At 52.1% G+C, this 69,938-nt stretch overlaps 1 protein-coding gene and 2 long non-coding RNA genes across 15 annotated transcripts; 2 read left to right on the top strand and 1 right to left on the bottom strand.

Moving 5' to 3' along the window:
* Window positions 1-4,924: 4,924 nt before the first annotated feature.
* LOC144379383 (uncharacterized) lies at window positions 4,925-6,942 on the top strand. The gene is made up of 2 exons (XR_013442215.1): window positions 4,925-5,205; window positions 6,631-6,942. It is a non-coding gene; the product is annotated as an uncharacterized LOC144379383 (long non-coding RNA).
* Window positions 6,943-14,550: 7,608 nt separating this feature from the next.
* LOC118554376 (uncharacterized) lies at window positions 14,551-15,656 on the top strand. Its single transcript, XR_004926462.2, has 2 exons — window positions 14,551-15,004; window positions 15,266-15,656. It is a non-coding gene; the product is annotated as an uncharacterized LOC118554376 (long non-coding RNA).
* Window positions 15,657-17,860: 2,204 nt separating this feature from the next.
* Window positions 17,861-57,502, bottom strand: HM13 (histocompatibility minor 13). Of its 13 annotated transcripts, none has more exons than XM_078057065.1 (15): window positions 57,194-57,502; window positions 47,454-47,552; window positions 46,966-47,094; window positions 42,152-42,234; window positions 37,043-37,131; window positions 35,227-35,366; window positions 35,003-35,128; window positions 33,711-33,768; window positions 31,003-31,086; window positions 28,003-28,039; window positions 25,791-25,893; window positions 21,100-21,185; window positions 19,221-19,367; window positions 18,425-18,602; window positions 17,861-18,305 (listed from the first exon to the last, which is right to left on the bottom strand). In XM_078057065.1, exons 1-15 carry the CDS (start codon window positions 57,374-57,376, stop codon window positions 18,300-18,302), a joined length of 1,548 nt encoding a protein of 515 aa, XP_077913191.1. In that variant the 5' UTR covers window positions 57,377-57,502; the 3' UTR covers window positions 17,861-18,299. The 13 variants fall into 13 exon arrangements, 11 of the variants coding, with proteins under 11 accessions (XP_077913191.1, XP_077913192.1, XP_077913193.1 ...); XM_078057066.1 differs by having other exon boundaries at window positions 35,227-35,312; window positions 57,194-57,500; XR_004926460.2 differs by lacking the exon at window positions 18,425-18,602 and having other exon boundaries at window positions 19,164-19,367; window positions 57,194-57,500.
* Window positions 57,503-69,938: the final 12,436 nt, after the last annotated feature.

Raw genomic sequence — 69,938 nt, forward strand, 5'->3', positions numbered from 1 at the left:
CGCCTAGCAGGGAGCCCGATGCGGGACTCGATCCCAGGAGCCTGGGATCGTGACCTGAGCCGAAGGCAGGCGCTTAACCATCTGAGCCACCCAGGCGCCCCCCACCTCAGGCTTTTTAGGTGTAGACATCACCCCCCCAACACACGCACACACACACACACACGCACGCACACACACGCACACACACACACACAATTCAGAATCCTGCAGAAACCCCGAGGATACACACCACTCCACCATACCCCGCCGGACCCCAGGGAACTCAGACCGGGGAATGCAGGCCTGAGTCTTGTCCAGGCCACAGGTGTGGGACTTGGTCTGACCGTGGCAGCCAGAAGCGCCCCAAGTCGGGGGCCCTGCAGAGCCCGGCAGAGATCACGGGCCCTGCTGTAAGGCTCATACAGGGCTACAGGTGGGATGGCGGAGACTGGGCAAGAGGCCTCCAGGGGGGTTTCAGTGGCTTCCCCCTATGCCCTCCGGGGGATGGACAGGAGGCCCCAGAGGCCCCCCCTCCCAGAAGTAGCGCCTCTCCCACTCTCCCGCGGGGTGCCCAGCCAAGCCCTCCCCTGACTCACCTGCCTTCCACCTGGCTCCTCCTCCTGCCTGAGGGCCCGGAACCTGGAACCGGAGGAGGGTGCGCCTCTCCGGACCAGCCCTGTTCCCTGCCCACCCAGAAGAGCCTGGAGCAGTCCCCACCCTCTCAGCTCACCCCAACCCTAAGTACCCTGTCACTAGGGGGTGGCACATCCAGCTGCACCCTTGCCTCAGGTCGCAGGAGTGGCTGTACTCCTCAAATACTATGACTCATGACAATCTCTGAAGTCTTTAAAAAGGCTTATTATTTTTTGCTGATGCAAAAGCAGAGCTGTCCTGGTTAAAAGGAAATGACATTTCAGAAACACTTATGGAAGAAAGGGACCCTTTTCCTAGGAGACTGCAAGTGTGAGGTCTCTGAGAGAGCCAAGGAGCCCGGGGTGACATCCTGAACACCGCTGGTTGAGCTGTGGGACCGCAGGTCACTTCATGGCCTCCTGTCCCCATCTGTGAACGTGAGCGTGGTATGAGCTCCCGTATCTATGAGGCTTAAACGAGTGAAGTCACACTAAGAGCTTAGAACAGTGCCTGGCAAAGTCAACCTTCAATAGATTCTAGTTGTTATTACTGCCCCCCCTTTTATTTATTTATTTTTTTTTTAAGATTTTATTTATTTGACAGAGAGAGGGAACACAAGCAGGGGGAGTGGGAGAGGGAGAAGCAGGCTTCCCGCCGAGAAGGGAGTCCCATGCGGGACTCGCTCCCAGGACCCTGGGACCATGACCTGAGCCAAAGGCAGACGCTTAACGACTGAGCTACCCAGGCTTTCCCTGCCCCCCCCCTTTAAAGTAGGCTCCTTGCCCAATATGGGGCTTGAACTCATGACCCTGAGATTAAGAGTCACGTGCTCCACCAACTGAGCCCGCCAGGTGCTCCGACTCTAGTTGTTATTAGAGCTGTAACTCTTCTGCCTCTCCTCCAGGTAACCCCTGTTAAGCAATTGGGTATATGCTCCACCACGGAATTACAAAACTTCAGAATCGTTAAGTGCCAACCATTCATCCCATAAACCATTAGCGCGCACCACTCTGTGCTCGGCATAGCAGTGAAAGAACACGATGTGGGTTTCACGCTTTTCAGGGACCCAGCCGTGTTCAGCTGGGAGTGACCAAGTGGAAATGAACGGCACTGACCAGGTGGTTGGTTCCTGGCAGCTGAGTCCACGTGCTGGGGACGCGGATGCCGCCGAAATGTGGGCTGCTGCTAGCCCAAGGGGGCACTTTGTAGGAATTAGAAAGAGAAGCCCTTTATTTTGAGTAGATGAACCTTCCCGAGGGCAAACCTGGGCCTGCCCCGGGAGCTCCCAGTCCGGGGGGAAGCCGGTCACTTGCCAATCCCCAGTTCTGTGATGGGGACGCACAAGGGGTTGGGGAAGTGTGGCCAGGGAGAGGCCTCAGTTCGCCAAGGGAGGTCAGGGAGGGCCTTCTTGGAGGAGGAGGCGGTATCCCTATCCCAGCTGAGAAGAGAAAAGGGGAGGAAGGACCAGGCAGATGCCCCCGAGTCCCAGCATTTGCACATCAGGGACGTGCAAGGGACCCAGCTGCCACATCAAACTGCAAAAGCTTCGAAGTCTGATAATATGAAATGTGGTTAGGATGTGGGAAAACTACTCCCATCCCCTGCTGGTGGGTGTGTAAACTGGTATGATCACTTCGGAGCTCCATTTGGCAATACTGAGTAAAAGTGAACACTGGAGCACCCTCTGACCCAGCAATTCAGTCCCACGGACATTCCCCTCGAAGTCCTGCGCACAAGACACCAAAGACATGGGCACGAACACGGCGGCTGTGTCTAGAGTAGCAGCAAATGGAACCCGCCCCCAAGCGTCCCACCACAGAATTGGCACATAAAACGGGGGTGGCACCGTCGACAGACAGCAGTTCGTGGGAATGAATGAGCCCCGTGTGTATTCTGCTGGATACACGCAAAATCTGATGTTGCTTAGGGAACATGCAGAACGATATCTTTAAAAAGCGTAAACACAGAAACACACACACAAGCAACGCTAACACATTTATGTGCAGTAAAAGTATAAGGGAACATGCCCGGTCATGGTGCTAGTTGGGGAGGAGGTGGCAAAAAGTCTCGGAGAAAAGGGCAGCGGCACCCGGACGGTCGGCTGCGGGAAGCAGAGGTGGTGGTGGGGGCGGGCGGCCGGCGGGCAGGTTGGCAAATGGGCCCGGCGGGACGAGCGGGAGGCGGCGGGGGGAGCTCCGGCCGCCCTTTGGCCGGACAGCCCGGGGCGGGGACTGCGGGCCCAGCCGGGCAGCCGGGGCCCCGCACCCCGGGCTTTGTTTCGGGGCGCGCACCCGCCTGAAAGGCATTCCTGGGCACGGCGCCCCGCCCCTTGGGGACGCCTGGCGGCTGGACCCGCCGCGCCGGGCAGATGGGCCGCCCGGCTTCCCGCGCTCGACCCGTGGGAACCGAGCCTGGCGGGCGGGGGCGAGGGCGCCGGGAACCGCCCGGGGGCCGGGGGGGGGGGGCGCGTGCAGATGGGGCGGGGGCCGCGGGCGCCGGCAGATGGGTGCGAGGCCGGCCTGGGGCCGTGCGACAAAGGCCCGGGACAGATGTTCGCGGCCAGATGTTCGCGGGATGGGGGGAGCCTGGGAAAACTCCGCTTGCTCTCCCGCCGCCCTCCCCCTGCGGCGGCCGAGGGCGTGCCGCGAGCAAGGTGCGGCTGGGGTGTCCGCCGCCGGGGGCGACCGGGAAGGGGGAGACGAGGGGGGTCTAAGGGCTTCTCGGGAAAAGTAGTTTACTTCTCGCCCCGCCCCCAACCGTCCCACTCTCGGGCTGTGAAGCGCCAGGGAGGAATCTGGGCAGAGCGCCCTGCCCCTCCGCCCTTCCCCGCCAGCCTCGGGTCCTGGTGCGGCCGCCCGCAGGTGGAGGTGTCCGTGCGCACCCCCGGGGCTACACCACCGCCGCCGTCATAGCAGCAATGCTGGCTGGCATTTATTAAGCATTTATCGGGTTTTAAATCATTTCCTTATTTAAGTTGTCACAGGTCCCCAACCCCCCAACCGGGTGCAGAAGTTGCGCTAAGTATCGCTTCCAGTTGAGGAAGGATGAACATGGAGGTCCTGAAGTAGATAAGTGACTCGGGGAAGGTCCCAGGATTTTGTGGCAGGGCTAGGGTTGGGGTTCAGGATTCTCAGAGCATGTGGGTTCCTGGATACCACACCTCTTTTCTCTTCCTGTGGGCTAAGTGCTTTAGGAACCTCCTTCTTTCGCTCCACCGTCCAGTGTCTGTGGAGCACCTACTGCATGCCTGGCTCTGCGCCAGCGCCAGGGTATTGTCGTGAACACAACAGACACAAGTCCCTGTCCTGTGGAGCTTGTATTTGGGAGAGGGAGGCACACAGTGGACAGGGTCAGTGCAGTATATCTTGTCTTATCTGGTGATAAATATTATGGAGAAAAGTAAGTCAGGCAAGAAGGGGATAGGGAGGGCTGAGGTTTGGGGGGGGGGTGTCGACAAAGTCCTCTCTGAGAAGGTAATATTTCAGTAAAGAACTTGTTCTCTCACATCCTTCTGCTATCAGGGGAAAAACATTCCATGCAGAAGTCACAACCAGTGCAAAGGTCCTGAGGCTAAGACTAAGAAGTGTGCTGGTGTGCTCAAGAAGCCAGTGTGACTTTAGCTGACCCAGAAAGGAGGAGAGTGCTAGGAAGTGAGGTCAGGGAGATATGGGGGAGTGGGTGGTGGGCATAGCTGCAACAGGTAGGCCCCAGTGAGGATTCTGGCTTTTACTCTGGGTGAGGCAGGAGCCATGGGCAGGTTTTGAGCAGAGGGGACAGTGACCTGACTCTGCTGAATCTCAGCTCTGGTGCTACCGCTGCAAGGTTTCTCTCCCCACTGTGTGAGGCATGGCCCTGCCCACCTGGGGCCTTATGTTTCTCCATTCGAATGATGACAGCCCTTGGTTTAGATCAGAGTTTCTTCACTTTGATGCTTCTGGGTAGGTTTCAAAGTTGGGTGAATTTTTTTTTTAAGTTATTATTTATGTATTTATTTGACAGAGAGAGAGTGAGAGAGGGAACACAAGTAAGGGGAGTGGGAGAGGGAGAAGCAGGCCTCCTGCTGAGCAGGGAGCCCAAAGCAGGACTCGATCCCAGGACCCTGGGATCATGACCTGAGCCGAAGGCAGACGCTTAACGACTAAGCCACCCAGGCGCCCCAAAGTTGGGTGAATTTGATGCATTTTTTTTTTTCCGGTGTGTGTGGGGGGAAGGATCCACAGCTTCTAACACATTGCCAGAGGGGTCTGGGAGGGCTGTCTAAAGTGTTCATAGCAGATTTGTTCATAAGAGCAACCAATTGGAAACAATCTAAGTGTTCATCAAAAGGAGAATGGTTAAATAAACTATGAAATACCATGTGGCCCTGGGAAATCATGAGACAGCACTTCCACTTTCAGGAATTTATACTAAGGACACACTCCGATGTGGGAAATGATGTATGTACAGGAAGAACAGACAACTGGAAAAAACCCATATGTTCATCACTAGGGGACTGCTTGAATTAAGGATGTTCTCCCCATATAACGGAATACAAGTAGCTGTAAAAGAGAAGGAGGAAGCTGCCTGCTATCCACATCTGCTAAGATCTCCAAGGTACATTGTTAAGTGGAAATAAACCCCAAACGAAATGAATTGCACAGTATGCATAGACTGCCACCACTTATATTTTAAAAAGAAAATAATTTTTAAAAATTCAAAGAAGGGCGCCTGGGTGGCTGAGTCGGTTAAGCGGTTAAGCATCTGCCTTCGGCTCAAGTCATGATCCTGGGGCTCTGGGGTTGAGTGAGCCCATATGGAGCTCCCTGCTCAGGAGGGAGTCTACTTGTCCCTCTCCCTCTGCCCCTCTCCCCGCTTGTGTGCGCACTCTCTCTCTCTCAAATAAATAAATAAAATCTTTAAAAAATATAAATAGGGGCGCCTGGGTGGCTCAGTCAGTTAAGCATCTGCCTTCCGTTCGGGTCGTGATCCCGGGGTCCTGGGATCGAGCCCCGCGTCGGGCTCCCTGCTCCGTGGGAGGCCTTCTCCCTCTTCCACTCCCCCTGCTTGTGTTCCCTCTCTCGCTGTGTCTCTCTGTCAAATAAATAAAATCTTTAAAAATAAATAAATAAATAAATAAATAAAAGAAGAAAAAGAAAAGAACAAGATCATATACCTGTTTCGAGTTTGCTTGTATCTCACTTTGAGACTGATCACCGTCTCTGCCTCTGAGGAGGAAAAGTGAGATGTTTACACTTTTAAAGTGTTGTACTGTGAGCATGTATTATGTATTCAAAAATGAAATGAAAATGTAAAGGGGAGAGGTCTCGACCTGGACAAGATGAAAGGAGAGTGCTGTATCCCAGGAGGGACTGTGTGGTTTGGAGACACCTGGGAGCACTGGGTACGAGAAACGCACCTGAGAATCAGAACCACCTGGAAGTGGGACCCAGAAGGGGGTGGCGCTTGGAGGTAGTGAACGACCCCCCCCCCCACGTCTCTAGGCTAAGGGCCCGGAGACAAGGGCCTCTCTAGAATTTCCTTTTTTTTTCTTTAACAGCTTTATTGAATTTCAATTCACATATCATACAATGCACCCACTTAAAGTGTACAACTCAGTGGTTCTCAGTCCATCATGGATTTGTACAACTTCATGACAATTAATTGTAGGACACTTTCATCAAAATGTTTTTTTTTTTTAGATTTTATTTATTTATCTGACATTGAGAGAGACAGCAAGAGAGGGAACACAAGCAGGGGGAGTGGGAGAGGGAGAAGCAGGCTTCCCACGGAGCAGGGAGCCTGATGAGGGGCCCCGATCCCAGGACCCCAGGATCATGATCTGAGCTGAAGGCAGACGCTTAGCGACTGAGCCACCCAGGCATCCCTTCATCAAGATGTTCTAAAGAAAAAGAAACCCCACCGTATTAGCAGTCATGCTCCATTTACCCCAACCTCTCAGCCCCTGGCAGCCACTAACCTATATCTACTTTTTATTTATTTATTTATTTATTTATATATAAATATTTATTTATTTGACAGAGAGAGTGTACAGACAGGCAGAGCAAGAGGGAGAAGCACACCGGCCGCTGAGCAGGGAGCCCGACATGGGGTTTGATCCCAGGATGACCTGAGCCGAAGGCAGACGCTTAACTGACTGAGCCACCCAGGCACCCCCTTACTATCTACTTTGTCTTTAGATTAGCCTGTTCTGGATACTTCATATAAGCAGGGGACTCGGAGGTCCCAGATTGAAGGTGGACCTTCCCTTTTCATTGTGTGTACTTCTGTATGATCTGCTTTCTCATACTGATGTATTCTTTGTATAAAAGCTGATTAAAATGATAACACACACTCTTTATAGAGAATTTGGAAATATAGATCAACTCTAAACAAAATTAAAATCATCCTTAATCCTATCCCTGCACTCATAAATGCAGACAGAAAACCTCTGAATATTCAAATGTGTGCGTGGGGTGCTGGATTGGGGCAAGTTGCAGGTAGGCAATTTCTCCACTGGGGAGCAGCAGGGGTGGTGGGGGCAGAATCCAGCGATTCCCAAGGCTCCATTTATTTATTATTTATTTATTTGAATAAATAAATTTATTTATTTATTTATTTATTTTTTCCCCTTTATTTATTTATTTATTAAAGGGATTTATTAAAATCCCTTTATTTATTTATTTATTTATTTTTTAAGTCAGCTCTACGCCCAATATGGGGCTTGAACTCAGGATGCTGAGATCAAGAGTCATGCGCTCTAAAGGCCTGAGCCAGCCAGGTGCCCCCAAGACTCCATTTAAGGAGGCAGTGAAGGGGCGCCTGAGTGGCTCAGTCGTTAAGCGTCTGCCTTCGGCTCAGGTCATGATCCACAGGTCCTAGGATCGAGCCCCACATCGAGCCCCACATCGAGCCCTGCATCGAGCCCCGCATCGAGCCCCGCATCGAGCCCCGCATAGAGCCCCGCATCGAGCCCCCTGATCGGCAGGGAGCCTGCTTCTCCCTCTCCCTCTCCCCCTGCTTGTGTTCCCTCTCTTGCTGTGTCTCTCTCTGTCAAATAAATAAATAAAATCTTTAAAAAAAATAAAATAAAAAAATAAAGAGGCAGTGAAAAAAATTAAAAAATAAAAAAAATAAAGAGGCAGTGATTTTGATTTTCTGTTGCTTGCTGTAACTGGTAACTCTTCCCACCTCCTGGAGACCTGCTGGGAATGCTCCCCCCTGTACCCCCACCCTCATCCCTGTAACTTGTCGCAAGGCGGAACTATGCATCTATTTGGGGAATCATTTATTCAGGAGCATTTGAGTTCCTGGGGGTGGAAACCAAATAGGGATAACACTGCTAGTCTCACTCAAAGAGTAAGCAACGTGGAGAGTTTGGGAAACCAGGCGGGGCACAGGGCCCGGCATGCGGGAGATGCTCCGCAGAGTGTGAGAGATGAGGAAGCTGACTCCACTGCCCAGAGAATAAAGACTGTGCTTCATTTCTCAGTTACCTCCCCCGTTCAGTCCTCAGTCATTAGGCACCTACTATGTGTCAGGCTCTCTGGCCAAGTCCTGGGGAGACAGAGATGAGTGACATGTAGGCCTTCTTCCCTTCCTAGCTTCTTGAAGGACTTTCTGTGACCTTTTCCAGGATCATTATCTAACTCAGTAATTGTGATGGTAATAATGATGGTAATGATCTAATGTGGTTAAGACTTCAGGCTGCGGGGTGACGCAAAACTGGATTCCAACCGTGGCTCTGCTGCTTTGGGGGATGGTGGTGCTTGGGGCACTCTGCCCATCTTCCCTGGGCCTCCGTGTCCTCTTGTGCAAACGGGATCCTAGCGGCGCCACTCTGAAGGGCTGTGGTGGGGACACACCGTGACAAGAACGCAGTGATTACTGACAGTTTGTCATCCGTCAGGCCCTCCGCTGTCCACAGTCCATGCTTTCTGGAGCCTGGCGCTTAGCGCCATTCCCCCGGGAATCCTTCCAGCCACACTGGGACCCAGGTACCCTCACTTTCATTTTGCAGATGAGGAAACTGAGGGGCTTAGACTGCTGAGCGGGGCGGGGAATTGAGGACAAGGGCGCTCTCCCTGTCTGACTCCCAGGACCAGGGGCAAATGGGGCTGGGGGCTGGGAGGAAGGGGCTCTTCTCCTCCACCCTCTCCCTCCCTTCCCTGGGAAAGTCCAACAGGTGGCAGGCCGAGGCACTGGGGGCCATTGTGCGGGGTCCTGGGAGGGTCGGAGGGCCCAGTGTGTGTCTGGGAGATGGATGCCTTCATTACCATGTGAATCCTGGGAAACTGCCGCCAGGGCTGGGTGGTGGGTGGGCGTGGGCCCCAGGGCAGGGGGCTTGGCGTTCTCAGGCCCGGACCACACAGCAGCTGGGAAGGGGGTCCCCGTGGAATCCTAGGGGACCCATCACAAAAACCTAGATAATGGGATTTCCCCTCTTGTTTAATTTCTTATTTTAGGACATCTCCATCCTGTGGGGCTTGAGAGAGACACAGGCTGAAAACAAAAAGATTTTTTTAAAGGACAAAACTCTCTTTTTTTCCCCTTCTCGTTGTTAGCGTGCACATTTGGGCCTGAACAGTTGAAGTCCGAGCCTTGCGCAGCATGCGGCCCCGATCAGCAGCTCTGTGGGGGCATTTTCCGGGCTGTTCTTCCCTGAATGGCTCTTTCATTCCTGTAAAATCTGTCCTAGGTAAATCCAGGGGGATTAGCCAATAGTCGGTGAGCAAATTGGGAAAAGCAGGTTTTAGGCTACAGAAACAAAGATGTCATCAATTTGGCTGCAGGAGAAGGGACTGGCCGGAGTTCGGAAAGGAGGCAGGCCGTGGCGAGAGAGTAGGAGTGATCAGAACAACAACGATGTCCAGTGACTATGGATCCGCATCTCACGGATGAGGGAACCGAGGCTTCGGAGTGACCCGTGCAGAGGGGAGCGGGGACCAGAGAATGAGACCTGGAACACGGCCTCACACCCGCGTGGGCAGGAAGGGGGTTGTAGAAGCTCCTCCGCACCGAGGCTTTCCAAAAACCCTTTTACAAGCCAGACACTCTCCCAGCCACGCATGACCTTGCTCTCTCTCACACGCACATCAACACAGTCATTTGCTCACAGTGTCCTCACAGATACACACTTCTTTTTTGAAGATTTTATGTATTTATTTATTCATTTGAGAGAGCGACAATGAGAGAGAGAGAGAGAGCACATGAGAGGGGGGAGGGTCAGAGGGAGAAGCAGACTCCCCGCTGAGCAGGGAGCCCGATGCGGGACTCGATCCCGGGACTCCAGGATCATGACCTGAGCCGAAGGCAGTCGCTCAACCAACTGAGCCACCCAGGCGCCCCTCAGATACACACTCTTAAACACACACGTACATGTCCACGCAACCAGGCAGGGACACATGCACAACACTGTCCCACAGAAGATGTCAGCACCCTCACGCTTCCTGCACACTTGTCCAGACCCGGGCACACAGGGATTCTCCCAAGAACACATTCTGTCTCCCTCTCGCGCACACACATACCCCAGAGAAGTGCAGAGGACCTCTCCTGCAGAAAGGACCTGGGTCAGGCAGACAGGGGCTCGGCCCCTCCCCCCCCCACTTCCCAGCCTTGGCCCCCGGGTCTTCTCTACCCACCCCCACATCCATGACGCGAGGGTCTCAGGTGCCTCCACCTCCCCTCCCCCATTCCAGGGCCCTCACTGGACCCTGGGGGAGCCGGAGAAGCGGTGGGCACCCAGCTCTCAGCAGCTCTTGCATGCACTTCTGGATAATGAAAGGTTTTTGTAAATGATTATTCAATGACATAAAAAATGACGAGGGGGTGGCCACACGTGAGCCCAGAGCTTGGGCAGGCTCTTGATCGCTGTGTGAGCAGGTCCCTTCCCTGCGAGGGACAGGCACGTGGAGGCCTTGAATGCAGAGCCAAGGGGCTCATTCTTCTCTGGGTCCCCTTCCCCTCCCCCCGCAGGGCTGCTGCCAGGCGGGCACAGGGCCGGGCCCCCCCACTCCACAGCTCTGGGGTGGGCAGGGCACGGAGGGGAGGAAGGGCTCACCGCAGAGCCCAGCGGGCCTCATCCGCCACGCAGGGGTCTGCCTTCACATGCAGATAGCCTGTTTGTCTCACCTGGTCTGCATTTAAATGACAAAAGGGTTGGATGCAGTCAGGGTATTAGATGAGAGGACCACTGACCAAAATGGGAAGGGGAAGGTTTTAACTGTGGAAACAAAATAGATGTCAAAATAGATGTGCAGTAGATATAATTTGCGTTACAAAAAAAGACATAATAAGCATTAAAAAAAATCTGAAGTGTATGTTAAAGTGTCAACTGCAATAATCTCTGGGTGGCCGGAATATACCGCTTTTTTTTCCCTTTTTTTTTTTACACATATTCTAATCTTCTCCAACGCATGAAAACAGCTTCTGGATAATGAAAAGTGTTTGTAAATGATTATTTAATGACATAAAAAATGATGAGGGGGTGGCCACACGTGAGCCCAGAGCTCGGCAGGCTCTTGTCACTGTGTGAGCAGGTGCCTTCTCTGGGCCTTTATTTCCTCCTCTGTGGAATGGAGACTTGCCACGTGGAGGGTGACGTGAGCTTTAAGGATGTAATGCATGTAAACACTTGGAGTGGTGCTTGGCACACAGTAAGTGCTCAATAAAGGTAGCTGCTTTTTTTTTTTTAAGATTTTTTTTTTTAAGATTTTATTTATTTGCGAGAGAGAGAATGAGAGACAGAGAGCATGAGAGGGAGGAGGGTCAGAGGGAGAAGCAGACTCCCTGCTGAGCAGGGAGCCTGATGTGGGACTCGATCCCGGGACTCCAGGATCATGACCTAAGCCGAAGGCAGTCGCTTAACCAACTGAGCCACCCAGGCGCCCTTTTTTTAAGATTTTATTTATTTATTTGAGGGAGCCAGAACATGAGCAGGCGGAGGGGCAGAGGGAGAAGGAGAAGGAGACTCTCGGCTGAGCAGGGAGCCCGTCTCGGGGCTCGATCCCGGGACTCCTCCGGGATCATGACCTGAGCCGAAGCAGACACTTAACCCACTGAACCACCCAGTTCGCCCCAAGGATAGCTGCTCTTCTTCTTCTTCTTCTTCTTCTTCTTCTTCTTCTTCTTCTTCCAGTGCAGGTTTCTGTTTCTACCACCCAGTAGGGACGGGACGCCTCCTGGGTCCCTGCAGGGAAGGGTGTGCCCCAGTTCCCCTAGGCTGACCGCAGGTGCAGGTTCACTTGCATAAAGGTCCCCCCAAAGTGTGGGGCATCAGCTACATGCACAAGTGCATGCAAACAGGAGCCAGGTTTTTGGCCCAGAGCCTCTTGGTGGGAGATGCTGACACCATCTCAACTCCCCACCCCGTCCTGCACTCTGGTCCTGGGTCCCTTCGGTTCAAACCGCTGGAAATCTAGGCTTTTTTTTTTAAGATTTTATTTATCATTTGAGAGAGAGAGAGAGACTGAGAGAACGAGTGGGAGGAGGGGCAGAGGAAGAAGCAGACTCCCCGCTGAGCAGGGAGCCCGATGCGGGACTCTATCCCAGGACCCTGGAATCATGACCTGAGCGGAAGGCAGACACTTAACTGACAGAGCCACCCAGGTGCCTAGAAACCTAGGATTTTCCTGGCACCTCACCAGGCCCAGGGCTGCTTCAGGGGTCTTAGGACATTTTTAAGAGTGAGACAGGTATGGGTTGAATAACCTCCAGGGAAAAGGAGCGTTGAGACCCCTGGGTTTGTGGCCCTGCCATGCTGCAGAGGGACATCTGGATGGCCGTGGGTCCATCTCTGGCTGGCTCTGAGTTCCCAGTCTCTGTTGTCCACTCACGTCCATGGCCCTTACCCTTTTATTACTCAGAACATCACCACCTGGGGCCTGTAGCCCCACTCCTGGCTTCCTGACCTCCATTTCTAATGCTTAGAAAGGGCTATGTCACCCTGCGTAGAATCCTTCCTTGGCTCCCCACTGCCTCCAAAATAAAGCCTACACTCCTTGGCCTGGCTTATTGGACCTGCTCACCTTTCCTCTTCTCTCACTCTTTCTCACTCTGCTGGCCTTTCCCCTCTACTCAGCCTGGGATCCCTCCCGGAAGCAGTGGTCCCTCCTTTGTGTATTTAATTTGGAGTCCAACAAATTGCCATTCAAAGTGCATCCTTGCCATTTCCTAGCTCTTTGTGACCCTGCGCGGTTTCAGAACCCCTCTGAGTTTTAGATGCCTCCTTTGCCACATGGAAGTAATAGTTAATATTTCTTTCTGCTAAGGCTAGATTTCTTTTTTTTTAATTTTTTTTTTTAAGATTTTATTTATTTATTTGACAGAGAGAGAGACAGCGAGAGAGGGAACACAAGCAGAGGGAGCGGGAGAGGGAGAAGCAGGCTTCCCGCAGAGCAAGGAGCCCCATCTGGGGCTCCATCCCAGGACCCTGAGATCATGACCTGAGCTGAAGGCAGATACTTAACGACTGAGCCACCCAGGCGCCCCGGGCTAGATTTCTTTTAATTCTTAGTTGTATCTGTATTGTTTCAATTGTATTTGTTTTTGAAAAATATGTTCACCTGGCTCAAAATTTAAAAAAATACAAAATATACAGGGGCGCCTGAGTGGCTCAGTCGTTAAGTGTCTGCCTCTGACTCGGGTCATGATCCCAGGGTCCTGTGATAGAGCCCCGCGTCGGGCTCCCTGCTCAGCAGGGAGCCTGCTTCTCCCTCTCCCTCTCCCCCTGCTTATGCTCTCTCTGTCAAATACATAAATAAAATCTTTTAAAAATTACAAAATATACAAAAGAATACATATACAACAGAAATTTCCTCCCAAGCTGATTCCTTTTTACCTTTCTTGCCCTCAAATATACCCAAATAGTATCTCTTTTTACATGTCTGGTAGACACTTCAGTAAATATCATCAATTTTTTTTTTAAAAGATTTTATTTATTTATTTGACAGAGACACAGCGAGAGGGGGAACACAAGCAGGGGGAGTGGGAGAGGGAGAAGCAGGCTTCCCGCCGAGCAGGGAGCCCGATGCGGGGCTCGATCCCAGGACTCTGGGATCATGACCTGAGCCAAAGGCAGACGCTTAATGACTGAGCCACCCAGGCGCCCCCAGTAAATATCATCTATTGAGGACCTCCTATCTGTGCTTCCCATGATGATTTCACTTAGTCCTCACAGCCACCCACGAGGTAGATGGGGAAACAGGCTCAGAGACAAGAAGACGCTTGCTTGAAGCTATACCTCTGGTGAGCGGTCGACCCAAGATAATGTGTGTCCGTTTATTAAGTGCCTGCTATGTGGCAGGCCCCTAGGATTGTCCCAGACCTGGGACATTCAACAAATACTGAGTGCCCTCATCTTTTGGTCACTGGGCCTGGTGTTGGGTTACAACAGTGGGGAGGACGGCTCAGCCCTCCCAGAGTTGGTATTCCAGTGGAGATGACTCGTCGCTGTCACCCAACTTCCCGGTAAGGAAACCAAGGAACAGAAGGGCAAGAAACTGCTGAGTCATAAGGTGGGAAGAAAAGAGGGAGGAGGGGCGCCTGGGTGGCTCAGTAAGTTAGGCGTGTGACTCTTGATTTCGGCTCAGGTCATGATCTCAGGGTCCTGGGATGGAGACCCATATGGGCTCCCTGCCCACTGGGGAGTCTGCTAGTCTCCCTCTCCTTCTGCCCCTCCCCCTGCTCACTCTCTCTAAAATAAACAAACATCTTTTTTTTTTTTAAGGTTTTTTTATTTATCAGAGAGAGAGAATGGGAGACAGAGAGCATGAGAGGGGGAGGGTCAGAGGGAGAAGCAGACTCCCCACCGAGCAGGGAGCCCGATGTGGGACTCGATCCTGGGACTCCAGGATCATAACCTGAGCCGAAGGCAGTTGCTTAACCAACTGAGCCACCCAGGCGCCCCAAATAAATAAACATCTAAAAAAAAGCTAGGACGGACCCGTTTCACTGGTAGGGAAATTGGGGCACAGAGAAGGGGAGGGCCTTGCCCAAGGGAACCCAGCTAGCGGTGGCGGGTCCGGGAGTCAGGGCTCTCACAGGCTGGACGTCCCCGTAGGGCCCGCTTGGCCCCTCCCCTTAGGGGCCGGTCCCAGGCCGGGCCCCGCCCCCGGCGCTCGCGACCGCGTCCCTGGCAGCCCCGGCGGCAGTTTCCTGCCTGCGTCGCTGGGCGGGCGGCCGGCCCATCTGGCGGCCCCCACGGGGCGGCGCGGGGAGGCGGCCCAGACTCGCTGGAGCCAGGCGCCGGCCCGCGCCCCCCGCCCGCCCGGAGAGCCCAGGTGTGGCCGCGGCGGGGGTGGGGGTGGTGCCTTCCTTCCCGCTCGGCCCTTCCTGACGCACCCGGGCAGGATGCAGCCTCCGCCTCCCAAGACCCGGCCTGGAGTCGCGGAGGGAATCCCAGCGGTGGGAAAGCCTGGTGGGTCGGAGCAGCCCCCCGTATCCACTCCTTGTGAGACCCTGGGCAAGGCTCGCCCTTTTTTGGGGGGTGGGGGGGTGCTCAGTCTTCCCAATTGTGCAATGACAGATGAGCTCTGACCTCCTGGATCTCGCAAGCTTTCGTCTTGCCTCTCAGGGACCCCAAACCAGACTGTGGAACCCGGAGGCACCACTCCTGCCCCAAGTGTTGACGTTTTTCACTTATTCAGCCATTTCAAGTCTGTTTTCCCCACTGTTTCAGTCGGGAGAGCGAGCTTGACCTGTATTCCCCGCCGTGCCCGGCGACTTGACCGGTGCCCAACTCATTCCTGGTGTTGGGGCCTGAAAGGGTATCTCGAGGCCTTACCCCGAGAAGTTGGAGCGGCGCTGGGAGGGTGTTAGCCATGTCACAGCGGAGGACACAGGCCAGAGCGAGCCGGCCCCGCTCCGCCAGACGCGGACCCTGTTCTCCAGCGCCGCTCCCGAGAGACGGAACCCGGAATCCAGCAGCCTGACTTCTGCCCAACAGCACCTGTGGTGAACGTCGTGGTCTTGGAAGCCAGGCATCCTGGGTTCAAATCCCCCCCCCCCCCCCGCACTTAATTCTCTCTGCTGCAGTTTCCCTTATCTGTAAAAATGATGGTACTACCTCACGGGGTTGTTATAACGACTAAGTAAATATTTCTAAAATACCTAACATATTGCTAGAAACATGTTAAATACAAATGAAATCGTATTAGGGCTCTCGGCAGGGCTGGTCTTCCCCCTTGGAGCCCCCTTCCACCTCCTGGAGTCAGGGGAGATTGAGGCCAGAGAGGAACACCTAACGAATCAGGGGCAGAACTTGGGGATTTTGGAGCGGTTTCCCAAGAATCCACCCCCACCCCGGGGTGAGGCTGGCACTAGGCCCACCCAGAGCCCTGCCCAGCCACCCACCCCCACCTCTCCGGCGTGCAGGCCCAATCCGTGCCCGGCCTGGTGCCATTTTTCCATGGGACTCTGGCGGTGGCGGTTCACATCTGGAGTCTAGACTCGGAGGCTCTGCGGGCCGGGCCTACCGCCCGGGCTGGGCCACCGCTGCCCGCTGTTTGCTCAGCTGAAGCTGGTTAATTGGAATTAGAGTGGTCTCTGCGGTGCCGGCTGGCCGGGCGGGCCCTGGATGGCCGCTGCCGAGGTCTGTGGAACATCTGGCCGGGCCAGGACGGTCATTAGGTGGCAGGCGCCCGGCGCCACTGCCACCTCAGCCTCCGCCGGGGGCCGGCGGTGACTCAATGAGGCCTTTGTGGGCCCTGGGCCGCAGAGCCAACCATGCTGTGTGCCTGGGCTGCCTGCCCCATCTGCTGCCCTCAGAGGGGCCTTGTTCCAGGACCACACGGCCTCCCCTCCGCAGGCGGCAGGAGGCGGCGGAGATCCGAGAAGCCCCTGAAACGGACCCCCTGGCTGGGAGAAACCTTTGAGTTTTCCTACCCTTCCCTTCCTTCTCTATAGGCCCAGAGACGTTGGGTGGCTGTCTCAAAGGTGTCCAGAACACCAGCCAGTGACTCAGGCCCAGGGGTCTAGAGGGGAGCTGCACAGTCCCTAGGAACTTGAGAATTCAACGTGGATTGCTCGAGGTCAGATCCACATCTGTGGCAATCCAGCTCAATTGTCTCATTTGCACAATGGGGCTCATACCAGCACCTGGAGCCTAAGACTGAAATGAGGTGAAATCCTCTATTGAGGTGCTTGGGAACAATCTAATACCTAGTGAGATTATTACATGGATACTTCCCATTCTCTGCTCAGACTTGTCTTTTGGCCACCTCCAAACTGTCTGGAAACCACTGTTATTTTCAGCCTTTGAACCTGAAGCTTGGGCAGGAGAGCGTCCTGGGTTGGGAGCTGGAGGCCTGAGTCCCAGACTGGTGGTCATCCCCTCCCACCTGTTTCTCCACCCAGTGACCCCACACCAGGCAGGTGGATAAGGGCTGTGCCCACACCTCACCTGGTCCACTGGGGATTCTCCTGCAGGCCAGGGCTGCTTGCTGTCTCCAGCAAACTTGCTCTGGGCCCCATCCCTTCCCACTCCAGCCTCAGAGGCCCTGGCCCTTGTGCTGTGACTGGCCTCAATGTGGGGAGGGGGTGGCTTCTAGCATCAGTATCCTTCTGGCCTTGCATAGTCATTTTGGGAAGAACCCTGGGAATGAGCAGAATAGGAATGATGGGGCCTTGATCTCCAGGGTGACCTAGAGTCCACATGCTCTCCAGCTGAAGCCATAAAGACCTGGCTCCTGCCAGCCTGGGAATAAAATCTAAATTCTTCCCTGGGATCCATGAGGCCCTGCCCATTTCTCTAGCTTTGCAGATACTGGTCCCCTTGCTGAATCAGGTCAGCTTTTTGGTACCCCGCCTTGTCTCGCTGGGATAGGTGGATGATACATGGAGCACCTGTCAAACTGCCTCACCGCCCCCAAGTGTTGGGAGGAATGTGAAGAAAACTGAATGGGGGGTTAGGGGGAAATGAAGGAGGGCTCGTGGGCCCCCTCTGCTGGCTAGAGGCAGCCCTGGAGTGCAGAGCTAGTCAGCCACTAGGTGGGCATCCACGAGGATGGAAGGACCTGGAGGTCAGGGCCTCTCCCAGAGGTTGTGAGTTCACAGTCCCCAGGAAGGGGCTTCCAGGAAGTTTCTGAGTGGGAGGGTGAGCGCTACTAAAGGCAATGAAAGATGCCGCGTGCACAGAACCCCTCCAGGGGCACAGTGGCCTGCCTGAACAATGGGATGACTTTTATTAAGTGGGCTCCACACTGGGCATGGAGTTCAAGCCCCAACCACGGGGCTTAAACTCACAACCCTGAGATCAAGAGTCGGACACTTAACCGACTGAGCCACCCAGGCACCCCTGGGATGAATTTTTAATGTAAGGCAAAGTCAGTCCACAATACAAAAATCTAAAAATCAGATCCACTTTTCCCGCCTGGCATCTGGGAAGGTGAGGGAAGTTGGGGCTTCTTTTGCCTGCAGGGGATGGGAAGGGGCAGAAGAAGGCCAGAGAAGGAGGGCGAAGGAACCAGGCCATGGGAGGCCCCGCTGGAGGATCCTGTTGCCCCCGCCCCTCTCCTGAAGCTGCCCGGCCTCCCGCACCCTTGGCCTCCGATGCCCTCTGATGCCCTCTGCCCCCGCCTGCCTGGCCTGGCCCTCAGAGGGTCAGGCCCCAGCTGTATCATTTCTCCTTCTTCTCCAGCCCCTTCGATGCCGAGGCCTCTGTTCCCTCTTTGGATCCCTCTGTCACTGCTGCTGCATCCTTAGGATTTGACTCCTCATAACTGACCAAAAAAAACAAAACAATAAGAACAACACCTTTAGAGGAGCAGGAGAGCAGAACTTCCAGGCCCCGCCTCCCCACCATCCCAGGAAAATCCCTGGGCACATGAGGAACACCAGCCTGGCATTCACGGCCCAGCATCTTCCAGGACTTGGCCCCGGCCCCACTGTATGCCGTTTTCAGACAGGTTGCTCTCCTTTCTCTGTGCCTGGTGGTGCCAAGAGGTGGTAAAGGGCAGCGGCAGATGGAGGAGAGGTTGGGCTTGGGTGGATTAACTTTAAGCTTCTTGGACCTTCCACTGGAGAGAGTGGGAAAAAAATGCGGCAGCCAGGTCGAGGCTACGGGAGAGGGGCTGCTTCCCAGGGCGCATGGCAGGAGTCAAACAACTGAGCCCCAAGGGTGCAGGCAGGCAGGGGGTTGCTCTACCCGCAGGTGGCAAGGTGCCAATCTTGAAGGCCGCCACCCTGGCTTAGCTCTTGCTATGGGCCCCGTTTACTGAGCAACTGAGTTCCCACCAAGGACGGCACCCGTATCTCTTCCCCAGGTCAGCCCCAGGAAGCAGGAATGTGCCCACTTAGACGAACAGAGAGAGGCTCCGGAAGAGGAAAGTGATCTGTCCAGGGTTTTATATAGAGGCCAGCAGTAAGAGTATCTACTCCCGGATGACAAGGGCTGTTGCTATCTGCTCTCTCACATGAACCCCACACCACTGGTGAGGGCTACGAGGTTCTAGAGCCCTGCTCCCGGCCCTGAGGCGGGGTGCAGTGACTGCCTGGTGACCATGGAGGAGGCACCATTTGCTGCCTGCCCCTAGCAACGCTCCCTGCCCCGTCCACTGGAGCTGGGGTGTCTGCCCTACCTTGGGCCCCGGGGCAGTGGGGGGGAAGCGGGCAGGTGGGCACCCGCCGGGCATTACATGGCGCTGGGATTCTGCGGGCGCCGGCGGCGAGGGCCAGCTAGCTTCTGTTGCATGGAGTCGGCCAGGCTGGCTGGGGAGCCCGAGACTGTGGGGAAGTGGGTGAGCCTCGGGGTGTGAGGCAGGATTTCCGCCGAGGACTCGTAGCTGTGTGAGAGACAGAGAGATAGAAAAAAAAAGAGATGGAGAGGAAAAGACTGGGGGGTGGGGGGAGCGGGGACAGAGACTTCTCTTGCAAGGAGCAGGGCGCAGAGCTGTGTCTTATTTTTATCTTCCTCTGCATTTTCAAACACAGTGGCAAAGAAGCCGGACTTACTGGTGGATAAAAAAGACGCACCTGTACAAAGGGACACTATGCAGCTGTACAAAGGGACAAGGATGTTCTAAAGTACAGGTGCTGCTGCGGAAACCTCTGACTGTGTGACAAATCCAGATGCAGAATGTTCTGAGAGCCTCCGTCTGTGCGGAACACGCACGCGCACACGTGCTGTTGGGAGCAACGCTGTGCCTGAATGTCTGTGTGACCGAGCTCCGGGGTGGCTCGGGCCTGAGGGGGTTTTCCTTCTCCCGGCTATGAAATTTTGAGCCATGTGAGTATGTGAGCCAAGGGAATTAAAAAAAAAAGGAGAGCACCTTTCAAGGGAAAAGTAAAACAAAAGGCAAGGTGGAGAATTAGGGAGAGAGATGAAGAAAGAGAGAGACCACCCTGCTTTTTCATCTCAACCCGAGAACCTCCTGGGGGCAGGGCCAGAAAGGGGCGCAGAGTGCCCAAGGGTAGAACATTCAGGGAAAGCAAGCACTGGGCGGGTGCCCTGGCTCTGGAGATGCAGAGCTTGACCCAATGTGGACACAACAGGACTGGGACTGATGGGGGGATGGCTACCCCAAGGCGGGGGGTGGCTGAGAATGGATGAGCCAGAGGGTGAGCGTAGGTGCTGAGCTCAGGGATCAGATACCACCCCTGTCCCCAGATCTGCCCCCAAGTTCATCCCCCAGCCTGGCCGCAGAGTCCACAGGGCTTTGCCAGCCAGGAGATATGCGCAGGCAGCTTGGGAGCCTGGGGCTTCTAGGCAAGACGGGAGGGCAGAGGCAGGGACGGGGGAGGGGTGAGTCACAGGTTCCCCTGCAGGCAGCCAGGTGCACAGACGGCCCTGGCAGGCACTCGAGGGCCAACCTGGAGGCCAGGCAGGGGGAGCGGGATGGAAGGCCCCTGAGTGGGCAGCTTCAATCGCAGCTGGAAGCTATTTCTGGGTCCCTGGCGGGCGGGGTCAGTGGTGCCGGGGAGCAGACACCTGTCGGAGTCACGCAGGCCTTGGGGTATGGGTGGGGCTGTGCACGGGGTGTGGCAGCTGTGCACATGGCCATGGGGAAGGGGTATGAGTGCAAGTGAGACACTCGCCGAGACAGAGCTATGGGTTAGAGCCATCGAGGCGGCTCAACAGGGACTGACCCTTGATTTCCAATCTGGAGCACCTCCCACCGCACTAGGATCCTCCCTATTACTCACATGGGAAAGCTGTGGCTGGGAAAGGGAAAGACTTGCCTGAAGTCACATGGCGGCATAGTCAGGCTGGGAACCCAGGGCTCCTGACAGTGGGGCAGCCTGGGGTGGGAGGGAACTACACCGGCCAGTCCCTTCCAAAGACCCAGCAGGCATCTGGATGTGGGGGCTGCTCTCCCCTGGCTCCCAACCCCGCAGAAAGGTTCCTGCTGGTGCCACAGGCCAGGCACCCACGTGCTGGCGGAAAGGACAAGGGGTGGGGCCGGTGGCGGGAACAATGTTCCCCCGGAGACGTGTACAAGCAGCCCCGGCAGGCTCTGCGAGCTGCCCGCAGGTGCACCTGTGCCATGCAGATGTCTGCCCCCTGCGCTGCCTTACCTGAACATCTCTGTCACTTCCCCCTTGGCCAGTGCCACCAGGACAGGAAAACCGATGCAGGCGGGGACCAGGTACAGAAGGGCAGGCTGTGAGAGAACAGAGCTGGTGACCAACTGCTGGGCAGCGCACCTGCTCGGGGCCATGCCCATCACTCCAACCCTCTCCAGGGTGTGACTGACGGACAATGACTGCCCAGGTTCCCAGAGCAAGTCAATGGGTGCCTGGGCCCACACCTGGGGCTCCTGACTCCCTGAGCAGGGCTGCTCCTCCCTGGGAGGGAATGCAAGGAACCCAAACAAAGTCAAGCATGCAGGGCTTTAAGGGTACCCCGGAGTCTGGCTGGCAGTATCCTAATCACTTGGGACATCAGGTTCAAACAAGCAACCTCCTGGGTCAGTCCTATTCCCAGAGATTCTGCTTCCCTAGTCTAGGGGTGGAAGTTTGCATCTTTAACGAACGCTCCAGGAGATGCTGTTAGATGCCGTTACAATAAGACGACCTAGGCAGTCTGACTCTAGAGCTTGAGCGGAGCCTCCTGGTGAAGCTGGGTTTGGAGGACAAGATGGCGCACCTGCTGCGTCCACTACCCTGAGCTCAGCCTCCTGAGGAGCACTTCCGTCCATCTCTATATCCCCTGTGACCATTCTCCTTGTTCACACGAGGAAGGCTGCTGCTTTGGGAGGACAGGGGACAGCGCAGGCCTCAGGTATCTAAATGGTCAACTGGGGACTGGATCTCAGGCATATCGGACTCTAAAGCTATTCCTTTCCCTGCAGCATCTGAAAGCTGGACATTACTGTTCAACCCTCCATGACCCCCAATGCTCCCAGTGGCCTCAAGTCCCCATGAGATGTAACCCTGCTTCCTTCTTGCCCTACTCTGGCCACAATGACCTTGTTTTGGTCCTCCTTGTCACCTCTAGCCACAGGACCTCTGCACGTGCAGTTTCTGCTGCTTGTCATGCTCTTCCCATCTCTGCCTAGACTCCTCCTCCTTCGGGCCTCTGCTCTGCTGTCACTTCTGTAGGGAAGCCTTCCCTGGCAGGGAGCCAGGCCCTCTTGCTGCCTATTCTCAGGGCCCCCCGCCATCCCCTGCAGCATTCGCCGGCAATCTGGAGCGGGACATCGCTCTGCCATTATGGACTTCAGTCTCTCTGCTCTAGGCTGTGAACTTCATGAGGGCAGGGTCCACGGCTGTCTTGGTCACTGCTCTATTCCTGGCATTCCGAAGAGGACCTGGTAAATACTAAGCAAATGGCTTCTTCATGGGTGCTCACAAAATTAAGAGGGTGTCTGGGAGATGACTGGAGTAAGGGTGAGGAGACCTCACTCCTAAGGCGAGTGAAGTCAGAGAACAGGGCTCCAGAGCTCACCAAGCCTGACCTTCCGACCATTTCTTGGCACCTGCCACGTGTGGCCTGTGAACCATACCACTTCATACATACTACCCTTGAAGCTAAAAACACAATCTGAGTTCTACAGATGATGCTACTGAGGTTTAGATAGGGGGAAAGGCGTCGCCCAAAGTCACACGAGGTGCGTAAAAGTGGCTGAGCTTCTCCCACTGTATCAGGTATTTGCTATGAGTTAGGCTTTGGGTAAGTCAGGCTTTAGGTCTTTTGGAGGGCGACAGAAATGACAATGACAAAAGTCTACACCAAACATGTGAGAGACAGTCAAAGGAGTACTCAGAGGGAAATTTATAACATAACTCTAGGTGCATTTATTAGAAAAAGACTTGAAATAATCTCAGCTTTCAAGTTAAGAAGCCAGAAAAAGAATGACACCAGAAAGTATAAAGAAAATAATGACGGCAAAAGCAGAGATTGATGAAACAGAACAGAAATGAAACAAATATAAACTTGTTAGAATTTAATTTCTCAAAAGGCCTCCTCATACCCGCTTTACAGACGAAGAGACTGAGGATCAGAAGAGGGAAAGGACTGTCCTCCTCCACACAGCTGGCCAGGATGTGGGTCTTGGTGCGTCCGTCTCTAAGTCTTCAAGACCAGACCAGGCAAAGTAGAGGGCTTCCCGAGGCGGGTGGGGGGGAAGGATGGTACACGTTTAGCTCCCCCAAGGCCTGCCTTGAAAGCCAGGAGCCACTGAAGGGCTGCTGTGGGAGGCAGCGAGGTTGCTATTATCAGAGAACTACAAGTTCTTTTCTTTCCTCTCAAGGCACCAGGGGACCTCTCCAAAGTCAGTGCTGTGGAGAGGCTGGGACGTACAGCTTGGGACAGCAAGCTGGGCATCAGGGTTCCTGGCTTTCCACCCAGCCTTGGCTTGGCTGTGTGACCCCAACTAAACTGCTTCCCCCTCTCTGTACAATGAGGACACCCGATCATCTTGAAGGGCCTTTCTAGAAGACTGCCAGACCCCTGGCTTGGAGTGGGGTTTTTAAAAAAAGATTTATTTATTTCTTTGAGAAAGAAATAGAGAGAGAGTGAGAGAGCGCATGTGAGTACAAGTGCATGGAGAGGGGCAGGAGGAGAGGGAGAGAGAGTCTTAAGCAGACTCCGCGTTGAGCGCGGAACCCGATGCGGGGCTCGATCTCACGACCCTAAGATCACGACCTGAGACAAAACCGAGAGTAGGACACTTAACTGACTGTGCCACCCAGGTGCCCCTGGAGTGGGTTTTTGATAGAGGCTCCATGAGTTGAAGATCACATAACCAGTGGTGACTTCCACCTATGGAATTGCTGGCACTGGGACTGCCTGTTCTTGGAAAGGAAGAGGGTCCTCAAGGAACAGGTTCCCCTTGTGTCCTGCATCCTCTTTCCAAGATTTCCAGGGAGACGCCCAAGTGGATGATGGGACAATGGCTGGGCTGCTGCTGGGGAGTAGCACAGGCTTGGGGCCAAGGGTCAGGAGTCCAGGGCTCCAGCTGGGGCCTACCTCAACTTGCTGCTTGACCCAGGAAGACTCCTTTTCTCTCTGGACTACAGTGTCCCCACACAGAGGACCACTTCCCCAGCCAGTGTGGGATCCTCGGAGTCTAGCCCAGGCAGAAGCCAAGGCTGCCACCTGGTGGCCTCTGGGGGAATGGCTCTCAGATTGGAACATAACGGGGCTAGGAGCAGAGACTTCCCAGAGGCCTCTAAGCTAGTCCCCCAAGCCAGGTCCAATCACTCTCGGTGACCTCCTTGTCAAGTGTCACTCTTGGCCGACACAGCTCCCAAGGCCATCTGGAGTAGAAATGAATGAGAGGTGGTTCCTCACCGGTTCTTGGTTTTTCCACCTATAGGCTAGGGGACCGCGGACCTTGGACGTTCTGTAGAATGACAATACTACTATCTACTTCATAAGTATCATAGATACTGTAGGGACTAAGTGAGTTAACGAGCAAAAGAGTTTAGTGTGCCCTGGGGAGGGGGTAGGGGGAGGCCAGGGGGAGTGGAGGATGGAGGGGACAGTGACAACAATGACAGCTAATACCACCTGGGCCAGGCAAAATTCTGAGCACTCTCCTTATACTAACTCATTTCATTCTCAAAAAGCTCCAAGCTGGCTACTATTAACTTATCCCAATTTTTTTTTTTAATTAATCACTGAGGGAAATCAAGCATAACTTCAAAAATCTGCCCAGAGCCCTGCAGTGAACAGATGGAGGAGCGTGGACTTCCTCCCACCTGCGTCCCCTTAGCCTTCATTCCACCCAGCCTTTCCCACTGCCAGGGGTTCAGAGCCCGGGCTTGGATGCCAGGTGACACAGGTTTGGATCCTGGCTCTACCACCCACTGGCCGTGTGGCACCTGACCTCCAGTCCCCTCATCTGCTCACGAGGACCCACATGAAGAACTCAGCAGAGCCTGGCACACGGGAAGTGCCCTGACTTCCAGTAGAGAGTAATCCTGTCTGCTGGCTGTCCCCTCCTGGTCTTACCCTCTTCAGGCCACAGTGACAACTCTCAGCCTTCATCCCACCGATTCGCTCTGTGGCAGCTCAGTACCCACCTTGGTGGGAGGAGGAGGCAGAGGCTGGCCTGCTTGGGGAGTCAGAGGAGAGGGCCCCTGACACCTTATCGCTCATCTGGTAAGGTGGGCACTGGGCTGAAACACCCAACGCCCACCCCAGTACTGTTCTTCCCTTTTTTTTTTAAATTTTTTTATTGTTATGTTAATCCCCATACATTACATCATTAGTTTTAGATATAGTGTTCCATGATTCATTATTTGTGCATAACACCCAGTGCTCCATGCAGAACGTGCCCTCCTCAATACCCATCACCAGGCTAACCCATCCTCCCACCCCCCTCCCCTCTAGAACCCTCAGTTTGTTTTTCAGAGTCCATCGTCTCTCATGGTTCTTCTCACCCCAGTACTGTTCTTTCTGCCCCACTACAGAGGCTCAGAAGCCACAGCCCTTCTTTCCTAGGCTCCCTGCAGTGGGGGCCATGTGACACTGATCTGGCCCCTGAGATGTGAGCAGCAATCTGCCAAGAGGGTTGTGGGAAAGGTTTTGCCTTCCTGACGAAGGCAACAAGCACGGACTGTGCTACTTGGAGCACCTGGTGGCATTCTGCGACAGCCATAGGTGAAAGGCCAAGGATCACAGACATGCCCACTCCGACACTGCTGGGGAGCACCTACCTCTGGATTGCTTGGGTATGTGACAAATAAGCCCTATGTATGGAAGTCCCCGCTACCCGCAGTGGGAGCACTCCCCATACACGGAGTATAGTCCCACTCACCTGGGCATGCTTGAAGATGTGCATGATGAAGATGGTGAGGCCCAGGCCGAAGATGTAGGCTGCGAAGCTGGTGTAGAAGTAGGTGTGGGTGTTCTTCTTTAAGCTTCAGGAAGGTGTGGGGAGAAAGAGGAGGGGGGTTAGTTGCAGGCATGGGAGCAGCACCATCTCTTCTGAGGGGGGAGCTGGGGAAGACCCGGGAGGCTGTGTGGGATGGCTGAGAGGCTGGCACTGGGCGTGCATTCTGGTACTGTCCCAGCTATAGGTCTTTGGACAATTCACTTTCCTTCCTTAGGCCTCTCAGTTTATTCATCTGCAAAATGGGAAAACCACGATCCATCTGCTCAGTGGTTGTGAATATCAAGTGCCATAACCAGAACAATGGTTTTAAGACTTTAGCCAGCATAAAAATCACCTAGAAAACTTGCAAAAAACCCCCCAAAACAAAAAATAAGACTTCCAGGTCCAATTCCCGGGGAGTCTGATTGACTAGGTCTGGGGCAAAGTCCAGGCATCTGCATTTTGAGGAACCACCCAGGTGAATCTGATCTGGGTGAGTCATGCTTTGGGCGACACTGATGCAGAAGCTGCAAAGCTGACTTACTCCTCTTCAGTGCAGTGGACGTGACAGTTCCGTGACCTGCTGACTACGTGGATAAAGTGCCAGTGGCTTCCTGGAGGCGAGCCATCCGAGAGCAGCCTCAGGACTGAATCACACTGCCGTGACAGGACTTCCCTTTGCGACCTCAGCTCCATGCCCTCTGCGTGTCCCCAGCACCCAGAACAGTGCCCAGCGCCATCTGTGGACCGAAGGAGTACTCGCGACCCTCCTTCCCCCTGCTGCGCCTGCCGCTGAGCGGGAGCTGCGAGTGCACTGGGGGCCCTGCTGCTGCGGGCTGGGGGTGAAGCTGACCGCTGTGGGCATGCTGCACGGATTCTGGAACCAGCTCTGAAAGGCGGGCCGATCCTGCCCACCTGCTTCTGAGGGTGCCGGCAGCCAAACGTGAATCTGTGTCGCTAGCAAGTGGTTCAGGGACGCTCATGGGGTTCTTCGTGTCAGCTCTTAACAGCCAGGAGTACAGCCGGCTGGCACAGACCTGCCTCTACTTACAGACTGACCAGGTCCCTCCCAAAGGCTGTCTGGAAGCCCGTGGAAGTGAGGTCTGAGTGGCACTATACAAACACCCCACATGTGTGTGAACAGGGGCAAGTCTCACAGGCAAACTTGAGTCACGGACACTGGTACAGTTTCTTGTTACCACTGTCAACACTATTACTGCTTTTCCGATTATTGGGCACAAGGAGATTAAGAAAAGTTCACAAAGGGGCACCTGAGTGGCTCAGTTGGTTGGGCGACTGCGTTCAGCTCAGGTCATGATCCTGGAGTCCCGGGATCGAGTCCCGCATCGGGCTCCCTGCTCAGCAGGGAGTCTGCTTCTCCCTGACCCTGCCCCCTCTCATGTGCTCTCTCTCTCTCTCATTCTTGCTCTCTCAAATGAATAAATAAATAAAATCTTTAAAAAAAAAAAAGTTCACAAACCACCTTGAAATTCAGTGCACTTACTGCGAACCTTCCACTGGGAAGACAGCGCCACCTTCTGGTGGCACGCTCAGCTGCGCTAACAGTGCAACCTTTTCTGTTGGAAGTGGTGGCTCGAGCTGGCCCCCTTCCCTCCCTGTGCTCACGTTCCACAGTGGACTGCACAAGTCTGAGTGAGGGGAGCGCGGGGAGCAGCCAGAGCAGCTGGGACACAGTGACCTGAGCCTGGGCTGATAATGCACGATGACGACTGGACTGCAGCTGGGTCTCCCTGTGGCCCTGTGCTCAGCGCTCCCTCCAGGTTTTCTTGGTAATGCCGAGGTCGGAGCTCTTGTTTACCACAAAGTGAAGAATGAAAAACCTTAGCCCAGAAAGGTCAGATCACTTGCCAAGGTCACGCAGTGAGAAAGCACTATGAGTACCACTAGGACCTTCTGGGTTTAAATCTCTTGGGAGTGTGATCCCTTTTTCCTTTTGGCCACAGGGTCTTTGAACACTCAGAACTTCAAAGTGCAGATAAATCAGAATTGCACTGGCTGCTGCAGAGGTGGAGGGTCTGATCGCAGGTCACCTCCTCCGGGCTCCTGAAAGCCACCAAGGAACCCCTGGAGTAGCCTGCCCAGGGAAGGCTCCTCACTCATGGAGCTTGAGGGCTAGAGTTTCCAAGTAGCTTACCTGATGTCAAACCGTAGCAGCAAGGCAATGAAGATCCCTGTGGGCAGAGAGCCAGGGTTAGACGGTGCCAGGGAAGCCCGCACCTCAGGAAGGCCTGGGGACGGAGTCCCCTGCCTGGGATGGGGAGGGGCGGGGTAGTGAACTAACATGCAACCTGGTGTTCCCAGTCTTGGAGCAATCACTGGAGGCCAACACTGCCAACTACCAGCAGAAATCCCGTCTCTCTAGCATCAGGCCTCCCAGAACAATGAGAAGCTCCCAGGAGTTTGCTTTGGTCTGGGACCACACTGACCTGGCACCTCATAGCACCATACTGTGTCACACTGGGCCCAGTGTGTCTAAGTACCAGGCACTGTAGGACAACAGGGATCAAAATCACTGCACCCACAGAGCTCAACCAAGGCGAAAGCAGGCAGACATGCTGATCAAACAGGAACAAAACTCAATATAAGATCCTAACTGTGAAAGGGTGCTTTCTGTGTCATGGGAAGGTATATCCCAGGATATGCCAGGCTAGGGGGAGTGGAGGGGAAGAGGAAGAAGGGCTTCTTTAGGAAGTGACACTTGCCAGGCAGAGGGAACAGCGCATGCAAAGGTCCTGAGGGAAGAGGGTCTTGGGTGTGGCCTGGGTCAAGGAGCCGGGAAGGTTGCAGCCCAGAGCAGGAGATGAAGGGGATGGACCAGCCATGCAGGGCCGTGGGGCACAAGGAGGAACTGGGTCTCTACCCTAAGTAAGGGAACACAACCTAAACAGATTCTGAAAACTACCCGTGTGGCAATTGCTTGGTTAGAGGGAGGCGTAGGACCAAGCAGACCATCAGGAGGCTCTGCAGGAGCGCAGTAGAGGATGATTAACTCTGTCCACCCACTGCACTCCTACTAGCACTTCAAATCCCAGCCCAGACACCCCAAAAGCCCAAGACTCCCCGAGACACAGCCAGGCCAGCCTCTGCATGTTGCTCACACACCACAACCATCTGTGTCTGTCTCCCTCACTGGTCTCTGGGCTCAGACAGGGCAAGGGCTGAATCTCATTTAGCTGATCAGAAGCACTGACTGGCAGCACAGGGCTAATTTTATCTTATTATTTATTTATTTCTAAAGATTCCATCCTTAAGCAATCTGCACACCCAATGTGGAGCTTGAACCTACAACCCTGAGATCAAGAGTCGCATACTCCACTGATGAGCCAGCCAGGCGCCTCAATATATGACTGATTTTAAATCGGGAAAGGAGTTAGTCCTCCCCAAAGACCTTGAGACTGTGTGGGAGTAGGGATTGGGTGGGTGAGAGAGAAGACAAATGCTGCCTTTCTGGAAACAAAGCTGGGAACTCAGCATCCCCCTGGTGGCCGAATTCTACAACTGTTCTCCAACTCATCCAGGGCTCAGGGCTCTGCTAAGAGCTTTCACCGCTAATCATGCATCTGGTCCTCTGAACAATGGTCTGCAGCAGCCTATTCTTTGAGGAGTATCACTGGGGCGCTCCGAGGGCGCGATGGACTTTCAACTACTGAAATTGTTTAAAGACTTAGATACATAGGTACATGCTGGGGTGTCCCGTGCATGCCCCAAGCCCAGAACTATGACCGCCAAGGTTACCGGGGAAGTGTGGGGGGTGGGGGGAGCCTGGGGCAGCCCATGCCCTGCACAGTGAGCTGGTTGCTTGTTGGGACTCGATTTCTTCGGTCTGATGGAGCTGCGTCTCCCCGCCTCACAGCACTGCAAGTTATGGAAAGTCTCGGGTTCAAGGCCATACCCCCATGTGCCTGGGAACTGGAGCCTCAGTTACTCATCTGTAAAAGGGAAATACCCTTTACCTCACTGGGCTGCTAGGAGCAGCAAAGTGACAACGTGGGAGAAGCAGCCAGCACGGTGGCGGGCACCCAGCAGGCACCTGACCCGTGGCGGCTGGGGTGATCACCATCCTCTTACTGTCATTATTGTTATGGCCCATTTCTGACAGGGAAGGCTTTTTCTGCAGACGGAAGACCTGGGCTGGGGCCTGGCCTTGGCCTTTACCAGTGCGTGAAGTTGTAAAAGTCCCTTCACTTCTGAGCCTCAGTTTCCTCGCTGGTAAAAGAGAAAACCTTTTGCCACATGAAATCAAAGTGTCACAACGGAAGTGCCTGTACCATCCCAGGATATTAGAACTGCCATCATTTCTTAGAGTGGAAAATAGGTTGGCTTTTCATTTGTTCCACACTTCTTCTTTCAAGCAAGCATCAGGGGTGCTTCTCATCCTTGGACTCTGAGCCCCTGGACTACAGGGACAAGTGTGCCCTCTGGATACCTGTCACCAGGCCCAGATCTGCAGATACACACCTCCGAGGCTCAGCCCCGGCAGTGACCCACAGAGCAGCAGTCTGGTTTTGCTCTGAGGCTTTGGCCCGGCAGTTTAGGCTGCTGGTGCCCCAAGGCCAGGCAAGGCTGTGGGCCCCCAGGGCTGTGTGCCCAGAGCCCAGGTGCACTGACTAGCACCCACATGCAGACGGTTCTGAGGTCCGCTCACGTGGACGAGCAGGTGTGCACCCCACGTCCCTTTGCCGAGAGTACAGGCGTGCACACACACAGCCATGTTCTCCCTGGGACCGGGGGAGGAGGACCACGGGGATTCTAGCAGTTCGGGCATACTGGTACTACTCGTAAACACTGGCAAGGGGCAGGGACGCGTGCGAAGGCTCACGAGATACGCTTCTCACAGAATGTATTTCAGTCTGTCACAGACACCTTATTTCGCTGTTCTGGAGTAATGTCTGTTCAGTCAGACCAGAAGCTCTGTGAGGATGGTCTTGCTCACTGCTGTCTCCCCCGCTGCCCAGCTCAGGGCCTGGCACATGACTGTGCTCGACCCTGGGCTGACCCAGGGCTGGGTGTCTGGAATTGCCTGGCCTCTCCCTTCCCCGTTCCCAGTGGCGAGGCTGCATCACAGTACTCGTCCTCCTCCTCCTCTCAGGACCCTCCACCACTTGCACTGTGGCCCCCACCCCAGCCCACTCACCCGGAATGACGATATCTCCAAGTCCCAGCATGGCAAAGTTGTCCGCTTCGAGGCCCTTCTCCAGTAGGTCCTGGGGAAACACCACTGTGGGGGGAGACAGGGATGCAAGGCATTGGTGAGAGGCAGGTTCAGATGGCCTCCCAGCCCCCTACCTCTGTTGCATGAAAGTCACACACCTGCACACAAAGGCGGGGGGAGAGCAGGGAGGCACGAGGATGGTGACAGGTTGAAGGGCAAAGTCTCCATCTGGAACCACAGCGGGTTAGAGGGGGAAGAATCTAGGATCATCTAGATCAAAGGTTGCTGGCCCTTACTGAGCTAGGACTCACACAGCACACCATTTCAGTGCTCTCTGGTAGCTATGGAACCCTCTGGTGAAGTGGAATTGACCCGAAAGCCACATGGATGAAAGAGACCAAAGAGCCCACGCAGTGCTGACATCTAATAGGCTTTCCGTCTCACTACAGCAGGGTGGGGGCAGGTGGTGGCCCTTGCTCTGCAGCAGGGGTAGCCTGGGCTGGAGGCCCTTCTTGGATGTGCCGAAGGAAAAAAGGCCACACTCCTACAAACTCCTTACTTGAAGCCCCTCACTCAAAAATCATGCTGACCAACTTGTTTAGATAAACACAGATGGAAAGAAATGCCTCCTCTGTGTCTAGTTATGGCAAGAGGTGACCGTAACTGGATCTCATCCATAGCGCCTTGTTTTTTTTCTTTTTGATTATTTATTTGAGAGAGCGAGCGAGCGAGAATACAAGCGGGGGGGGAGGGGGGGGAGAGGGGCAGAGGAAGAGGGAGAAGCAGGCTCCCTTCCCGCTGAGCAGGAAGCCTGATGCGGGACTTGATCCCAGGACCCTGAGATCATGACCTGAGCTGAAGGCAGACGCTTAACCGACTGAGTCACCCAGGAGCTCCTCCATAGCGCCTTATAAGCAGAAGGGCAGTTAGGTGTGGGCTTCAAAGTGAAACTGCACGGGTCTGAATCTTGGCTCTGCTCTGTGACTTTGTACAGGTTACTTAGCTGCTCTGTGCCTTAGTTTTCTCACCTGTGAATGGGTATAACAGAACTGACCCCATAGAGTTGTGGTGAGAATCAGATGATTTGCACATTGTTAACTGTCACCCCATGCCTTCTTTACTAACCCAGTTCTGACTTTGGGTGGGGCAGCTTTCCCAGGGAATGGATCAAGTGGCACAAGGCTGGGACAATCTGGACAACCCTGGTCCCTGAATTCCTGAATTCCCTTCCAGTTAGGGGTGGCCACATGACCCAGCTCTGGCCAATGCTATGTAAGCAGAGGTACACTGGGGGTTCTAGGTGAGCTTATGCCTCCCTAATGAACACACAGATGCCCTTCCCCACCCACTTCTTCCCACCCCGAATGCATAGTCACAGTGATTTACAGTTCTCAGCATTCGATCTTCCCAATCCTAGTACCATTCAATTCTGAGAGGTGGATGTGAAAACCAGGGCCCAGAGAGGTGAATGAAGTCTCTTGCCTAAGGCCACCCAACCAGCTAGTGTCAGATCTGGGATACCAGTCCAGGCAGCCTGACAGGGCTCTGCTATCCTGCCTGAGCTCTACGCCTAGCAGTGGAGGGTGATGGGCCTTCTCCCCACACCAGAACCCAAGTATGATCATGTCATTGACTTCTTCAGAGCCTTCCAGTGGCTCATTCACTGCCCACTGGGCAGTCCAGGCTTCCTGGCATGATACTCTTGGCTTCCCAAATCTGGCCTCTTTTCTGCTGCTCCCCTAAACTCAGCCACGTTCCCTCCCTGATTCTCTGCTACCAGGGCCCTCTGTGCATTTCCCTGCCTCTGCCCTTTACCGAAGCCCTGCTCTCTCTTTCAAAGGCCCACCCTGCCCCTGCTTCCTCGGTAAACACGTGTTCATCCTGCAGGAAAGCTTTCCTGGCACCCTGGCTGGCCCCATCTGTCATGGCGCATGGGGAACAGCTGCTGCTCTAACCGGCCTAGCATCTGTTCTGTTGCAGAGCTGCCTTGCTTTACACCCTTGGTTCCGGGGGGCTGCCAACTCAAATACTCTGTTCCCAGACACTGGGGAGGGCAGCGCCCCAGGCCTGTCCATCGTGATCCTCTGTCTCCCCAGCAGGAGGGCCTGGCTCATGGGCCCACTGGTGACGGTCAGTAAGGCGCTGCCGAGGCGCTCTGCCACGGGCCTGCTACAGAGATGACAACACTTCTGTGCTGCTTACTGATGCCCACATGCCGGCCACTGGATTTTCTCTTCTTTACCAACAACGGGTAGCTACATGGAAGAACAAAACCTGAGCCGTGTGAGGGGCGTGGGACAGACCGTGCCAGCTAAAGGCACCCAGTGAGCGGCTTCGGGCCTCAGTGTGGAGTCCCCGTTCCTGGAGAGCCCCCACGTGCCCCGCCGCAGGCTGTGTTAGACGCCCGCCTCCGTGCCTGCTCCCCTCTGGCTCATCCCGTGTCACACTACACTGGGCCCAAGCGGCAGGACACCAGGGCCTGGGCAGAGGCTGACTGCACGTGAACACAGCCAGATGAATCTATCAAGGAGGGGAAGGAAACCAGGCTGGAGACATGGACGGCCTGGAGGAGGAAGAGATGTGTGGGGAAGAGCCAAGGGAGAGGGACCAACCAAAAGAGGGACCACGAGGGGGGAAAGGGCCATGAGGTAGAAGCGGAGGGGCTCCCCACGGTGGATGTGGTCACTTACATTTTATTGGTGCCTCAAAGGACTTGGCCACTGTCACCATCACATTGGTGCCAAATACCTAGGAGGAGAAGACAGGAGTCTGGAGGGAGGTGAGGGCCAGGTGGGAAAGGAACACTGTCCTAGGAACTCCTTTTCTTTCCTATTTTTTTTTTTTTTAAGACTTATTTATTTATTTTAGAGACAGAGAGAATGTGGGGATGGGCAGAGGGAGAGAAAGAGAAAGAAACTCCAGCAGACTCCTCTCTGAGCTTGGAGCCTGATGCAGGGCTCGATCTCAAGGCCCTGAGATCATGACCTGAGCAGAAACTAAGAGTCAGACAGTTAACTGACTGAGCCACCCTGGTGCCCTGTCCTAGGGACTCCTGATGCAATGTTGCCTGAGATCCACAGGGACAGGGGCAGGGAGTGAGGAGGTGCTCCAGAGCAGATGTGAAGCTGAGATTAGGTGGCTACTGATACTGGTCATATGGACACCTCATGGTGCTCCTGGTTCTGGGCAATAAACAGGGCAATTTGAAGGAGCTGGAAGAGGGCCTCTGATGGCCCAGGTCAGGTGTTCTGTTTGTTCAGGGCTCTGCCCCTCCTAGGACATAAAGTCCTCTAGCACCACCCACTTAAGGGGCAAAGAGGCTGCCCGAGGCCAGGGAAAGGTGCCTAAGTCAGGCTGACCTTGGTCCCTCAGTGACGGCTGTCGGGAGTGAGCATGGCACGTCCCTCCGCCCAGGGTTGGTGCGTGCCAGAGCGTGCTGCCAACAGCAGCCTCTGTCCTTAGACTGGTGCCCTCGCTGGGCCCATTCATCAGCATTACCACCCCTGCCTGAACTTCTCGGAGTCTCAACTTGCTTGCTGGGAAGACACAGGAAAGGAATAGCTCTGCCGGGACCACCGGGAGGAAGAAGTGAGGTGGCTGGAAGGCCTGGGGCACAGGGTGGGCTCTAAGCCATTTGGGGAATCTGCTCTCTCATTTGTTTCACAGATGAGGGCAAGTGGGCCCAGAGAGGACCTGCTCTGGGGTCTCAACCTCCAGGCCAGATGACTGCCACGAGACAGGGACAGAGGAGGCAAGGCCCCCTTAAAAAAAAAAAAAAAAAAAAAAAAAAAAGATTATTTATTTATTTGAGAAAGGTAGAGAGAGCACAGAGGGAGAAGCAGACTCCTCGATAAACAGGGAGCCCGATAGAGGGCTGGATCCCAGGACCCCAGGATCACAACCTGAGCCGAAGGCAGATGCTTAACCAACTTAGGCACCCAGGCGCCTGCCAAGGGGCCCTTCGGGTCCCAGCCCGACTCACCCAGAAGACATCGTAGATGAAGAGCCCGCCTAGCAGGATGCAGCCGGTGCTGACGTTGTTTAAGTGCAGGAGCTCCACCCCGTTAAGGGAGAAGGCCAGGCCAAAGAGATTGTTGGCAATCCAGTGCTGGGGGAAGGTGGGAGTGAGATGGGCTGTCTGGCCACCCTGCCCCGCGCCCCCCCTCCCATGCTCCCCTCATCCTGCCCCAGGCCCTGGCTCCTTACCTTCCTCAGCAGGTACCAGATGCCAACGATGCTGCTCAGGCCCAGGCATACCAGGTCCTTGGCGTCAAACTCATAATTGATGATCTCTGGGCAGAGAGGCCGGGTAAGTCCACTCCCCGGGGCGGGGCTGCCCCTCCCACCTGTCAGCCCCTGGACGGAGGAGGGCATGGCTGTGGGCACTGTCAGAGCCTCCCCAGCAACCCCCCTCCCCCGATTTCCTAGAGGAGGGACTGGAGGCCCAGAGAGAACAAAGGCCTGGCACAGGGTCAGTGGGAGGTGGTCCGTGGTGTTGGAAGCACAGACTCTGCATTTGTAGCCAGGTGACCTTGGGGGAGGCAGTTCCCTCTCTGAGCTTCAGTCTCTTCCTCTGTAAAAAGGGGACTGCAGCACCTCCCCGATAGGGCTGCTCTGGGGAGCAAGTGAGATGGTCCTCACAAAGCACTCAGCACAGTGCCTGGCCCACAGTGGGTGCTCAGTCAATGGCAGCTGCTACTGGGCCCAGGTCTTTAGCCAGCTCCCAGTCCATTCAGGAATCTTCCTACTTTGCCATCAACAGAAACCAGGAAGGTTGCTGGCAGCCCTACATCACCAGCAAAGGAGGAAGAGGAAGAGGAAGAAGGTAAGAGCTGGAGGCCTGGAGAAAAAGCAGGAGGGAGTCCCTGCATGCTCCTGAGGGGGGCCCTGTGGTAGACACTCCTCTTAGCCATTCTCCCATCACTTCCAAGTTTCCTAGTGAGGAAGCCCAGGAAGGTGGTGGGGCTTGCCCAAGGTTACAGAGCATAGCCATTTCTCTCAGGTTCCAGGGTGGAACAGCCTGCTGGTTGGCCGCAATTTTTGTTCTCTCCTTTGTGGTAACAGCACCCTGGGGAATTTTTTTTTGGTTTTAATTCAAATTAGTTAACATATAGTATAGTATTGGTTTCAGGAAGCACCTTGGTGATTTTTAAATTGGACATGAAGCCAATCAGCTCATGGCCACATTTTCTGGCTTGCCCTGTAGCTAAACGGGCCCATGATATGGTAACAGTACACCATCCTGGGCCTAAAAGGCCACCCGGGTGGCAGAGCACCAGAGAGATGGAGCCTTGGACCCTAAAGACTCTGTGGTGCAAGCTTAGCCTTTTTTATCTTTTTTAAATTCAACAATTATCTCTTGGGCACAGACGCACTCGAGATGCAAAAAGGAATGACTTTAAGTCACCATTCTCTAGGAATAAGGCAGAATATGGCAGGCACCCGTGAGAGAGAGAGTGACATTCACACGCTCAGGCTTTTATGCAAGAAATACTTTTCATTTGGTCGAGCCACCGCCAACCCTGTTAGAGCACTAGAACTCATATCCGAACGAACTCCCAAAGCCCAGGATTTCCCCAAGGTGACAGTTTTCATTTTTTTTTTTTTTTTAAAGAACCCCCTTTCTAAGTCTTAGGAGAGTCATCACATTAAAAACAGGTATGATACAAGGAGCTACGCCAGCCCACGTTAGTGAGTGCTACTGCGAGCCAGGCCGTGTGCTGAGTGCGCCCCTCATCGCTGACTCCCAGTCCTAACAACACGCCTATGAGGGAGGTACTAGATGTATCATTTTCATTTTACAGATGAAACAAAATCGAAAACACCCAAGGCTCGGAGAGGTAAAGGCATTCACCCAGAGTCTCCCTTGTAGGCAGTGGCAGAGCGGGGGTGGGAACCCAGGCAATGTGATTCCAGAGCCCACCTTTTCCATCCCTTGCTCTACTGGAGAGCCCCTATATTGGAGACAAAGGGGAACAGAGGTGAGGGATCCCCAAGGCAAGGGAAAGCGGGCAGCACTGACCTTCCTTGTTCTCCCCAGAGCCCTGCGTGAAGAGCAGCTGGTACTGTCGATTTGGGAAGTTGGCTGGAAAAAACTTATTCATGAAGGGGCTGGAAGGAAAGACAAAGCAGGTCGGCACACAGGGCCCCCATGGGCAATCGCAGCCCCAACACCATCCCAGAAGCACCCATTCACAGCTCTTTCTTCCCAGCACTGTCATAGCTGCCCTGATGGGGAGGACTTATCAGCCCTATTTCCCAGATGGAAACAGAGGCCCCCAGACTAAGTGACTGCCCAGGGTTGACTCCCCATCTGAGCTGAGACTCAAACATAGGTCTCTGGAATCCTACTGCTTCTGCACTGCCTCTTGGTTATTGCCCAAGAAACACAAAGCAGGGCCAGAGTTCCATGTAAAATGCAGTTTTAGAACAAGAACTGATGCCAAACCTGGTCCGTGCACGGTCTCTATGAGAGTCCCTGGTTGAGAAGGCGTATTCCTCGACTCTCTTCCAGACCTATCAAGTCAGATGACCTGACGGTTACTGCCTACCCCCTAACTCCATGACTTGTCAGGCCTGGGTTTTTTATAAAACCCAAGTCAGCTGGACTCAATCAGCTAGATGAATCACAGCCCCAGGGTGGAGTGGGGAGGAGCACCTCACATTCACTCTTTCCATGAGGCCTCTGTTGCTCAGGATGGGCTCAGCCTCATCTTTGGAAAAATGGTCTCTGATCACCCAGCATACTCTATGCTTTGGCCAGGCAGGGAACAGAAACTTTCTTTTCTGGATCACCTTCAGAAAAAGATGTGCACATTAGGGCCTCCTGGCCCAGCCTGGCCCTTGGGGCAGCTCAGCCCAGAAGACTAAGTGGCCATATCCCAGCTGTGTGGCTCTGGGTGAGTCACTTCAGTGGCTCGTCTCCTCAGCTGTATGTGGGGATAACAATACCACGTGTCTCAAACGGTTGCTGTGAAGATATGCGAGAAGGCAGGAGAGAGGCTTAGCCCAACTCTGGACCCACAACAGGGATGTAAGAACTCTGAGCTTCCTTCAGCGTTGGCACCTGTCCAGAGCCTGACCTCAAAAGCATCTGGCAACACTGGATCAGACTGACAATGACTGATGAGGTGAGCAAATCCAGAATGGTGCTCCCAAACAGAGGCAGGCCAAGGAGTACCCAGGGCACAGCAGTAAAGGCAGGGAAAGGGAGCTCCCTTTCTAAGACCCTGGGGGTTGGAGAAAGAAGATGTGGAGTTAAGAACTATTTCAGGGTCTGATTCCCCACTTGTCAAACAGCTTCCCTGTCTGCAGGGCTGTGGCACGAATGAGAGAGCTTTGTGAACACAAGTGTGGCGGGCACAAGGATGGAACTGGGAGTGGGCTTCCACAGGAGGGCTCTGAAGAAGTGGGGGGCAGAAGTTGGGACAGATGAGGCTGGAAGCTACTTTCAGCTCAGTCTGCTGAATCACTTTTGGGAGAGCCTGAAGCCAGAGTGTGTGGGCAGAGGCAGAGAAAAGGCCCAAGGAGCGAAGCCCTTCACTGTAGGCTGGCCTCTTCCTCAGGAGCTTGATGCTTAGCTTCTGAACCAGCAGAGCGCAGTGGCTCAGGGCACGGACTGGAGCCAGACTTCCTGGATTCAAATCCTGACTCTGCCACTGATTAGCTGTGTGATCTTGGGAAAGTTACTTAACTGTTCTGTGCAACTGTTTCCTCATTTGGAACACTACAATAGTTATCTTTCTCTTAGTTACTAAGAGGATTCAATGAATGCTTGGCAGCCCAGCCTGTAAGCTTAACTGCCGCCTTGACTTCAAGTAAGAAGTCTCCAGACTGATGACTTGGTTATCCCGAGCAAAGAAGGGCTGCTGGATAACAGAGGGCAAGAGTCAAGCAACCTGGCTGGTGAGCCTGAACTTGAGAGTGGGGGTCCTGTCTCATCACCTTCACCCCACCCACGGCAGGCCTGGTGCCTGGGAGGCAGCTGGTAAATGCTTGCTGAATGCCTCTGAATGCAAACTTCTGTAGCAGAGATTCTTTCCGGCCCTCGATGGCTCACATCAAACCTAAAGGTCACTGCTTCCTGCTGGGAAACCACATCCTGGTGCCCTTCTCCCCTGGAGTAGAAAGCAAGGGTCGATAAAACTGACCTTTTCTTCCTGGGGTGGCAGATTTTGGCTTTATGGGCCCTTTTCCCTCTAAAGGTCAGCTGGATGGGGTGTGAGCTCAGAGATGATAAAAATAAGCTGAGGTTCCCTTGGCAGGAAGGGTTCTGGCATGGGCTTGTAAGTCTTGGTGGCTGACAAGGTGAAGGCAGGTGGCAGGCTGGGGGATAGGGGCAGGCGTGGAAGGATCCACAAGAATCCCCACCTGGGGCTGACTCGGCTCAGGGCTGGGCTCTTCCAGCCCTAAAGCAGGTCTGTCCCCCCAGTCCTCTGGGGATCGTCGCAGGACTGCTGAGAGGGGGTGGCCAGCCCACTCCCTACAATCTGTTTCTCCTCCACTCTCGCCAACTGGGAAGAATATGGGCCGGGAAGTGAGACAGACCTGGGCTCAAAACCCCCTCTGCCCCTACCAGCTGTGAATCCTAGTGGTCACACAACCACTCAGAGCCTCACCTTCCCTGAATCCCACCTTCAGACCCTCTGGTTTGGATCCTGACGGAGGTCTGACTCTAAGTTTGTGGATATAAACAGCTCATGGAAATTCTGACTACACTGTAGACTTTCTTTGAAAAAGTATTTCAGAAAACTCAGTTTGACTGAAGGAGAAAAATAAATTTAATTTTTGGCTCAGCTTTCTAAATAACGTGATTAAATTATGCCTTCCTTTTTGCTAAAATTATGTGCATCTGATTCAGTTCTTTTCCACGTAAATTTGTCAAAGCAATTTCTCTCATCCCTCCATTTTTGGTCCATATAAAATTTTTCACAGGACAGTTCTGACACTGTGTGGTGAGCATCCCTCCGGCCCATGGTCATCAATTGTGTTTATGAGGTCTGATTTTCCCAGGTCAAATATTGTGTTCTTATTTTATCAAGAAAATGGTTCTTCTGCTAAGTTTTAGTCACCAATATATTTCACCATGTGCAGTTTCAGTTGCTGTTGGTTCTATTTTTGTCAATAATTTTTACCAGTCAAAATTATGAATTAGTTAAAAGACAGACAAAACACACTGGGTTCTCTGAGGTGGTGGTTGGGCCACTGGGAGGCCTAGGAATCTCAAGACTCTCACAGGTGCAGGGGTGGGATGGATGAGAATTAGGGGGATCCTAATCAGCACAGGGAAGGAGGGATTCCAGTGCCTGGAGGCGACTACCCCCCAATCCCACCCCACCCCACCCCAGATCGATCAGATAGAGAGCTCTGCCCTTTGAGGCTGGGTCTGCCACCATTTTGCTAGGTCCCAGGCTCTCAGGTAGGTTCTCTGCGCCTTCATTTTTTAGGATAGGGGACTGGACTAAAATTCTTGTAAGATGGCCAGAACAAGATTTTATGGGTAAAGGGCAGGTATAGTTGAAGTCAACACTGAACTCAGTCAAAAGACCAGAATTCCAGTCCCAGCTGTGTGACCATGGACCAGAAGCACAACTCATGGTGCACTTGGCACTGTGCTCTAGCCATGTTATAGCCGTGGTTCACTTGATCCTTCCCACGCCCCAGTGAGGAGGTGCTCGTGGTGTCTCCGTTTTCTAGAAACTGACGCTCAGAGGGCTTGAGAAGCTTACACAAATTATAGAGCTGGCCGAGCCAGGCTTGGTCCCAGGGCCAACTGTCTCTTGAACCCACACTCTTGAGTACCACACTGTCCTGCCAGCGTGCCTACAGGAACAAGGCCAAACTCACCCGGCTTTCGATGCCTTTTGTGAGCAGACCCGGCACTTCCTCCCCAGCTTTCTCTCTGACTACTGCAGAAAGATCCCGACTGTGCCTTCACTAGCTCCTAGCTTCCCTCTCTCCTTCGCGCCTCTTTCAGGTTTCCCACCCTTCAAAGCTGACTGTAAGCTGTGTTCCGTCCTTCTGGGAACCTCCCTGGTCTGCTGGCCACCTCATGGTCAGTGGTTCTCAACGACACTGTACCACCTCAAGGGGCCAGATGGAAACACCGGGGACGCTTCTGTAGTCACAAGCTAGGGGTGGACTGGGGACACAACTCCCATTTAGTAAGCAGGGCTAGGGAATGCCAAACGTTTACAATGCATGGAGAACTGGCCTGTCCATGATGCTAACAGCAGCAGCCCCTGAGGTCCCCGGCCTGGTCCTGCATCCCCACTGAACAGACACAAGCACGTGGCGGTCTGAGCAGGGTGGCAGTGGGAAGATGGCTCTGGGGCCACTCAGATCCGGGTTTGAATCTTGGCTCTGCTGCTTATCTATTGTGGGATCCTAGCAAATTTCTTAATCTCTTTGAGCTTCAGTTTCCAAAGATAAGAGAAGTTTAAAAGCAAAAGCTAACCTCATAAAGTTACCTGGCAGGTTAGCACAGGAAGTCATAGTAACAATGACAGTTAACAGTTACTGGACACATTAAATGCCAGATACTGGGCTAAAAGCTTTCCCATGACCCCTAAGGAAGGTTCGATTATTTTCCTCCACATTCAGCTGAGGAAATTGAGGCCAGAAAGATTAAGTAACTGCCCAAAGTCACAGGGCTATTAAGTAGCAGAGTCTGGATTCAAATTCAGGTAATCAAATTCCAGAGGCTGCACTCCTAAGTTCTCACTATACGGCCTCTCTCTCATTAGGAAATAAGATCACGTGTGAGGAGCTGGGCTTAGCGCCTGGTGCAGGGCAGCCTACGACACCTGGCAAGTGGTGCTGGTATTACCCATCTCAGCACCGTGACAAGTGACATCACGTTACCGTTCACAAATAACTTTCCCAACAACTGTGGTGGTGGGAAACACCCACTGGATACTCTTATCAGTCCTTGTAAGGAAACTGTGTCCCACAGAGGTTATCGTTCTTACTCTAGGTCATCCACGGTGTACCCCAGGGGAAAGCTGCCCTCGGGTTTTACAGCCAGGATTCAAACCTGGCTCTGAATGACGCCAAAGGTCATGTTCTCATCCAGGACCCTGTACTGGCTCCTGAGAAAGCTGCTTCAAATGCTGCAGAGATGCCTTCTGACCTGATGGTGTGGGACAGGGCCAGGATCCCCAACACGAAGAAATACATGGACAGCAAGAGGTTGATGTACTCCTGGGAGAATATCTGAGGCAGAAATAAAAAAAGAAACAGGAATCAGGGTTGCCAGTGGCTATGAGGAAACCAGAATCCCCGGTTCTCTTCTGGAGGGTGGTCTCACCCCTCTGGAACTTGGGAACGGTGGCAGGAAGAATCTAGACAGTGCTAGGGGCCTTCTAGCTTCTGTGGCTACAGAAAAAAAGGGAGGACCCCCAGGCCCCCAGGTGCACACCCAAAGGAGGCTGTATCTTTGTGCCCGGTGGCTCCATCAGCTGGAGACAGGCAGTATGATGTCTGTGCTCACAGGGCTGGCATGGAAACACAGGGGAGGACAGTGCTGAGTGCAGCGCCCCGAGGGAGCCCTCTGAACCTCAGAATGCACTCTTCCACGTTTCCTTCTCCCTGCCCCCAAATCTAGGGGGCCCCCTATGGTGGCCACCAAGGCCCCAAGCACGCTACTTCTAAGTCGCTTGTGCCTTGTTCCATCGTCTACACGACGCTCTTCTGGAGGACTCTTCCCATGGTGACGGCTGGAAGCTGTGACAGCAGGCCCTGCCTTCTGCTTCTTGGTGCGTCAGGTGAAACTGGGAAATGTTCTCTTTCATGGTACTCCAAAGCCACCTGTCACTGCTGTGAATTCTGGACTCTGGGGAAGGCTCTGCCATCTCCCTCCGCATTTAACCTCTCCTGAGTTTGTTTTCCTGAGGGTCTCCGGCTGGGAGGGGATGATGTGCTGTGGTATGGGGCACAGGGGCACTGGGCACTCTCAAGGAGGCTGTTACAGAATCTGTTTAAACGCCTGTCTGCCCGCGTGGCTCCCCTGCTTAACGCCGCGCTTTCACAAGCTCCAGGCCCACACCCTCACCTGGGCCTCAGCCCCTGCAGACCTTCTCAGCTGTGGCTCACAACACGCTGGGGCCACACTGGCCTTTCTGCGGGGCCCTACCTGTACCACAGCCCCGCCACGCACAGGTGGCCTGTGCACACGCTCTTCTGCCCGGGACATTCTCCTCTCCTCAGCTAGGCCATCCTTCTTTCTTCAACCCTCAGCTCAGAGCAGCTCTCCTTGATACAACCACCCCTTGTTAATCCAGCTCACGGGTACTGACTGCCTACTACGTGCACGGCATCGTGTGAACCACCGAGGATACAGCAAGGAATAAGGCATAAAAGTCCCTGCCCTCATGGAGTTCATGCGCCAGTGAGGTAGACAGAATCTCAAAGGAAACAGATATGCAATATATTGTCAAGTGGTGATGGATGCTCAGAAGCAAAGCAAAGCAGGGCAAGGAGACAGAGAGAAGAGAGGAGAGCTGCTCTTTTAGACAGATGGCCAGTGAAAGCCTCCCAATGGGAAGATACTCACCTCGTTCAGGTATAGAACCTAAACGAAGTAAGGGAGCCACTGTGAGGGTATTCGAGGGGGAGAGCATTGGAGGCAGATGGAAGGGTGAGTGCAAAGGTCCTGAGGTGGGTATGTTGCTTACGTGTGTGGGGAACAGTCAGGGCCTGTGAGTCTAGAGCTGAGAGAGTAACGGGATGGTGTCAGGAGATGAAGCTGGGAAGGTTAAGAGGCAGGGAGACCCTATAGTGCCATGAGAAAAACTGGATTCCTCTGTGTGAGCCAGGTCGGTATTGGAGGCTGAGGGCAGGGCTGTGACGTGACTGGATGGCCCGAGAAGTTCCCTGCGCTGCTGTGTAGAAGACAGACTGCACAGGGTGAGGGGGGAAGCAGACAGCCCCGTGAGGAGGGTAGTGCAGAGTCTGGCAGATAGAGGACAGTGCCTCAGCTGGAAGACAGGAAGAGCAGGGAGGACGGCTCCCGGGGTTTGCGGCCGGCTGGGTAGTGAGGTAGATGGAGGTGCTGCTGTCGGAGGTGGGGGCGGGGCAGGAGTAGAGGTCCATGCTAGCTGGGGGGGGGAGGGGCTCTTCTGTGCTTTCCTGGTGCTACACATTACCTCTGCGGCACTTCCCAGGGCTGTAACTTCACATTTATCGATGTGACTGACTGGTGTCCATCTCCACCAATTAACAAGAAACTCCTTGAGGGCAGGGATGGTCAGTCGTTTTTCTCACTCTGGGCCTTGTACACAGCAGGCACTCAGTAAATGTTCGTAGAATGAATGGATGAGCAAAGCAGTGACCTAGAACGTGACTACCGTAAGAAAAAGCCCCATGAACATATTCCATAGGCAGTGGGCCATGTTTTATGAAGATGTGGTATACCCCCTCAGGAGTGTTCCTTCCACGTGGGCCCTTGGGAAAATCTCTCTGGCTACAACTTATAGCCACCAGTTGGCTTGACTGTGTGGCCTATGAACTGTGCACCAAGTCTCAAGTCTGACTTTCTTTGTGCTTTAGCTGCTAGAAATTCAGAGCCACACCAGTATTAGACTCACTCTGACAAGAGTACATGTCTTTCAAGTGTAGAGCCTGAGTTCAGGGTATGGTCCTCACCTAAGGCTTCATTTTATCCTATTTTAATTTTCTTTTTACCCAAATTTCTTCCTTTACTTCTTTTACTTATGCTGCTGATTGCTTTGAGGCAGCGTATAATTTTTTTTTTTTTAAGATTTTATTTATTTATGTGACAGAGACACAGCGAGAGAGGAAACACAAGCAGGGGGAGTGGGAGAGGGAGAAGCGGGCTTCCCGCGGAGCTGGGAGCCCGATGCGGGGCTCGATCCCAGGACCCTGGGATCATGACCTGAGCCGAAGGCAGACGCTTAACGACTGAGCCACCCAGGCGCCCCAGAGGCAGCGTATAATTTTTATTTATACGCTGCCTCAAAGCAGTTTTAAATGAGGTGGGATAAGGTAAATTTTATGATGTTGAGAAATGTCCCACCCGGAGGGGAGAGGAGGAAAGGGGCTGAGGGATACTGCCATTTGGCAAACCAATTAACAAGCCGTCAGCCTGGAGTTTGGGAGGAATCTGTTGGCTGTGTTGTCCAGGCAGTCGCTTCTCAAAAATCTCAGTGTGAACCCTCTAGAGACATGGGCAAGAGGTATGCTATGTCCTCTGGCGCAAGGCAGGCTGGGGCTTACCCGCCTGGAGAGGGGGACAGGCTGCGCATCCGCGACTTAAAGAAAAATGCTCATACCCTCCACTGCCAGAAATTTCTTTCTGAGCGAACCCAGCTGAAGGAAAGAATCCTAAGTACTAAAAATGTTAGAAGGTCTTGAGGCAAGGGCCTGGGTATATATCACTGGCACTCAGCACAGCAGAGACCTGAGAAATACCTGCCAAAAGTCAAGTTGGAGGCAATGGGCTAGATGTACAGACAGCCTCAGAGAGACCTCAAAAGTACAGGGGAGAGAAAAAGCAAACAGAGGGAGATGTACTGCACAGCTCTATTTATGGAAGCTGGACTCTCAATAGACACAGATATACTGACACCATACGTTTTATAAGGAGACACACATCTGAAGACAAAGCAAACGCATCAGAGCAGGTGCTTCTTGTGGAGAGGGAAATGAAGGTGGGAAATGGAGGCGGGCACTAGGGGTGAAGGGGGAGCCTGGCAGGGACTGATGATGGTGTGCTATGAACCAAAGCATGGAATAAATTCAACTCTTCACCCAAGGTCCAGGGGAAAAAAAAAATCAGTGAATACCTAATGTTGTTTGATGCACTCTTATTTGTAAGAGTAAAAACTGAGATGACGTTTTCTGTTTAAAGTGAGGGGGATGCTGGAGGTGAGCTGTGGTGAATCTGGCCTGGGCGGGGGGGGGAGGCATTCTGAAACCATTAAGAAAAAAAAAAGTGTAGTTCTGATCCAACAACGAGGGGGCGACGGGAGAGGAAACGGATGTAAAAATTCCGTTGCTGACTCCCTCACAGACTGATAAAGATAAGGAATTTTGATGCTACTCAATGCTGGTGAGAGTACGGGGAGCCAGCACACCCGAACTCTCGGGGGAAATGTAAATGCGTGCCATCTTGTGTGGGGATTTGGTACTACCTGTTCAACTTACAAATGCAGACGTGATGGGACTGGGTCCTCCTACTGCAGAAATACTTGAAAATACGTGCCCAGTGTTCACAGCAGCACCGCTGCGGTGTCCCAGCACTAGACATCCCTCAGGGGCGCAGCCGTAAGACAGAGCCACAGGGAGGTGTTAAGAAGAGTAAGGCAGATGTGACTGTGTTGATAATAAAAAGATCTCTACAGTAAAAATCCTGTATCTCATACGTATATTTGTTTTTATATTTTAACAAAAATGTATATCTATGCGTAAGATTCACAAGAAACTATACTGGGGAGAAGATTATGGCTCATTTACACCTTCCCGTAGACTGAAAACATTTTTTTCGCCATCTACCTCTGTTTGTAACATGCGAATTAAAAGTCGTCCTTGAGGGCTTTTCAGTGACCAGGGAAAAAGCGCTTGTGAGGCACGACTGCGAAAACAGAAGACACCACACTAAGCTAGGGTAGGGTGATGATTAGGTGGAAAGCATGCTTATTAAAAGCCTGAAAGGAGACATGCCCAAACGTTAATAGGGATTGTTACCTCTGTGTATTTTTCCCCCACTCTTTAAGTTTTCTGCATATCTTACTTTCATAATCAGAAAATAGTACGTGTTATATTAAAAAAAAAAAAAAGAAAAGCCTCAGAAGAGTTTGCAGTAACATGAGAGAATGCTTATGATGTTATTCATGGGGAGTGAAAGCGGCAGCTACAAAACTGAGTACGCCACGTGGCCACAGCTACGGAGAAACCATGCACCGGGAAAACAGCGCAAGGACACACCTCCAAAGGGAATCTGTGATTGTCTCTGGTAGTGGGGTTTTGGATGACTGCTGTTTTCCCCTTTTTACTTTTCTGTGTTTTCCACGTTTTCAACACTGAGCCCGTGTAACTTTTATTGGGAAAATAAACCTCGGTAAATTAAAAAAAAAAAAAAAAAAGGCAATTAGTATGGTAGAGGTGCATCGGAGACCCAAGCTATACCCCGTCCCAGCATAAACAGTACAATGCAACCAAAATGGTATCATGAAAAAAAAAAACCCAAAAAAGCCACGCGGAGAAAAGAAATAATGACTATGGGAAAGAGTCCTGAATGCCATCGGTGGTTATCTCTGTGTAGTCGGTCTAGAGGTGAATTATTAGGACTTTTTTTTCCCCTTGTTCTTTATTTTCTACAAATGAACATGCATATCTCCTTTGATGGGAAAAACAAAACAAAACAAAATAAAGTTATTTAAACCAAATGACACAACAGGTGGCAAAGGACTTACTTTGAAAAAGAGATAGAGCCCCAAAAGCGTGCAGCTGGCGATGATGGGGAACCGGGCGGCGTCCCGGCTGGTGATAGTCTCGGGCATGTCTGAGGCATTCTAGAGCAGACAAGAAAGGTGCCTGTGAGTACGGGGTGCAGTTCTGGCCTCTGGGGCCCGGAGCTCATTCATCTCCCCCTCCACCACTTCCCGACCCCAGGCTTTGGCAATGCGGTTCCCTCTGCCCACGCTGGGGCAAGATGCTCCACCCCACTGTTTTGCCACTGGGGCGATGTGGAACCCGACAGTGCACGTGGGGCATATCTGGGGAGAAGAGCGATGGCAGAGGCAGTTACAGCATGTAATAACTGAGAGAAAACCCTGGAAACTGTGACAATAGAGTAGTCCTAGGCCTCATGAGAACTATTCCCAGCCTCCTTATGGATTAGCTACCAAGTAAACACGATGAATTTGTTATCCAATATGTATGAGTAGAAATAAACCAACAACAGATAAAACTGACAGCAAATGAAACTGTACGCGGGAAGATGCCAACTGCAAGGAGAAGCAAATCTTGACAAAACTTACACTTAAGAAATCTGACTGGGAAAACTGAATCTGGTAAGAGTAAAAACCACAATTAAATATACAATGGCAGATGCTATAGTTGGCGACAATGTGCTTTGGGTAAAGACATGACAGATAAATGTTTACACGAAAAAACCTGAATGTAGTCAAAATAATTTCAGTACTTTAAACAAGGAAAAACCTGAGAGTGTAGCAACAGCACAGCATAGGGATTTTATCAACTTCACAGAATTCCTGCCAGAAATCTCTCTAATGAGAATCCATCAATGGTAGTATAATTCTGGTTTAAATTTATATTAAAAAACACAGAGTTGAAAGCTTTCAAGTTCATCATGTTCTCCTCATGCCCTCTCTGCTAGCAGAATCCTCAGTCAAGGACCTGGCCAATGTCACTGCCATGAAGCATCCCCAGATTTCCCACTGGGCTAAGCCTACTCTCTCACTGCAATTCCCCCTGCATTTTACAGGTCTGTTCTATTTTATATCCTAGCTACCAGAGCTCCTGGATGAGACTTCTGCTAAAGTCAAAGTGAAGTGCTCTCCACAGGCTCATCACAATGCCTGAGATTCCACCATCACCATGTCCATCCTGTGAATAAGGCACCCGCACCCCTGGGACAGGGGATCATCTTCAGCTGCAGAGTCTCATTAATTTTTTTGGCTCACAGCTGCCTCTTAAAAACCAATAGGACAAAACATGCTAAAGGGGAGGCTGCCTGGAAAGGGCAGATTTCGGGTCAGGCAGACCTTCTGCTCAACGATGGAAGGAAAATTGCAGAAAGGGAAGGAGATGGGGGCAGAGAGCAGTAAGCCCATGGAATGGTCACGAAATGGAGCTGAGCTGGGGAGCTGGGATGTGCACACACTGTTGGTTTTAGTACAAACTGGCCCAGCCTTTTGGGGAGGGCAATTCAGCAGGTGCATCAAATTGTAATTTGCACATGCCCAAGAACACAGAGAAGGTTCACAGAGCAGGAACCATAAAAAGCTCTTATTCACAGGAAAAAATGTTCATCCTCACTCTTTTTTTTCTTTTCATCCTCACTTTTTAATAAGTTGAAGTACACTGAGATTCCAGTTTTCATCTATCAGAATGGCTGGAGAACAGACTGAGCTGGTGAGGCTATGGGGAAACAGGTGCTGACCCTTGGTACCTTCAGGAGGGTAAACTGGTCTTCCTGCAGAGAGCACTCTGACAATGTTTGTCAAAATCACAAGTGCATTGACCAAGCAATTCCACTTCAGGGAATTTTTCCTACAGATAAAATTCACACATGTGCAAATGATACACGTAAAGTATAATCAAGGTATTCAGTGCTCTATTAATGGCTTGCTGGGTGACTGGAGGCAAATCCTTGGCTCTCTGAGTCTCAGTTTACTCATCTGTCAAACAGGATCACAATCTCTAGGCTTTACTTACCTCTAAAAGGGCCAAGAGACTTCAACCAAATGAGATACGGGATGTGAAATAGCCTGGCAAACGGTAAAGTACCGTGACTGTATGAGGAGCTAGGACTGTCAGGGAGAGGGGAGTGGGGAGGCGCTTCACCAAACCCCAACATATGCCTGACTGAGGTGGCTGGAAGGGACACCCTCCTTTCTGGAGCATCCAGGGGCAGCTCTGCTGGGAGGAAGGGGTGGGGCAGGTGAGCAGTACTGACAAACAGAGGCAGGGTTCTCTCCCTCCTCCCCTCTGTGTACCTCCACAAACTCAATATATGTCCCGTGTAGCAGGAGCGGAGGCTGAGTTAGACAGCTGTTAATCTCAAAGAGTCCACAGGCACGCAGGCCAAGACCCTGACATGTAAGCAGAATATCACGATACAGAGTGACCTGTGACAAAACAAGACATACACTGCTGCGGTACCCAGTGCGAGTGCCAAATGGGTGGGAGATGGCCCTGATGTCAGAAAGCCCAGCCCGACTCCCAGCTCTGCCTCTTCCCAGCTGTGGGGCCCGGGAATGTTATTCTCTCTCTCAGAGCCTCCATCTCCTCAGCTGTATGATGAATTTCAGGATTCTATGACTTTTTTTTTTTAAGATTTTATTTATTTGAGAGAGAGAGAGAGTATACATGCACAAACGGGGAGGGAGGGAGGGAGAGACAGAGGGTAAGGGAGCAGCAGATTTACTGCTGGGTGGGAGCCTGACAGGGGGCTTGATCCTAAGACCCTGAGGTCATGACCTGAGCTGAAGACAGATGCTTAACCAACTGAGCCACCCAGGCGTCCCAGGATTCTATGACTTTTGCATTGGAAATACTTAGTGTTGTGCCTCGAGCTGTCACACGAGCTGTCACGACTCTATTATTATAACAGTAGTAGTACATATTAGGGAATCACAAGAAAGCAGATAGCACTTAGGCAAAGCCTTGAAGGTTAAGCACAGGTCCTGGTAGGGGGTAGGACCCAGAAACACATTCGGTTGAGGAATTTGCTCTGTGTACAAGGAAGGGAAACATGAGGTAGAGGGACCTGCAGGTGCAGACCACATGGGACTCACCTACAAACCAGTGTTATGGCTCATTTCCACATATTCCTTTTATTTTAGCCTAAAATACCTGTGTCCTGGGTGGGAAGAGGCTTAAAATTACTTGATGACAAGTCAAGGTTGGACACATGTCCCACTATACAGAGGACTCTGGTCTCCTCCGTGGATGACTGTAAATATCCATGCTGCAATGTTGAGTCAGGATGGGAGACTGGAAATCCGGCAGTTACAGTAATAAGAACAACATTTACGAAGAGCGTTCTATGTGCCAAGCCCTGTTCTAGGTGCTATACATGACTTCATCCTCTACGAAGCAGCTATTTTTAAGAGCTCAGGGAGGTGAAGTAACTTGCTTAAGGTCACACAGCTGGTGAGTGGTGGAGTCAGGATTCAAACGGAGGCAGTCTGGTTCCAGTGCCCCAACTCTTAGCCACTACTTCCTAGATGACCTCTACCTTTCCTACCTGGAAATTTCTGCTGGCAAGTTGTTCAGGGATTGTTGACAAGATGCTCAGGGAGCCTGTGACAATGAAACAGTTAACCTTTGGGGCACCTGGCTGACTCAGTTGGTTAAGCATCCAACTCTTGATTTCTGCTCAGGTCATGATCTCAAGGTTTGAGATGGGAGCCCCATGTCGGGCTCTGCACTGGGCATGGAGCCTGCTTAAGATTCTCTCTCTTTCTCTCTCTCTCTCTCTCGCTCTGCTCCTCCCTCCACAAAACAAACAAATCCAAAACAGTTAACCCTTGTCGTTACAAAAATACAAAAAGTTGTTAGGATTCTCTACCAATTCAATGTGGATTTTTTTTTTTAAAGCATTTTTTTAAAAGATTTTATTTATTCATTTGAGACACAGAGATACAGAGAAAGAGAGAACATGAGCAGGGGGAGAGGCAGAGGGAGAGGAAGAAGCAGGCTCCCCGCTGAGCCAGGAGCCCAATGTGGGGTTCGATCCCAGGACCCTGGGATCATGACCTGAGCAGAAGGCAGATGCTTAACCATCTGAGCCACCCAGGTGCCCCCAATGTGGATTTTCAAACCGGATGCTCTTAGGCAAATGCAATAGCTCCCAAAACACAAAACATAATCAGTGTGTGTTTGTGTGTGTGTGTGTGAAGCTGACACAAATAGCAGAAATAAATTTAGCTTCCAGTGACATTCTGGACGTTCAGTTATCAGGGCGGAAGCAAAAGCAGCAAGGGAAGACAGATGCCTGGCCTCAAGTCATTGGCTCGGCCCGAGCTCTGGGAGGGCTGCTTCCAGGCCATGCCCTAGAAATGATCTGGGACTTGTGGACCATTCTGTTACTCTGTCACCCCAGCTGGAGACCCCAGGGTCTCCTCTTCTTTCCACTACATTCACTCACTCACCTACCTCACCATGACTCTGTTTCCTAAGCATTTCTAGAACTCACCCTCCCACTCCAATCCTGTGCCCCACTACAATCTTCACCGCGACCACCTCACCAGCCTCCTTCCTGTTCTCCCTCCCGCCCATCACTGACTCTGCCAGGAGCTCTTTCTGAAGCCTAGACCTGACTGTATCACACACCTGACTCAGAAACCCCTGGAGACTGGACTATTGCGTAGCCATTACACAGGAATTGAGGTCACTGCTGGTGGGTGTATAAACTTATACAACCTCTAGGGTGCATAATTTGGTAAGATCAATCTATATCAAACATGCACATAGCCTTTGACCCAGCAAATCAATTTCAAAAAAACAAACAAAAAAAATCCTACACATACAGACAAGTGTGAAGTAACAAACATATAAGGAGATTAATTTCAGCATGGTTTGTAAAAGACTGGTACCCGTCTAAACAACCTGTGGAGGACTCTAAATCAGAGGTTCTCACATGAGCACAGAGAAAAATCGTCAGGAGGGCTTGTGAAAACAGACTGCCAGGTCCACCTTGAGTTTCTAATTCAGAATCTGCATTTCTTTTTTTTTAAGATTTTATTTATTTATTTGACAGAGAGAGACACGGTGGAGAGGGAACACAAGCAGGGGGAGCAGCAGAGGGAGAAGCAGGCCTTCCGCTGAGCAGGGAGCCGATGTGGGGCTCGAACCCAGGACCCTGGGATCATGACCTGAGCCGAAGGCAGACGCCTAATGATGGAGCCACCCAGGCACCTAGAATCTGCATTTTTTTTTTTAAGATTTTATTTATTACTTGACAGAGAGACACAGCGAGAGAGGAAACACAAGCAGGGCAACACAAGCAGGGTGAGTGGGAGAGGGAGAAGCAGGCCTCGCATGGAGCAGGGAGCCCGACGTGGGGCTTGATCCCAGGACCCTGGGATCATGACCTGAGCCGAAGGCAGATGCCTAACGACTGAGCCACCCAGGCGCCCCCAGAATCTGCATTTCTAACAAGTTCCCAGGTGAGACTATTGCCGCTGCTGCTGGTCCAGCAATCACACTTTGAGAACCAGGGCTCTAAACAAACTGTGGGATACAGGTAGGATACCATGCAGCTGTCACAGAAGAACAAGACTGCTCCATATGTACTGATATATTTGATCTCCAACATATATTTGGTGAAAAAAGCAAGGCGCAAAAAAGTGTATTTATAACAAAATATCAGTTAAACTGCAAAAACGGGGAGAAAGCATATGCTTATTTATTTGTAAAGGCACAGAATTTCTTGGATGGATATCCAAGAAACGGGCTGCCTCTGGGAGGGAAACTGGGTACTGGGTAGGACGGAGGCTTTCATGATGCCCTCTGCACCTCTGGAATTCTGTACCACAGGCATGCATTAATTACCCTCCCCGCCATAAAATAATGAGGCAGATCTGCAGGTACTGACAGGAAAATGACCAAGACACCAAGACACAGGGATTAAAGAAAAAAAAAAAAATGAAACTGCAGAGCAGTATGTACTGTAAAATCCCACTGTTATAAAAGTAAATTTACATTTGTGTATACACACAGGCACACACATGTTTATATATACAAAGAAAAAGTTCTGGAAGGTTACACACCAAAGAGCTACCTGGGTTCCTTCAAGAAGTGGTACTGAGGAGGCTTTTCCTTTATACTTCTGCATGGCTTGGATTTTTTTTTTTTTTTTACAGGTGCAAGTATATGGTCATTTTGTAACTATGAAGATGAACTACTGTGTTGCCTTCAGGATTCTGTCATGCAGAAAGGCTGCAGGCTGCCTGAACATCTTGTTATGGCCTCCAAGGCCCTGCCGCGGGGCTCACATCACACTGTCCGCTGCCTCCCTGAGTGCACCCCGCAGTGCCATGCCTCCCTCTCTCCTGTTCTGCCTGAACTTTCGCCCATCCATGCAAAGGCAGCTGCGGCCTCCTCTGGAAGGCGTATCAGGATTCGGTTTAGTCGGCTGCTCACACATCTGTTTCTCCGTGGGGCGCTGAGCTCTGGGAGGGCAGGGCCTGGCCTTCGTTGTCCCAGCACCCCTGGTACCCAGCCCAGGGCCTGGCACAGAGCAGAAGCCCAGTCCAGCTGGCTGAGGGGCTCCTCTGAGTTACAGGCCAAGGGCCTTTGAAGTAATCTGATCCCCAGCTATTGCTTGGGCTGGGATTTGCTCCCTTCTGGGAACACAGGTCTCTGACAGGGATGGGCACCCCTCTAAGAGTGCTCCTCCCATGGCTACTTCTTCCCAACACACTCTTGGATGCTCCACCTTCTTCTCCCCATGATTTCACAATTTGCTCTGCCTGTTACGGACAACTTGGCTCCAGGGAGAATTCTGTCCTCAGATGCCCTCTCTCAGCTGGCTTTAAGGTCTAACACTGGTGGGAAATCAAAACTCCTGGGCCCCCACACTAACTTTTCTCTCTCCTTGCCACATGACCAGGGAAACATGACTCGGGGTGGAAAAAGGGAGTTGTTTTTTGCCCAAATGCCACTTGTGTGGGTCTACAGAGTCACCTGTATCAGGGACAGCCCTGGACTAGGTCTAGCAACACCTAGTCGTGCCCCTTATTGGCAGAGGGATCGTAAGTAGTCATTTCTTTGACCCTCAGTTTCTTTCTCTGTACGACAGGAAAATAAAACTGGTTCCATCTGTAACATTCAGTTACTGGGAGAAGCAAAGACAGTGAAGGCTTTGTAAATTTCAGAATATCCTGGTTATTGGTGGTGGGTCTGGCCATCTGCAATTTCACGCAACCTGGAGGAGATGATGGGGGTGGTATTTAGAGGCTACGGTGGATTGAAAGCTCTCTTCTATGCGTACCCTCTGTTCCTGCCACACCAGACCTTCCGCCAACTCCTAAACTGCAACTCCTAAACTGTCTTTTTTTTTTTTTTTTTTAAGATTCATTTATTTGAGAAAGACAGAAAGTGCACGAGTATGAGCAGGAGGGGGAGAGAGGGAGAGAATCCCAAGCAGACTCCATACTCAGTGCAAAGCTGGATGCAGGGCTCGATCTCACAATCCCAAGATCACGATCTCAGCAGAAACCAAAAGTCAGATGCTTAACCGACTGTGCCATCCAGGCGCCCCTCTCCTAAACTCTTGTAGCGCTGCTTACCTGGTTTCCTCTGCCTGGAATGTCTTCTGGCTGAAATTCTACCTCTGCATAAGGCTCAAGCCCGTCTCCAGCACAAAGCCTCTCTGCCCTTCCTCAGGTGTTGAGGTGCCTCAAACTTTCTCCCTAAACCCCACAGCACTACTGTACTGCAATCACATAGCTAGTTATTCCTCCTCTGTCCAGGCACCTAAAGTCCTTGGTGACAGGGCTCTGACCCACTCATTTTTGCATCCTCCCCCAACCCCCTGGTCAACAGTGGAGGTTCAGGAAATTCTGTTGTTGGTAAAATGCTTTCTTGAGACTAGTGATCCTTGTGTAGAAGACATCAAGGAGAATTACTCAGTTTTAGGAGCCCCTCAGATCAAGCTGCCCGGTTCATGCCATGGTGTTTTTACCTCCTTTGTCCTAGTCTATTTCAGAACCTTCCCCTGCACCAAGTGTTTGCCAAAAAGGGATGGCAGGGAAGTTGAAGGCCACCTGAACTCTGCTTAGAAGAGGCAGAATAGAAAGGCAAATAGGGCCATCTAAGCCCTGCCTATTTCCCTTTGTGTCTGCCCATAGAAGGAGCCAACAGAGGGGCGCCTGGGTGGCTCAGTTGGTTGGGCGACTGCCTTCGGCTCAGGTCATGATCCTGGAGTCCCTGGATCGAGTCAGGGAGCCTGCTTCTCCCTCTGACCCTCCCCCCTCTCATGTGCTCTCTCTCTCTCTCTCATTCTGTCTCAAATAAATAAATAAAATCTTTAAAAAAAAAAAAAAAAAGAAGGAGCCAACAGAGAGTTCTCTGATCTTGGGTAAGGAAGGTGGCAGACCTCAAGTTGGGTAATGTTTTGAAAACCTGTACTCGAGCAGTTTCAAAAGTGGCAGCTGCTTTGTGGACCTTCCCACTTTGGGTAAGACAGCTTCCGCTTAAGTTCAACTTCAGGTTTGGGTAGGGGAGGAGCTACAGATTAGGAGGGGAGAGGGTGCCAGGAAGTGAGAAGCCACTGGTGCTTCCTGTGGGGGTCTACAGAATCACCTGTGTCAAGGACAGCCCTGGACTAGGTCTAGCAACACCTCGTTGTGCCCCTTATTGGCAGAGGGATCTTAAGTAGTCATTTCCCCACAGGGGCCGGAGAGGACTTAATAGGGAAGAAGATGGAGGGTGGGGGGAGATGATGGGGTCCTCCTAGGTGTCCAATGGGACATAAGTTGAGGAAGGTCAGGAATGGGTCTGGCCTGCTCTCAGAGGCCAACAGCAGCTCAGCTGCTCAGCAGGTAAGTCCAATTTCGTGGAGGGCCTGTCTTAGGGAGCACAAGAAGAAAAGCTACTTTGAGGTAAGGTTGGGGTCTGGGGTGGGAACAGGGTGAGGAGTTGGGAACAGGGCCTGGGCTCAGGCTAGGACAGGTCCACGACTGGGAGTGTCTACCAGCCACGGAGGGCAAACCAGCAAAAGAAGGGGTCTATGCTTGGTTAAAAAGAGAGGCACTATGGTGCCAGATTCTGAGGGACTGGCTGAGTGAAACTGGTCTGAGAAGTGAGGCAAAGAACTGGCGCCTGAGGTGGGGCTTTATCCTTGGATTAATTTTTTTGAGGTGGCGCAAGGGCCTGATCTGGAGGTTCTAGAGGAGCACACTACGGGTCACAGATTCCAGTTAGAGAGGTGTCACAGTTTCAGGATGGGTCTGGATGCTAGAATTTGCCCTAGGGTGGATGAGGCAGGGTTCCCAACGGAGGAATGACGGGGGATTGTACCATTCAGTTGTCAGGACCAGCGCCCCATCAGGTACAGACGGGGGTTGACCCGGAGCCCAGGAAGAGGTGTCCCATATGGGATGAGCAGCCAGAGCAGAGGGTGGGGCCGGTCTGGCTGGGTCCAGCAGGCTCAGAACAATACACCGCCCGAATCGCAGTGTGAGCCTGACAGTGTTTGCAGCATGATGCACAGAGAGAAAAATGTGTCAGGGTCCGAGTGGGGATAGAAGCCGGCCCCTATAAGAGAAGGTGTCAGATCCCAGAGCACCTAAGGCCAGCTCCCGGATGTGGGCTCGGGGTGGGGAAGCGGTGGTGATCCATGCCGGGAAGGGTCAGCGTCTGGGGAGAGGAGGTGTCTGCGCGGGCGGGAGGACGGTCCTCGTCAGTCACGTCACGGGTGGGAGGTGGGAAGCGCGCGCGGTTTTGCCTCCGACCCTACCTTGCCGCGGGCGCAGCGCACGGAGCGCAGGGCGCCGAAGAAGATGGGCAGCAGCGCCATGAGCAGGAGGCTGCCGTAGGCCAGCGCGATGCCCTCGGGCGTGGAAGGCGGCCGCGTCGTGCCGTTGGCTGCGCCGCCTGCCTCGGCGCTGCCGTTGTGCGGGTCGCTGAGGGCCGAGTCCATGGCAACGCTGCGCTCCGGGTCCGACTCCAGCTCCGGCCGCCGCAGCAGAGACGCAAGACGGGAAGACGGGCGCTGCGGGAAAAGCCACGTTCCCTTAAAGAAACAGGAAGTGACGTGCTGCCCTCGCCGGCCCGCGCCGCGCACGCGTGCGCGTTCACGTCTCCCCGCCCGCGCGCCCTCTAATGGTAGCGGAGGGCCGGGCGACCAGTTGCTAAGCAACTCGTGATTGGTCGGGGAAGGAACACGGAACCACTGTGCTGGGCATCCATCCCGAGGGAGGCCTGAGGATCCCATGCGCCAGTCCCAGCCGACTTCCTCAATCCCAGGCTGTTCCGCTCCCCACAAGTCCTCATCATGATAACTAAGAATTTGTTCATTCATGCATGATTCATCCAATATTTAACTGTTCCTTCACCCCTTAAATATTTGAGTATCCCGTTATATGCCAGACGCTGCCCTAGGCTCTGGGGACACATACAGGCAAAAGTCCGTCCCTATACTCGTGAAGCTTGCATTTTTAATGCGGTGGTAGGGGAAGGTGTTGGGAAGACAATGAAGTGAAGAAAGTAAAATATGAAGTCTAGGATATTCGTGTGTACTTACGTATTCTGTAGTATGTTAATGGACGTAAATAATTCAGAGACCTCCCTCTCTAGGAATCTAGTTCACTTCTGCATTTGGCTTGGACCAGGGTGGTTCCCATCAGTTCCAGAGGACAAGAATCAGGCGGTTGGCTCTGCAGATGGACAGTCCTGTGGAGCTTCCAGTGTATGTGTGTCTAGGGCTGAGGAGAAGGCGTGGGTAGGAGTAACCTGAACTTGGGCGCAGACCCATGCTGTCCGGGGCTCCTGGCTATGCAATTGCTGCCCTAGTTAAAAGCTGGGGAAAGTATGTGGCAGGCAAACTGAGAAATTTGCACCATGCAGACACCTAGTACTGGAGAAACTTTGGGCCAAGTAGTGGAGACAAAAGCATGCTCTCCAGGAACCCAGGAAGTAAGCCAACCTGAGACCAGGAAAGGAAGATCCATTCCCCTCCAATGTCCCTTTAGTACACTGTAGTGAAAAAGCTTAACTGTGTCATCCGGAAAAGGAGAAATACTTAGAAGGCCCAACTCCGTTAGTACAGAGCAGGCAAAAAGACGGGATTTAGAGCTGAGAAGCAATAAGTTGATGAATGACACAGAAGGTATAAAATCACATAGCCTGGTCCAAGCTTGACAGGTGGTGAGGTGGGGTTGGAGCATGGGGTTCATGGTGAGGGCAGACAAAGGTAAGGACTCAGACAGTAAGAGTTTTTTTGTTTCGTTTTGTTTTGTTTGTATTTGTTTTTAGAGGGCGGGGACAGAGGGAGAGGGAGAGCGAGAATCTTAAGCAGGCTCCACACCCAGCAAGGAGCCCTAGGCGGGCCTCCATGCAGCGCTCGATCTCGCAACCCTGAGATCATGACCTGAGCTGAAATCAAGAGTCGAGTCACTTAACCGACTGAGCCCAGGTGCCCCAGACTATAAGAGTTTGAATAATAGGGTTGTTTTGGGGCACCTGGGTGGCTCAGTCAGTTAAGTGTCTGACTCTTGATCTCAGCTCAGGTCTCAATCTCAGGATTGTGAGTTCAAGCCCTGCATTGAGCTCCACGGTGGGTGTTGAGCCTACATTAAAAAAAAAAAAGAGTTGTTTGCCTAGTATGTGCCAGGCACTGAACTAGTAACATGTGTGTGTAGGTGTGTGTGTGTGTCTGTGTGTGTGTGTTTTATCTCCATAACACTAGTAAGAGATGATTGGTCCCATTTTACAGAAGAGGAAACTGAGCCTCACAGAGGTATGCTGAACTAGCCAGCCCAGGTGACACAGGCAGAAGTGGAACAGGAGACTCTTGAACTCAGGTCTGTGGGACTCCAAAGCCTTTGCTCTTTGCAACATTCCAGCTACACAGGAGGCTGAGTCTGGACCAGAATAACTTAGTTCTGGGCAGATGGTGTACAGTTTCAGGCTGTGTTTTTCAATAAGCCGGACATGACCTGAATGGATGGATGAAGGCAGTGTGCCTGATGAATTCATCCATCAATAATTCAGGCCACAGGATTTGCCCAGCAACCAGGCCTCACGGCTCTATGCTTCCTCATCTGAGAGTACATGATTGGAAATTGGAGACACTCCTGCTTCCCCCCAGGCTGAGCATTTGATTTAGTTTGTTCTAGGGCAGATCTGGCCATCTCTCTTTACACTCCAGAGTGGGAGATTGTGAATATGACCCAGGGAACTAAGGGGGTGACCCACGTTCAGAAAGATCCTGTCAAGGCTTCTGGAGGGTTGGATTTCTGGCTTGGAGCAGACCTGTCTTGATATTATCTGAAAACAGGGATGAGACAGTCTGCAGGTGGGTGCCCTGAGGCTTTATCTGCTGAAGCCTCCTACATGGGTTACTTTCCCAGAGGATATCTGAACTGGAGGTCAAGAACAGAGCTTGTTTAGAGCCTGGGATAGTTAAATTACCAAATATTTGTTCCAGAGAAGGATGCGGCCCCATTCTCCTGTTCACTTGTTCCTGTATCCAGTCCCTATGAATGGATTTCAGATTTTCCAACTTTTTTCTCATATATGCTCACACACACACTCACCCACACTTACACATACTATTAAATGTTTAATTACTTCCGAAAATAAAAAGCAAAGATCATGAATGGATGCTGAAACTGTTGTAAGGTTGAGGAACAGGATATCCATACAGTCTTAGAGCATCACCCCACAGATTACCTACTAATTACAAAAGGAGGAAGTTTCCTTTACGATGGAGTGGCCAAATGGGATGGGATGACATAAAATGACAGGCTGTGCTGTGATGTGCCGGACACATCACCTGTGCAGTCTTCTTGCGAAACATGTTTGACCCACATCTACTCAGGAAGGAACATCAGAAAAAGTCAGAAAAAATACAGACCATGGAATATTCTACAAGACAACTAGCCTGGCCTCTTCAAAAATGTCAGCGCCGTGAAAAAAAAAAAAAAACACAAAACCTCCATGGGGATTGTTACGGATGAAAGGAGGCAAGTGTAAAGTACCATCTGTGATTGGATTCTGGGTCACAACCTTTTTAAATAGGCTGTAAAGAAAATTTTCAGATGAATGGGGAAATTTGAATGTGGATTGTTTGGGCACGATTGTATTGTGACTGTACGACCTTGCTAACCAAGGTGTGGGTAGCCCCATCAACATCACCTGGGAGCCCGTAAGCAACGCAGAATCTCCGCTCCACCCCGGACCTGCTGGATCTCCAGCTGACCCACATGCACACTTAGTCTGAGACATGCTGATGTAGGAGAAGCTCCTTATTCGAGGGTGGTACATGTCTGCCTCAGGGCCCGGGTAGCCCCATGTTCTTGATCATTGTGAGAAAATGGGCAGGCAAGCAGTAAAACTGTATAAATGTTTACTGCTCTTATTATCTGCCAAGGCCACAGGGCCCTCACATATATGTGCTCAACAACTGTTTGTATATGAATGCATGAGTATATTGTTCTCTCCACGTAACCTTCACTTTCTCACCCCACAATCCCTCAGAGCTTGAGTCGAATGTCAGCTCCGTGTCGGGTTCCAACGTCGGGGAACCCCAAGGAACCCCTATATTTCTAGCAAGGTGGGGCGGGCATGAGTGCCCCAGGGATTTTACTAAGATCAAAGAAACAGGGAGAAACACTTCTGGTGCCTCCACACCGCCTTGCCTTAGGGCTGGAATCCCCTTTTGGGAAAATCTTTTTGGAGGCCTAAACTGCTCATGTGAATTATTTTCAGCTCCACCATCCTAGAGAAATTCTCACACAGGTCTATGAGGGGACATATCCAAGGATTTCCAGCAGCGTTTGTTATTTTTCTTGGTAGCAGGAAGTGAGAGCAAACCTAGGTGTGTGTCGCTGGGAAAAGGATTGACAAGATGTTCTGGATGTATACTCTGGGATGCTGGGCAGCAGCAAGAAGCAACCATCTCTGAGCACGCTCAGCTGGGGTGATGCTGCCTCCTGGTTTGGGGAGGACAGTTAGGCTATATGCCCTTTGCCCTGGCCTGATTATTAATAGAAACCCTTGCACTCTCAAAAGGGTACCAGTTGGCATGATAATGTTTGGTCACTTTCATGGGTCAAGCAGAAGCAGAGCCCGAGATGAGGATTTTTGTTTAAGTGATTCTGAGGGGAGTGTTCTTGGGAGGAAGGGGGTATGAGGGAATGCAGGCGATAAAAGGCTAAGTGAGGAGCAGGTCTTGGCCAGAGACTCCTTTCACTGTGACCCCAAGGAGAGCTCTGGGGCACAGACCACACCACAGAATTGTTCCTGCTTTGACACCAGGCCTCCTGTACCCTGTGCCTGTCAGTCGCCGGCCGCAGTGTAGGAGTCCAGGGCTGAGGTACCCTGGCTAGTTGGCTCCTGTGTGACCAAGGGCAATTCTCCAGAGAAGGTAGCCATTGTGAGCGGCTTTCAGTCAACACTCCTAACAGCTGGGGGTTGGGCCACTATGTCTGGTAAAGCGGATGTGGGTGGGGCACCAAATGCCTTCCTTATAATCCCCCTAACCTTCAACAACATGTATAGAACTTTAAAATGTGGAACTTAGCATTAAGAAATGTGTGGTATGATTGCATAAAAGTACGTATCGCATAGCAACATTGAAAATCTAACAAGAATATTTACATATTAAAGAATATACATCAAGCCTATTAGAATGGTTCCCTATAGAGGGATGGGAATGAGAGTGGGAACTGGGGATTAAAACAACAACAGGGGCACCTGGCTGGCTCAGTCGGTAGAGTACACGACTCTTGATCTCGGGGGCATGAGTTTGAGCCCCACGTTGGGTGCGGAGATTACTAAAAATAAATAAACTTTAAACAACAACAGCAACAAATATACATAAGTAAAATAAAACAGGGGCTTTGTCAGAAAATGGTGAAGATAGTCTGTCCTGAAGGAATGAGTGCGATGAACTCATCCCTCTGCTTCTGAGATTCAAAAAAGAAAATGCATGGGGCACCTGGCTGCCTCAGTTGGTGGAGCATGTAACTCTTGATCTCTGGGTCGTGAGTTCAAGCCCCCCATTGGGCATGGAGCCCACTGAAAAGAGAAAAAAAAAGGAAAATACAAGATCTTTGAAGACTTTAAGAAAAAAACTGTCATTTCAGAGTTCTCTTTGTTCTTTGTTGGGTTGGGGACAGAGGCTGGATTTGCAAAAGCAATGACAAGTGCCCTTTTGACAGTGGGTCGGGTTCTTTGGTTTGCAAGAGCTAAAAGCCTGGCTGGAAGCACTTTGGGCAAAGGTGGGACTGTTTGGCTCTTGAACTCCAAGGAAATTGTAAGTAACTGAACCACCGGACCACTGGACAGGACCCGCAGGGACGGAGCTGGGCCTCAGTTACCTCCAGCAACCAGGGCATCTATGCTGCTGAATTCTCTCTGCTCGTCTCTGTGTACTGTCTTTATTCTCTTTCATAGCAAACCTGTGTGCAACAAATGGCACCGCGAGCTGACTTAACATGTAATGATTTGCCTTAGGAACCCGGAGGCTCCTGGGTTCATGAACCTTCTTGGTTCAGTGTTGTCATGATGTCCAGCTCTGCTGTCAAAAGGCCTCTGGGGTGGGTGAGACTTCCAATACAACAATCTGAGTCGGGGGTCAGTGGGGATTTCCGTAATCACGGGCAAAGCCATGGGATGTTGGAGTGATGAAATGTTAAGGGTCACAGGATGTTAGCATCCCAATGTGCTCAGGGTGAAAGTGTGATTGTCTTGGCATTGGTACTTTCCCTAGGGAGGGCACGGAGTATATGTTGAGTATGGGAAGATAGCTTGACAGTCTGCATGAGCTGAATGTGAGACCCTAAGAACCCTGGATGGCAAGTGCAGAAGAAACAGAAACGGCACATCTGCTTTGTGTTAGAAATGAACAGGAGGGAGAGAAAGAGATAAACAGAAATGAAGGGGAGGATGGAGGAAGGATAGGAGCAGGCAAAATGGCCTGAGTCTGAGACACCATGTGGAGAGAGGGGAAAATTCCCGTTGGGCTCAACACCGAATGGAGTGAGGGGCTACCAACTGAGGAGAAAGACTTTTGGAATCAGAGGATATCATGGGAGTTCTGGCAGCTGAGTGGGAAATGGATTGGCCAGAACAAGAGAAATAGACCAAAGAAAAGATGCTAGTGGCTTTGGCTAGGCGGGGCTGGTGGAGATGGAGACAAGCGGGTGTGATTAAGATACACTCAGGAAATTTCTGAATTAGGATTTCATTTAGAAAATAGAATCAACAAGACTCCCTGATGGGGTGTAAGGGAGGAAGAGAAACTGAGTCCTGCATTTCTGAACTGAGCTACTGGATGATAAAGATGCCATTAACGGAGAGAGGGAAGATTTTGGGGGGCGAGGCGTCCTCTATCTTTCTCTTTCAATTTGGTATTCTGTTTCTGTGGGAGGCTGCGGCTTCCCTTGCGCTAATGTCCTCTCCTGCCAGCAGAGGGCAGCCTAGGCCAATGAACAGGCACAGAGTGGGCGGCACAGGGATATCCCAGATGGTCCTAGGGACACTGGCTATGGAAACGCGGTTGCCTGGCTTATGGAAAAGAAGTAGGTCTGCTCTGAGGCTTAAATCCAGCCTTTGACTCTGAGGCCAATCCAGACACAGAAATCTGGGGGCTCTCCATGTCCAAGGCTGCTGGACCATCCAGGGCCGCATCATCTCTTCCAGGCTATTTCAGTAGCTTTCTAATTCATCTCCTGGAGACCCCTCTGCATCTTGTATCTTTGCTTGAAACCCCTTCAGTGGTCCCCCTGCTCTCATGGTAATCTCATGCTCCTCACCATGGCCTTCAAGGCCCTGCATACACTGTTCCCGCCAAGATGTTTAGCTCCATCCCTTACTGCTTCCTTCTTTTGCATCTAGCTCTTTTCTGCCACAGGTCCTTTGCACAGGCTGTTCCTCCCTTCCTGGTCTTCTCTCTCCCCAGTTTTCTTTCTTTCTTTCTTTTTTTAAAGTAGGTTCCATGCCCAGCACAGAGCCCAACGCAGGGCTTGAACTCACGAACTAAGCTGAGATCAAGAGTTAGACACTTAACTGACTGAGCCACCCAGGCGCCCCTCTCTCCTGGATTTTCTTTTTTTTTTTTTTAAAGATTTTATTTATTTGAGAGAGAGAGAGCACGAACAGAGGGGAGGGGCAGAGGGAGAGGGAGAAGCAGGCTCCCAGCTGAGCAGGGAGCCCGATGCGGGCTCGATCCCAGGACCCTGGGATCATGACCTGAGCTGAAGGCAGATGCTTAACCGACTGAGCCACCCAGGTGCCCTCTCCTGGATTTTTTAGCTCCTTCTCACGAGTCTTAGCTTAAACGTTACCTTAAATTCTTTTTCTCAGCATCTTAAAAAAAATCCTCATAGCACATAACACTGTAGTGCGTGATGTGCTAAGTACCAGGATAATTTGATAAATCAATTTGTGTTTTTTGTCTCTATTTTCTCCTTTCCTTTCTGTATTTCTTGCCTAGGGAAGGTTTGCTCATAGAGTTCAAGGCAGAAGTTGCCTCCAAGACTCTTTCCTTTCTGGCTTCCATTCTCTATACGTTTATGGTGGAACAGATAGGGAACAGATAGGGAACAAGTGGGTGGAACGGATAGGGAAACTGTCAGCTCCCTAGGTCCAGTCCTGCTCACAGATGTGTTTTGTATGACCTTTACCTTCACAGGTTCAACAACTGTTTTCACTCTGTGGTCAAAGTTAAAACATAGAGCAATTTCAAAACAAAAATTTGGATATTTGGCTTCTCTTGGACATTTAGGGGATCTGGCAATCTCGGGCTTGCATTTGCATGGGATGGGCACTAATATTTATTGACTACCTACTGATGGCAGGCCCTGTTCAAAGTGCTTTCTCCCGTGAGGTTGTCATCCAGCTAGGGACAAGTATTATTCTTTTTCATGGCTATAGAAGCAGGCACAGAGTGGTTAAGTGGCTTGCCCAAGAACTCACAGGCAGTTAACAGTAGCACCAGAAGTGAACCCAGGCAGCAAAGCTCTAGAATGTGGGCTCCTAACCATTAGGCCACGCTGCCTGATAGCAGTTTTGTGGGCTGAGCTGAGCTGCCCCCTCTAGGCAGGGCACGTGTTCTCTAGTTACCAAGCTCCACACTTTTTTTTTTTTTTTTTTAAGATTTTATTTATTTATTTGACAGAGAGAGACACAGCGAGAGAGGGAACACAAGCAGGGTGAGTGGGAGAGGGAGAAGCAGGCTTCCCGCTGAGCAGGGAGCCCGATGTGGGGCTCGATCCCAGGACCCTGGGATCATGACCTGAGCCGAAGGCAGACGCTTAATGACTGAGCCACCCAGGCGCCCCATCTCCACACTTTTTTTATTGTTGAGTGTGTAAATTCTTTTTTTTTTAACATTTTTTTTTTTAAAGATTTTATTTATTTGACAGAGAGAGACACAGCGAGAGGGGGAACACAAGCAGGGTGAGTGGGAGAGGGAGAGAAGCAGGCCTCCCGCGGAGCGGGGAGCCCGATGTGGGGCTCGATCCCAGGACCCTGGGATCATGACCTGAGCCGAAGGCAGACGCTTAACGACTGAGCCACCCAGGCGCCCCGAGTGTGTAAATTCTTGTTGTAGGGAGAGTAACTCATTTCTTCTGAGGGCAAGGACAGCGGGAGACACAAAGGTACAGAAATCCCCAAGACAGTCTTCTTCCGCACTGAAGAGATATTATCTTTTTTTTTTTTTTAAGATTTTATTTATATATTTGACAGAGAGAGAGCACAAGCGGGCGAAGTGGCAGGCAGAGGGAGAGAGAGAAGCAGACTCCCCGCTGAGCAGGGAGCCCGATGCAGGGCTCGATCCCAGGACCCTGGGATCATGACCTGATCTAAAGGCAGAGGCTTAACTGACTGAGCCACCCAGGCGCCCCTTCTTCTTCTTCTTCTTTTTTAACTAATCTCTACCCCCAACATGGGGCTCAAACTCAAGACCCCAAGATCAAGAGTTGCATATTCTTCCGACTGAGCCAGCCATATGCCCTGAAATTAATTTGGTTTTTGAGAAAATAAAGAAATGAGTATTTCTTGCACACTTGAGTTTGGGGGTTAAGATTTAGATCTGATGCAACAATCTGTAATTTTTTTTTATTATTTCTGCTTTTATGAAGTTTTATTTTTTGGTTTGTCTCTTGCTTTAGACTGTGAGCCCCTTGATGGCAGAATGATGTTCAGTGTTCACCAGCGTTCACCCTGCACATCTACTGTCTAGAGAGCACCAGGCATATAGTAGATGCTCAATCATCATCCTGGTAATTATAACACACACTCAGGGGGTACCTACTTCACATATATATATAATAACTAACCCGTTTGATCCTCACGCCACCCTATGGGCAGGCATCTTCATTGTCCTCATTTACATGTGGGGAATCTGAGGTACAGAAAGACTAAATAATTTGCCCTAGGTCACACAGCCTGGGTCATGCCTAGTAAGTATTCATGAATGAATGGATGAGGGACTGATTCCTGGCATGCTCTCGTTGGCCCCCAGGCTGTCCCTCATCCTACACAGCTGTGTCCCACAATGTCGGAAGTACGTGGGTCAGACCCAGGCAGGAGACTGTGTCAGGGAGTCCTTGAGGCAATGTCCTCACCTTAGAACTGGTGATTGATCATTTTTAGTCACATCTGGCCTCTCCATCTAGCCTCTTCTCTCTTTGTTCCCAGCATTATACCTACACTTCAACATACCAACCCCTCTTAAGCACCTAGATTCTTTCAGCCTCCCTGCTTTGGCTCAAGCTCTTCCCTGTGCTGGGACCATCTTTCCAATCCTGAGATTCCATTCTTCTAAAAGGAGAAACTGGGAAGGGAGGCCAGGTCTTTAAACCATGTCATTCTCTGGTAATACTAAAACACTGGATTGCGTCTGGTCTCCCCCAGCCTTATGATGGTGGTGGTGCTGGTGGAGGCCGGAAGAACAGTATCCTTTGTGCCCATCTCTCTGGTGGGAATGCAGAGTCCCAGAGAGAAGAAGGGACTTGGTAAAAGCGAAGCAGGGGATCAGATTCAGAGCTGCCCTAGAACCTGGGCTGCTGGCCTCCCAGCCCAGAGCCCCTTCCACAGTGGGGCAGTAACTCCATTTGGCGTTACACAGAGAACAGGGCCTGAGCGCCCAAAAAGAGCCCCTCAATTCTAATAATGCCTGAAATTCTGTCATTGGAGATCACTTCCTTTGGGGGGCAAGGGGTGTTGAAGGCTTTTCGGTCTCTAGGGAGTCCCGACTAATGATGAAAACCTCTGTGATGAGTCCTACACTAAGCTCATGTCAGCCTGTTCCCAGGAGGATGATCTGCCTGACAGGCAGCCAAGGGTGAGATGCCGTGGGAAGGAGATCCTGACTGAGGCCTGGAGGAATGTGGGAAGCACCAAAGCAGGCAGAAAAATGGGTCAGGGGTGGGGGTGTCAGCCAAAGGGCAGGGCAGCTGTGAGATCATTGGCCTGGGGACTCAGGAAGCCGGGCTTCACCATCAACTTGCTGTGTGATGTTGGGCAAGTCTCTTTCCTCCTTGGAGCTCTGATCTGGGTCAGTGCGGTGGAACAGAGTTGCTTCTGGTTTATCTTAAGGCTCTTGTTGTCAGGAAGTTGGGGCCCCAGGTGGTGGTTGCTATGACAACCTGTGGAGGTAGTGACCAAGGACACTGTTGCCATGACTATGATCACAAGGTCCAAGAGCCAACTGACTGGCTTTCAGTTCTGCCTCGAGACAGTTCCCTCCCTGTCACCTCCTTCCAGCTCCCCTAAAATTCAGCATTTGTGGGGCCAGAGAGGTGTCAGGAGTCAGGGACCTACACTGCCGTGCTTTGTCTTCTACTGACGGGCTAACCTTGGCTAAGTCTTTGCTTCTCTCCGGGCCTTTTTCCACATCTGGAAGATGAAGAGGTTGCCCAGGGCCCTTTTCACTCTAGATTCCTATCAATTTGCCTTTACATAAGAGACGAAGTTTTAAGCCAAAGGGTTGTTTCTGGGAATGATACGAAAAGTATTAACAACTGTTATGACCATCACTCCCTGACCTCCCCACACAGGCCTGGACTGCCCTGCCAGGCAGGCATTACCCCTTTACCAGCTAGAAGTGGGGAGGGCTGGCTAGACCCAGAGGAGGGTCCAGAGCAGCCGGTATGCTTGAGGGGTACGTGGAGGGCACCCAGGGCAGGGGCTATGAACAACGAGTAGGCAAATACCTAAATATTTTGACAGCTGGTATGGCCGTACCTTGGCCTACTGGCTGAACATGAGCCTCTGCCGTATCTATAATGGTGGAGTCACGGCACTGTGAGTAGTGAAGGCAGACTTTCTGAGCAGAGGGACCACGCTGATGTCATAGAGATCAGGCCGCTGAGGAAGCTGACGGCTCTCAAGTGCTGCCCTCATTGGAGAGCGGGATCGATCCTTCTTCCTGGTCGCTCGCGGCACCTTCTGACTACGTTGTGCACATTCCTTGGAGAGCCAGGGTTGCCAGCGTCTCAGTTCCAGGACAGCTGATGCCCAGACCAGTGGGGAGGGCACAGCAGGAAATGGCAGAGCAGGGGGGCCCAAGGAGGAAGCAGAGAGCTCGGGGGACACCTGCCCCTCCTCTCCCAGGAGACCAGGCCCTGGGCAGATGCCAGACCCTTGGCCTCCGTGATCTGTTCCTCTCCACGCACCCCCAGCCCGCTTGTCTCTCCCAGCAGCACTTTGCAAACAGCTTCTCCGGATGGATGGATGGATGCGGCTGCTCCCTCCTCCCTGCACACTTTCTATTCCCAGCCCTGAGCCTCCGCCAGAGTTCCTCAGGAAAATTGGCTGAAAGAGACATTTTCCATAATCTTGACTCCTCTGCTGGGTAGCTGTCCCTGCCTCCACTCTCTCCACCCGGTCACCAGGACCCAGAAGGAGGGGAAATACTTGGTCAACTGGTTGCTGCTCCCTGACCCCTTAATTCTGTATGTCAGTTTATCTTCATGGGCCTCAGTTTCTTAATCTATGAAATGAGCTAGCTACCCTGAGAAGCAGGCTTGGGAGTCAGGCTTTTTTTTTTTTTTTTTTTTTTAGATTTTATTTTTAAGTAATCTCTACACCCAACATGGGGCTCAAATCCACAACCCCGAGATCAAGAGTTGCATGCTCTACCAACGGAGCCAGCCAGGCGCTCCAGGAGTCAGACGTTCTTGATTTAATCCTTAGCTCACTAACTGTGAGCTACTGTGTGACTTTGGACAAGATCCTCAACATCTTGGAGGCTCAGTTTTCCCCATCTGTAAATAGTGTTCTCTCTTACTGTTGTGAGGATTAATGAAATAAGCTGAGAAAAGGATTTAGCTCAGCGCTCTGCCCATGGCAAGTGTTCAATGAATACCTATTTTTTATTAATTAATTAATCAGAGCCTACTTGGTGCCAGATGCTGTGTTAGGGGCCTTATGTACCTGATTTCTAATCCATACAACACCCGTGCAAAGTGCTTGTCATCCCCTTTGTAAAGCTGAGGATCCAAAGGTTCGGAGAAGCTAAGTAACAT

Source organism: Halichoerus grypus, chromosome 10, assembly GCF_964656455.1.
Source record: "Halichoerus grypus chromosome 10, mHalGry1.hap1.1, whole genome shotgun sequence".
Classification (NCBI taxonomy): Eukaryota; Metazoa; Chordata; class Mammalia; order Carnivora; family Phocidae; genus Halichoerus; species Halichoerus grypus.

What these genes read in the sequence shown, in the direction of transcription:
- HM13 (XM_078057065.1), bottom strand. Translation starts at nt 57,376, where the DNA reads ATGGACTCGGCCCTCAGCGACCCGCACAACGGCAGCGCCGAGGCAGGC. An exon ending in TGCGCTGCGCCCGCGGCAAG is followed by an intron (nt 47,553 to 57,193) that starts GTAGGGTCGGAG and finishes TGTCTGCTCTAG; the next exon opens with AATGCCTCAGACATGCCCGA. An exon ending in CCGCAGAATCCCAGCGCCAT is followed by an intron (nt 18,603 to 19,220) that starts GTAATGCCCGGC and finishes CACTCTCTCCAG; the next exon opens with TGGAAGGTCCAAGAAGCTTA.